This window comes from Silene latifolia, unplaced genomic scaffold (genome assembly GCF_048544455.1).
Source record: "Silene latifolia isolate original U9 population unplaced genomic scaffold, ASM4854445v1 scaffold_20.1, whole genome shotgun sequence".
Lineage (NCBI taxonomy): Eukaryota > Viridiplantae > Streptophyta > Magnoliopsida > Caryophyllales > Caryophyllaceae > Silene > Silene latifolia.
This window is the reverse complement of record NW_027413163.1, coordinates 9,338,749-9,395,314: the sequence shown is the minus strand read 5'-3', so window position 1 is coordinate 9,395,314 and position 56,566 is coordinate 9,338,749. Positions and strand designations below refer to the sequence as shown.

The 56,566-nt window shown below is 36.8% G+C and overlaps 4 protein-coding genes across 10 annotated transcripts; 2 read left to right on the top strand and 2 right to left on the bottom strand.

Annotated features, from left to right (window-relative positions):
• Positions 1 to 6,787: 6,787 nt before the first annotated feature.
• Positions 6,788 to 10,673, bottom strand: LOC141638431 (serine/arginine-rich splicing factor SR45a-like). 5 transcript variants are annotated; one of them, XM_074447839.1, is made up of 7 exons: positions 10,554 to 10,673; positions 10,184 to 10,216; positions 9,679 to 9,780; positions 9,481 to 9,583; positions 8,252 to 8,401; positions 7,410 to 7,476; positions 6,788 to 7,250 (listed from the first exon to the last, which is right to left on the bottom strand). In XM_074447839.1, exons 2-7 carry the CDS (start codon positions 10,204 to 10,206, stop codon positions 7,057 to 7,059), a joined length of 639 nt encoding a protein of 212 aa, XP_074303940.1. In that variant the 5' UTR covers positions 10,207 to 10,216; positions 10,554 to 10,673; the 3' UTR covers positions 6,788 to 7,056. The 5 variants fall into 5 exon arrangements, with proteins under 5 accessions (XP_074303940.1, XP_074303944.1, XP_074303942.1 ...); XM_074447843.1 differs by having other exon boundaries at positions 6,788 to 7,244; XM_074447841.1 differs by having other exon boundaries at positions 10,184 to 10,211; positions 10,554 to 10,669.
• Positions 10,674 to 20,564: 9,891 nt separating this feature from the next.
• Positions 20,565 to 27,397, top strand: LOC141638383 (ferrochelatase-2, chloroplastic-like). 2 transcript variants are annotated; one of them, XM_074447794.1, is made up of 10 exons: positions 20,565 to 20,893; positions 21,779 to 21,851; positions 23,123 to 23,411; positions 23,525 to 23,668; positions 23,809 to 23,910; positions 25,445 to 25,548; positions 25,622 to 25,748; positions 25,934 to 26,086; positions 26,268 to 26,368; positions 26,803 to 27,397. In XM_074447794.1, the coding sequence occupies exons 1-10, from the start codon at positions 20,887 to 20,889 to the stop codon at positions 27,110 to 27,112; spliced, it is 1,410 nt and encodes a 469-aa protein (XP_074303895.1). In that variant the 5' UTR covers positions 20,565 to 20,886; the 3' UTR covers positions 27,113 to 27,397. The 2 variants fall into 2 exon arrangements, with proteins under 2 accessions (XP_074303895.1, XP_074303896.1); XM_074447795.1 differs by lacking the exon at positions 21,779 to 21,851 and having other exon boundaries at positions 20,774 to 20,893.
• Positions 27,398 to 31,866: 4,469 nt separating this feature from the next.
• LOC141638425 (uncharacterized) lies at positions 31,867 to 40,678 on the top strand. 2 transcript variants are annotated; one of them, XM_074447833.1, is made up of 8 exons: positions 31,880 to 32,090; positions 32,195 to 32,216; positions 35,991 to 36,047; positions 36,156 to 36,237; positions 37,759 to 37,854; positions 37,944 to 38,068; positions 38,180 to 38,198; positions 39,831 to 40,678. In XM_074447833.1, the coding sequence occupies exons 1-8, from the start codon at positions 31,991 to 31,993 to the stop codon at positions 40,098 to 40,100; spliced, it is 771 nt and encodes a 256-aa protein (XP_074303934.1). In that variant the 5' UTR covers positions 31,880 to 31,990; the 3' UTR covers positions 40,101 to 40,678. The 2 variants fall into 2 exon arrangements, with proteins under 2 accessions (XP_074303935.1, XP_074303934.1); XM_074447834.1 differs by lacking the exon at positions 38,180 to 38,198 and having other exon boundaries at positions 31,867 to 32,090; positions 37,944 to 38,072; positions 39,814 to 40,678.
• A 509-nt stretch (positions 40,679 to 41,187) lies between these two features.
• On the bottom strand, positions 41,188 to 42,140 carry LOC141638552 (brassinosteroid-responsive RING protein 1-like). The gene has a single exon (XM_074447963.1). The coding sequence runs from the start codon at positions 41,964 to 41,966 to the stop codon at positions 41,439 to 41,441; it is 528 nt and encodes a 175-aa protein (XP_074304064.1). The 5' UTR covers positions 41,967 to 42,140; the 3' UTR covers positions 41,188 to 41,438.
• Positions 42,141 to 56,566: the final 14,426 nt, after the last annotated feature.

Here is a 56,566-nt window from a genome sequence, read left to right as displayed (position 1 = left end):
GTGCCAAGCGTACTCACTCCGACGCTCAAGTCAGTAAACTTAGAGGGATAAGTTGTTACTTGGCTAAATGCGTATTGTAGAGAGATAAGGGCGATATTACCAGATGAATAGTAATTCTTAGGTTAGAATGTGGATCCTTTCCTCAATGAAGGTTGAGGAGTATTTATAGGCTTTCACCTTTTGTCACGTAGTGGCCAAGTGGCCAAGTGGCTAGCAGGTGTAAAGACCGTTCTACCCTCGGCCGATGGACCCATGGCAGGCCGGCCGAGGGTCTTGGATATGAGTACGCGGATATGTGTCTCGGTACCGGTGGTTACTGGCCGAGACCCAGTGTGACAAAGTAGATGGGTTGCATCGGCTAGTCTGTCTAAGTCGTTGACTTTGCTGTGGATATCCTTGACCTTGCTCAATATGTTGACTTGGTCAGCGGTGCAGAATATGCCCCATCAATCATATTATGCATAATAATACAAGCCATGAGAACCTTCCCCATCATAACTGGATCCCAAAGAAGACAATGGCGTTTGATAAACGCAAATCGAGCTTGTAGGACATCGAAAGCACACTCCACATCCCAAAGAAGACAGTGGTTTATGGGTTTTGCCCAAATTATGGTTTAAGACAGGTGCGTTCGTCTTAAATTTAAAATGGTCAAATACGATTAGAAAAGGCAAAAACAGAGTATGGAGAGATTACCTAAAAACTTGTTCTATTTATGAAGCGGTATATTTTGGAAAAAATACCTTAAATTATTAGATACGGATTTATGTAGACTCATTATATTTTTCAATTTCGGTTTAAGCCGTTGGATCGCTCAATGACCTTGTAATTTGTTTTAAAGTCTTAATTTTTTTCTAATATTTTAAAGGTACTTTATCGTTGTCACATATGAAAAGTCCGTTTTATCATAATAGTTACTCCATCTGTCTCTGTCTCAACTCTCAGTGATATATGTTTACACTTCTTTTATTTTGTGAGGGAGAAATAAAGCAAGTGTACGTAAAGTGTAAATATATCACTGGGATCAGGGAAGTCTTAAAAAATAAATGTAGGTCCGTTGCACTACAAAATATGAGGCCCCAAATATTAATGTACAGGTGTACTATACCTCATGATTTGTAATAAATTTCATCAATAAAGCTTGTAAATTCTGTTGTCATAATCAAAGGCTCAGTTCCGCCACACGTGGTTGTCCATGGCCTTAGACACCCTGACTGGGACGGAGGGGTACTTTTTATGTACTCATATACAATACTCATAAAACAACTACTCCCTCTTATTCCCTAAGTTCTTCCACATTTGTTTTTGGGTAGAATTTAGGTGTTGTTTGGCCAAGCTTAAAAAGTTCTTTTGTAATTAAAAAAGTAGTAGCTTGACAAAACATGGTAAATTAGAGAGTTTTAAAAGTGCTTTTGAGAAGTTGAAAACTGATTATTTACCCCCAAAAGGAGAAGTAGATATTTACTACTTCTACTTCTACTTTTTACATAATGAACCAAATAAACAAACAAAAGTTGTATTAAAGTAGTTAGGCCAAACATATAAATTTTGTGAAAAACCACTTTTACAAAAGTATGGTCAAACAATTAAAATTTTTCCGAAAAGTAACTTGTGAATAAACTCCTTTTAAAAAGGAAAACTCATTTTCCATAAGTAAAGTCAAACAGCACCTTAGTGGGATGATGATATATGGATGTAAATGAAAGTAAGAGAGTAAATGTGAAGTTATGAGTTATTATAATCACAAATAATAAACAAATAATAAAAGTGAAAGATTTTAGTAAATTTATCGTTTTAAAAAATATGGAAGATCTCATAGAATAGAAGGGAGTAATAAGGCTCTTTTTGCAAAATCGATCGTGAAAAATCACTGAAACTCGATAAGGTACGACTAAACTCTGAAATGGTACTAAATCGAAAAGGTAACTAAAAAGGTAGCTGAAAATTAAGAACTGATAAGGTAGCTGATTTTTATCAAAACTGTTTGGCAAACTAACTGAAAAGGTAATTGATATGTGTCAAAAGACGTAACGGGACATGGTTTAATATTATTATCATTTATGTTAAGGGGTAAAAATGGCATGTAAAATATAATCAGGTACCTGAAATGTCAAATGCTACATTATGTAGCATTTCATTTCAGGTAGCTTATTTGCTAAAAAATGCTACTTGTCAAACGCTTACAAATAAATAAACTACCTGAAACATTTTGCAAAAAAGCTACTTAAGTGAAAAAAGGTATCTGATTTACGCTGCCAAACAGAGCCTAAAACTGTTTTATCACAAATAGGTGAAATAAAAGTCGAAAATAATTGAGGAGTGGAAATGAAGGGCCCACAAAGACAGTTTGATTGGTGATGATTAGGCTAATGCGATAATATGCAGTGTACTAATACAATCAACGGCTTAGATTGTCTCCCGCCTTTTATATTCCAAGTTACCAAGTAAGTGTACGTCGTTATCAATCCTACGTTTTACTCTTAACTTTTAACACTCTTTATCCGGTTTGGTTCGGCTGAACCGGAAGCCGGTTGGGATCCCAAGAAGGACAAAAAATGAACGGCACGTGGCAGAGGAGCAGCTGTCGGATCATACAGTGGCATAATACCAAACTGTTTCAAATCTCTTTTACAGTTCGTCAAATTTCACTTTTGGGTTTCACGTCCATTTACACAAGTATATACATGCACCTGACACTTGGTCATTCTTAAGACGGTTATATAAATTTTAAATGTAGAACGAGTTAAATATTACGATTAATGGTGAAGCTAGGAGGTGGGGCTAGCATGAGTGCTCACCCCGCTGAAAAAGAAAAAAACAAAAAACAAAACAAAGTTTTTTGTTAAATTTTCAAAATCTGGGACGTGTCTCAGTTCCAGTGTATGCTCCACCCCCAAAGAGGAGTAGTCATCGGCCATTAAGGTTATACGCTTATACAAATGGAATATAAATTTATCATTTGTCATTCCCTAAACATTCTATTTTTGGTTTCATCCATCTATTTTACCCTTTTTATTGTTAAGAATTTAAGATGGATATTTTTTGTCTTAAACAAGAATTTGGGTTGTTAAATACGTTTCATACTTCTACTAGCGGGCATTTAGATCAAATGATAAGTTGTTTTAACCTTTTTAATTAGATATTTTCGATTCAAGTCCTGAAGATAAGTTGTGTTAAAACTCGTTTAAAAGAGCTTTATCACCATTATAATCTGTTCCAATTTGAATCAGAATAAAATCGGACAGTAAAAAAAATGTTTCAGACGCCGTGTTATGAAAGAGTTAAAACAAGTAAGAATGTGTAGTAAAATATAAAATACAATTGCATAAATTATTATACATAAAAGATGTTGAATCATATTATGAGACTCTTGGGAAAAAAAAGTATATGAGTCTTATATTGACACGAAAGAAATATCTTCTTCCGTATTTATGTTAAGAGTAATACTCCGTATTAAATATGGGATTGTATTTAAGCATTTAATACCTTCTAAATGTGGTATTAATGTAGGAATTGAGAATTAAATTACACATTACTCAACGCAATTAATACAAATTTTAAGGATCTGTATTTATCATTTCCCTTATTTTTAAATTAAAAGTATTATTTTCATATTTCCATTATTCTACTACTCTACTCATCTCCATTTCCTAATGTTATAACATATGCAAGAAAGACAAAATAAAGAACAATAAAGAAAGCAACGCACATATTTACGTGGTTCACTAACACTGTGTTAGCTACGTTCACAGGGTAAAAGGGAGAGAGTTTTATTAATCTATGAGGAGTTTTCATATTACAGATTCAGACGATATGATAAGCATGACGGTTAGGAAGAGGCTTATAGAGTTTATATAATACTCAATAAGACCTAATACAGAATGATCTAATAAGGCCCAACACAGATCCTAGCCCAATATAGAGCGAGACCCCCGCATAATCGTTCGAAGTGGCGACTAACAGATTCAAGGCACAAACCTAACACCTTATATTATTCTCACAATCTCAATAGAATAATAAAACTAGTCAAATAACACCACATTTGTATAGATGAGACAAATCTTTTGCTAATCCAATGCATTTTATTTTTGTCTTATGTATAATATTTGACTCATGTTAAATGAGAATTTGATTGACATTCGAATTTTTTTTGAAGAATGGGAAGGATTGGCATTTAGAAGATGTTAATGTATGGTACCCGGTACCCCTATTTCACAAGTTATCACGAGGCTTTGATGCGATGAATTGAATGAAATCAGACGTCTTTCAAATGAATTCACGTATTATATCATTTCCCTTTGAATTTAAGGTGCTCCATCGACTGCTTTCGTTACTATAGTACTGTGTATTTTCGAGTCAAAGGGAGTAGCTTATATTGTACGAACAGGGGCGTCTTAAAATATAGGGAGTCCCAGTTTCCGCGCCCATAGTCGCCTGTGGCCTTAGACGCCCCTATGTAAGAACACGATTTATGATTATGGGTTAGCTTAACCATTGGTCGATGCTGATTGGTCAGCGCTCAATTTCGAGCTTGATGCCAATTTAGTGAAGTTGAACTCTCTTTCGTCTTCAAGTTGTAAAGATGATTTAATGAATTGGAACTAAATTGTTTAAAGGAAATGAATCATGAAATATCAAGCTATTAAACGAGGAGAGTTTCTCTCCATTTCCTAAAAAGAAATGAAGAGGCCATTTCCTATCGGTGGTCCAGATCGTATTCTGGCATTATCGAACGGCTCAAAATTTATGGGTAAAATAAATGGATAATGAGGTTTGGTGGAATAATAATGAGGTTTGGTGGAAAAAATATTATTAAATGAGTTTGATGGAGGAAATTGAGAGGAAGAAATGGAGAGGATCCATTTTCCTATTAAACTGTCGTCTCTTAGGTAATTTAGGTGCTGCTAAATATCAAGTTATTAATATTTCTTTTAACCATCGAACATTGATTACTAATAATAGCAGTAGTTAAAATAGCTAAGATCAATAGAAACGGTTGAAATTACTTACAACTTTTTTTCGCTCCTATATTATCACATATGAAACTTCTTATTTCTCTCAATAATGAAAGTTCTGTTTTGCAACAAATTGATTTCATATAAGGAACTCAATATTTCGTAAGTCAATTGTAAGGAGTGCTTTGTATGACAAAATTACTAATTTTTGCATATTAGTATTTTTTTATTTATTAGTATTTTTTTTTCACTTTTTATAGCATATTAGCATGGCTAAGCTAAAGAACAAGCCAACTTTAGAACGTAAATCTCGGAAATAGATTGGAGACTATTGCATGATACAATGTCACTTAAAGACCACAATATGATTAGAGATATTATAAATTCTTATTTACGACGGTATTATCCGTCTTAAACTTAAGATATATCAAGTATTATATCACTTGTGTATATATATAAGACAAATATATTATTTTTTCCTATATATTTTAATATATACAAGTGGTATGTATTTGACCTATTTTAAACTTAAAATAGATATTTCGGTCTTAAGGGAAACTTTATAGGGAAAGATAGTCAATCCACCTCCCGGCCCCCTCCAGTTACACAACTCTAGCAAGTTAAAATAATCATCCTCCTGCCTCAATTGGTCTCCCTTGTGACGGGTTACTATTTGTGGCGGATATTTTGTGAGATAAAATGGTAACAAAATGGGTTAGTGGAGAAAGGGGACCACATGAATAGTGTTATAGAGAGAGAAAAAGTGGGTACTTTGTGAGGTAAAATGGTATCCGTCTCTTGTTTGTGAGTGCTGTCACAAACAAGAATTTGTGTTTTGGATATTAGTTTAATGGAATTTTATTTCTCAAGCACAAGTTGAGTAAGGCTAAACTTATGCTCCGCTCGCTTCGTTATCACCCCTAAATAAGACCGGGCTGATATAGAAATTAGTGTATGTGAGGGACCGAGAGGGTGCCATTCGTAATTATTAAGAACTATTTTGGTAATGTTAGTAGTTGTTTTGGAACAAAATTTTATCGAATCGAGTAAATTTCCAATTCGGGTATCTCAAGTCGAAATAGAATTTGATTTACCATTAGTAATAGTAAAATTCTAAGTCAGTTAGGAGCAGAATTCTATCAAATCAAGTAAATTTTAATTCGGATTAGTACAAAATTTAAATTACTACATGTATAACGGTGTAAAAAGTGATACCAAAACTCAGTACTATTGATAACGGCATTTCATTTTCCCTTTTAAAAAGTTCAAATATCTTTTGCACTGGCCTTCAGTGCTCTGCAATCTACAAAAATGAGTGTCGGTCATTGGATTTTATCTCCTCTTGTTTGCCCATGAATGTCCTATTTGTCCTACACCCTTGCAGTTATATCACACAAGTTTATGGACATCAGCACATTAAAATCATTGAGCACTACTGTTGCAAATTCTCATGTAAAACATTGTGGTATACATTTATATAAAAGTCAGACCGATTTATACGAACACGACATTGCAAATATGCTAACATCTAAACGATCTAACGCGAGAAATCAAAGTGAAGAACGCAAGGCTTACAACACAATCAAAACATTAGGGCATAGCATAACTCTGAAAGAAATTGTCATCGTACGAGATTCCCGCAATCACGACTAGGTTAAGTCATAGTGAAAATCACCCAAATCCCCATAAGATAGTTCATTGCTGGATAGTTAGCATTACTAGATCATACAAACTACATTCACACTGAGGTGTTCAAGTGTTCAAAACCTAAGGAACAATGTAGAAAGCTACTGTAGCACAAAACATCCGATGGACGGGATAACAAGTGAATGTAGGCAATAAAATTCATGCTCAATATGGCTCGATACTCGATTTGATGTTCTAAAGAATATCAACTAGCCACCATGACCTGCCGACAAGTATGCGCGGATTATTTCTTTGTCGGGAGTGTCCGGTTTTTGTTGACTTTTAATATTCATATACAATCTAGTACATAAATTAACAATTAACCCACCTCAGCTGAAAGGTAGTGGTGAATATTCAAAACATGAGATCAAGGGTATAAACTCCAAACTCCACCAATGCGAACAAGCAACAGTCCCTAACGTCTCCTGTACGAGTCATAATGACCAGTAGTCCTCCCTCCATAATGATCATCTACTCTCCTTCCATACGGAGATCGTGATCTCCTTCGCCTGTCTGGAGCATAAGGAACTCTTTCATAATGACCTCTGTCATAACGCTGCCGAGGGGGGTAATCACGAGATTGTCTACGTTCTTGACTTGGTCCTGGGCCTGTCAAAGGTTTAGACTTTAGATACAGTAAAAAAATGTTAAGCGAGTCAACGGAGAATTACAAGCCTTTTCAGACAGCCTGAACTGTATAACTCTATGACTACTCTATGCGATTAGTTTCAATTTCAAAGATATGAAAAATGAGCACAAGCCTTATACCTCCTCGCTTCTCTTTCAGACCCTGGTAGCGACCAGGAGTTGGAGTCCTTCCACGAGACCTTTTTGCCTGAAAATGGAAAATGAAAATCTATCAGAACAAATATTATAGAGGAAAATGTTGCTATACAGCATAACCATTACTCTCTTACCGGTTTTCTATAGTTTACATTAGGAAAACCTAAAATACACATAAGCTCCTGAAAAAGTTTTTACAAAGATATTATTGTCAATGTCATAGAGACATGACTCCTTCACTCAAGTCTCCGCGTTTTGAGTTTTGACCTTTAGAAACAGAGGAAAAAAATAGAAATTCTTCTTAAGACGGGCATATCCCTCTTAAATTTATAACGGGTCAAATAGGACAAATGGGACAAAAGCAGAATGCCTCAGGAGTCGGGCATAGCAAAAACCTTGTCCCACCTATCCAAGTAGGGTGTTATTTGACTCATTTAAATCTTAAAACGGATATTCGAGTCTAAAGAGAAACCAACTGAAAAACATATCAGCTACTAAAAGTAAGATTGCAAAACGAAGCTACTGGACTTTTTACCATTTTCATGTTTGTTGAAAATTAAAGCAAAAAAATCGATGATGTCGCCTGTAACTGATGGAGAAATAGTGTTGAGGGCATAAACCCCTTGCAATCAGTTGATTTAAGTCGATAAGCAATGTCGATGGAGAGCTATAGTCACGAAAGATCAAATCCACTGTAAGAGCATGAATGAAATTTGATGGGGCTAGACTGACAAGACCTGCTGCCGAAATTTATCAAAAAAAAAAAAACATTCTGAAAGAGGAAAAGCACGCAGTTAAATCAGATTTTATCAACTATGAAGAAAAACCTTCTCCACTGTGATTAGACGGCCTTCAAGAACAGAGCGATTCAGATTCTTCAGACATCTTTCCGCTCCTTCAACAGTCTCCATAGTGATGAAAGCAAAGCCACGAGATTCTTTGGTATGAGGATCCTTAACTAAATTGCATTCAAGGACCTGAAGATACGGCAATGAGTTATCGCAGAGAGCTAATCCACAGAGATAGATAAAACATGTAAAAGTAGGACATAGGTCTCAAGATACATTGGTTACGAATTTTTTAAAGCAGAACTGTTCACAGAAAATGAAGGCATCAATTAGCTGGTGTCACCGTGTATGTAGTGAGACTGATGGGTTTACGCTCCACCAGTCTTCCTTTCCACGATTTTTACATTTTCAGGAAGCATTATAACTCAGTAACTCACATCTAGTAGCTTAGTACTTAAATAGGGAGGAAAACATACTGAAGCCGAGATATCTAAAGCTTTTAAGACCAATAAAGCCTCAATTTAAAAGTCGTGCCCAAGATTGCCACATAGCAGGGGGGATTATACCTCAAACGGATCACATAAACATAGATATGCCTGGGTGAAAATTATACCAAAACGCTGCTCTAAAATCTAAGGCTCAGAAAAAGACGAGCACCAAATGTTTTAAAGAGACACTTATATTAAGGCATTGTTTGGAAATGAAATTATGAGGGAGAGGAAGAGGAAGGAGGGGACATGCACCAGTGATGTTTTGCTTCCAAATCTTTCCTACGTTGGAAAGATTTAAATTTGATTAACAGGGAGGAAAATAGAACCTCTGCCACCAACCACACACACACACACAAACACAACTCGTTAGCCATTGTGCATTTGTACCCCTTCTCAGTTCTCACTCCACTCAAAACGGGATAACTGGGTAAGCAATTGTACGGAAACATAGCTTGGCAAAAATGGCACACGTGTGATGGACTGTTGGTGATTGGTGATTTGCAGTATTGCACTGAAAATGGACTGCACACATCATTAAACAGCTTGAAGCACCCACTAAATAAATCACTATGACAAATGTCGGTGTAGTTGCTCATGCGTTTGACATGGATGACAGCATATTCTACGATACAATTTCAGTTTAACCCAAGCAAGCAAAACAAGACGTAAGATTACAACACCACCATATGCAGGGCACTTTGTCTCATAAACAAGTGAATTCAGAACAATATTCATCTTAAAGAAGACTGTGTTTCAAGAATAAAAGCAAGCCCATACCTTCCCCTCCTTGCTAAAGAACTTCTCAAGATCATCGCTGGTAACCCTCATCGACAAACCAGTCACATACAAGTTATTTCCGGGATTCGAAACATCAACACTCCTAACAGTACAACAAAAACACCACAAAATTAAACCCTCAATTTTCAAATACCCTTGCCCAAAAAAATGAAAATTGATGATGTTGCAAAGCAATACCTAGAACGACTGCGTCTCGGCAATGACTTTGACCTAGACCTAGACCGAGGTCGGTGACAGGTAGTGCCTGGGGAGGCAGACGCATCTGGTGAAGGTGACCTACTAAAATATAACTCATCCAAACAAATCAGTTTTAGAATCAATTCCAATACCAATCAAAAAGGAGAAATTATAGGGTACACCTACTGTACCACTTTATGGTACACCTCTATTATAATCCGTCTTGCTTGAGTAAACCATTTTCCGCAAGAGTAGGTCTTGCTTGAGACCCTTTTACCCCAAGACATTTCGCAACCTCCTTTTATTTCCACCTCTATTATAATCCGTTGTGAGAGTGGTCTTAAGTTAAGACGGTCTTTAACAAGAATTGATGGTTCCGAAAATACCCAAGTATATCGAAAGAGAATAAAAGGGGAGAGCTCTCATTCGATAAGATGTACGATAAAGTGGTACACCGGGTGCGATTTTGTTTCAACATTTAGTATAGTTTAAATCAAATACTAACCTTTCATCCCTTGAATGTGACATCTAGTCTACTCTACAAATCAACAAAACAAAACAAAAACAAATCATTTACTAAAAATATTCATAAGCTCTAAAATTTAACAGTAACAGTAACACATTATATCACTAATATCACATAACGAAATTCACCCAATGGATTATTATTGTCTCTTATTGTATTTAAAGCAGGAGAAACAAAGTGAAGGTGATTACAAAATTCAGGAATTCCCAAAAAAAAATAGAGTTAGGGTTCTGAATGAGCTCCGGATTTAAGCAAGAAATTACAATAAAAAGAGAAAAGGGGAAAATCATGGCAATAAAATCAATAGTAGAAGAGCAGAGTGAAGAAATTCACCAAAATGGAAGCTCACCGTGCACTGTTTGTATCCAGAAATCTGGGGAAGATGAAGGTTCAAAACTATTGTGGTATCTAACCGTTTACTTTCTTTTAACATGTCTACAATTTTTTTTTTTTGGCCGGTCGGCCGGTCGGAGTGAAAGGAGCTCTCATTTCTTAAATACGAGTTAGAAATTCGAAAGGGAGTCGGGTTAAAATACGGGTTAAACCAAATACCCCAAACCATACAACAAGTTTTGGGTTTTTAATATCGTCTCCGATACGATTTTCAAAAGCTGATAGCTCGGAAGTCCGACAATTCTATTCTCTATTATTCAATGCTAACGTTTTAAAACACGATAGTTACCAATACCAACTCCTCTCATTTTAAACAAGATAGTAGCAAAGAAATCATATGAACAAACGAGCACTTTCCCTATTGAACAGTACGTTTCGTAGCTACCAATACCAACTCCTCTCATTTTAATTAACTTCACCGACTTGAAACTATATTGGCGTGATCGTGATGATAATCGTTTCACGCCGGTAGTCTCCAAGGTTAACAATTAGCACCTGTTGGGGCTGGTGTCCTTAACAGTTAGTGCAAGGACTTATAAATCTCTAAAAGGATCAAAGGGCATACTTTTGGTATTATTATCAGTTGATCCACGTTTATCAATAACGGTTGGCTTGCTAGATAAGTTTGACGTTATTGTCATACAGATGGCGGTGATCAACTGGTCCCTAAAAGTCACACCTATAGGATACGTTTGAGAGATGTGACGGTATGAAAATACACTCATGTAGATGCCAAATTTGACTAACCAGTTAGTCCGAATTATTTGACTAATAATAAGTCAAAATGTGATGTTGAGATATTTTATTTAATACGGATTAAATGAAAATGGCTAAGGCGAATTAAGCAGTTAATTCGTAAATTGAATATAAGCGTTTTATATTTAATTAAATGTATATTGAATGTAATTATACAATATTGTCTTTGTCGGACATGTATTAATAATTCAACTAATCCGTATTATTAGTTGATGCTTTAATAACCGATAACCGATGACAGTTTATAATTAGACCGTGTCATATACATTTAGTAAATTGCATGTCGGACTGCGAGTTAAAATAAAGAGGAAATGGAAAAGCCCATTTCCCTCTCTTGATCTCGGTTTGGCCGAATGGCCTAGACAATAAGAGAGGCTCACTCTCTTGTTTAACCTATTCATTCATTTGCAAAAAGAAATTAGGGTTTTGAGAAAGTGCCTCTCGAAATTCGGATCTCTCATCCAACATAAACTCACAAAACAATCCTCTCAATATTGCAAGGCAATTAGAGGATTCACTCTAGCACAAGGGCATTTCTAGGACAATCTTGGGTGCAACATTTAGGAGGAGATCTACTTTGATCTCTCATTGCCATTTTGCACTAGGACCGAAGGTTATTTCTATTGCTTAATCGTTCTTTGTTAATTTCGTTTATGACAATAAATTGCATATAAAATTTGCGTTATAATCCTATAAAGAAAGGGTTTTATACGGATATTACCCCTCAAGTGGTATCAAAGCGAGGCCACGTAAATTTTCTATGTGTTTTTCATCAAACGGAATGGATCGATTATTTTTTTTTGATGCATTTTTCACTCGGCTGAAATTTTTTTTTTTTTTTCCCTCGGCATATTTTTTTTCCTCTCGGCAATTGTTTGATTGCTGCGTTTTTTTGTTGTTGTGCCTTGGGAACCGTGTCATGTTTACACGGTATTGGTTGTTGTTCGTCTTGTTTTCATTTTGATCTTTGCATATTGTTTTGTAATCGATATTCATCCCAATATGTTAAAGATCTATCAAAATGATTGCATAACATTTCGTGCGGCACAAAATTTTTTTTGTCACGGCTTTTTTTTGAAAACCGTGTGGCTTTTCTGTTTTTTACGGCCTGTTTTCAATTTTTTTTTTGCCTTGATTAGCGTGCCTCATGGTTATTGCTAGATCAGACGATCTTTTGTTTTTGTTTTGTTTCCGATTTGTTCTTTGCGAATTGTTGTTTTAATCGATAATTACAACAATATGTGAAGATCATGTCAATTGTATTTTTGTTTTAATCCGGATTAGATTAAATTGCAATTGAGTTTTTACAAATCGTTTTGTTGTTTGATCACTTGTTGATCTCAAAATGACATGAGCCGTTTTTTTTTTTCCTTCCCTTTGTTGCTCACGGTTTTAGCAACATTTTAAAAAAAAAAAAAAAAAAAAAATTCTGGTACTGTTCACGTACAGCAGTACAGAAGAAAAAAAAAAAAAAAAAGTTTTGTTTTTTTTTTCTTTTCGGCCTTTGTTGCATAAAACGGTTTATATGCTCTCGCTTGATAGTGAAACGGTTCACCCACGTAAAATTAAGTTACTTTAAAACGATTTAAAGTAACGGATTATCTCGGATTAAAATTAACTTGACTAAAGCGGTTTTGTCATATAATTTTAATTATCTTTGGTGGTTTGGATAAATTTAAACATAATTACGGAATTATGTCACGAATAAATTTAAATTTTAGTTGATGCATTTTATTTATCGTTCTCGTTTAATTTGAATGTTTTTAATTACGTATTTATTTATTTTGCAAACGGTTGTAACTTAGTGTGGCCTTAGTAGAACGTGTTACCGTAATGATGGAACACGGTCTTGGTTGTATTTTGAGATCTCGTATCTCCATTTTTTCCTTTTAATTACAGTTTTTATTTAGAATGTAAATAGGTTTATATATGTAAATTTTAAATTGTAATTTTTGAGAAGACCAAAGATGGAGACCGGATGCTCACTCCCGCTACATGGATCAAGATGGAACATCAAGACAAGCTTCTCGGGTCCAACGGTGGATTCCAAAGTTGTTTTATGTTCTTTTTATTAGGATAGGCCACACTAGGAAATTTTTATTTACGTATTGCATTCTCTTTATTTATTTTCGTAACGATAATATGCATCATATTCCGCCTAAAAACCAAACCACCTAATTATTGCATGAAAACTGACACATATAGAGGTCACGAGTTAGTTTTCTTTGACATTCTCATGTCACACGATTTTTAAGCCATCACCCAAATTAATTCATTCACGCAAACGCTAGTTATTAGTTCACTTAATATGAATTACAATTTAGTTGATGGGATCTTCCTCGTATAAACCAAAATTGAGAACGGTCTTTATAGGTCAAACTCCAATGAGTCCCTTCTTCGTCGGTAGGCATAATATGACCCCTTCTACGTCGGGTAAGTTGGAACTGATTGACTTATTTTATCTCAACACTATGGTCACTCGTACGATCCTGTGACTATGGTGGACTATAGATAGGATTTACGGAAATCTATCGACCAAGAGTTCTTACGGAAGAATTAGCTAAATAGTTGGCTTATCAATTTACGGAAATTGAGTCTTGGGATCACTTGTATTATTCTTGAGGGAGATCAATTATACAAGTGCAATGAGTCTACACGATTAAAATGAATTTTAATAGACTTAAATCACCTCGATGAGTTGCTTATTTCGTTTTTGTTTTTCTTCCTTTTTCAGTGTAGATCACGTTAATTTAAACTGCTAATAACAAATGGCTAGTTCTACTGATAACCCAATGCCAAGTGCCACATTGGACCGTGAGTCCTGGCTTCGGATATTCATGAATCGGATGAATCGACCACTCGATCAAGAATGATGGATCAAACTTCGCGGATTGGGAGGCGGCATTACGGAATGCTGCCGTTGCTGATGGGAAGCTCAAATATCTATTGGAGCCCCTCCCGCAAACCCAGTCCCACGGCTAGAGCTGCTGAAATCACCAAGTTTAATGATTTCTGTATGGAAGCGGGTGCGATTAAAAACGTACTCATTTTTGCAATGAAATCCAATTTGCAGAAACGCTTCATAGCCCATGGTGCAAACAAGATTTTCACCACGCTCACCAAGGAATTCTCAAAAGCACCGAGAATCGTGACCTATGAGCATACCACTCGCTTCTTTGATGCGAGACTCCTGAAGGGCCAACCAGTTAGCCCACACATTCTCAGCATGATTGAGAATGTCGAGAAGCTGGAGACCTTTAATTGTAACATCAGCGAGAACATTGTTATCAACCGCATGCTTCATTCACTCCACGATGGTTTTTCGCAATTTAGAGCGAATTACTATATGAATGATTTGAAGAAAACTCCCCATGAATCGCACTCCTTCTCGTACGCACCGAGAAGGACATGAAGTTCAGTGGGAGCATGAAACAAGATGTTCTCGTTGTGACAAACAAAGGGAAAGGTAAGGGCAAAGCTCGAGCAAACCTAGCGAGGGTAAGGCGAAGTTCAAGAAGTCGGGTTCGGGTAAGAGTGGTCTGCCGAGTCGAGCAACTCATCAGGCATGACAAAGAGCAAGAATGAAAACATGGAATGTCATCATTGCCACAAGACTGGGCATTGGAGGCGTACATGTCCTGTTTATCATGAGGACTTAAAGGCAGGTCGTGTTAAACCTGTTGGTATGTCTTCTTCTTCTTCTACTTTTATTCATATGATTGAGATTAACCACGCAAGTTACGGAACTTGGGTACTTGATACTGGTTGTGGTTCTCATCTGTGTAATCATGTGCAGGGGCTCCGAAACATCGAACCCCTCGTAAAGGGTGAGGTGGACCTGCGTGTTGGGAATGGAGCACGAGTGGCTGCCGTCTCAAGGAGAACATATGTGATCCAGCTTCCTAGCGGATTTGAGTTATTTTTATATAATCGCTATTATGTACCAGTCTTTCTAAGAACATTATTTCGGTTTACGCACTTGATAAACTTGGTTTTTCATTTGTAATAGAGAATAATACTTGCATTTTCTCATTACACGATATGATTCTACTGAAGGCGATCTCCATGAACGGAATTTATGTTTTAGATCAGACCACTGAAATATTACACGTAATGAATAAAAGGTTAAAGGTTGGTGACAAAGATCAAACGTATCTATAGCACTGCCGTATGGGACACATTAATGAAAAACGCGTAAAACAGCTCATCAAAAATGGAGCTATCTCGGCCTTTGATTTTCAATCATTTGGCACGTGTGAATCATGTCTCATCGGTAAGATGACTCGTATTTCCTTCAAAGGTGTTGGAATGCACGCTGCTGACCTATTAGGACTCATACACACGGATGTATGTGGACCTATGTCAATCACCGCACGAGAAGGCTATAGGTATTTCATCACTTTCACGGACGACTTGAGTAGATATAGCTATGTCTACTTAATGAAGCATAAAAGTGAATCCTTTGAGAAATTCAAAGAATACCAGAATAGGGTGCAGAACCTATTGGGTAGAAAGATTAAAACACTACGTTCAGATCGTGGTGGCGAGTATCTTTCTCACGAGTTTGATCAACACCTCAAAGACTCGTGGGATTGCCTTACGCTTAACTCCACCTGAACACCTCAATTGAATGGAGTGTCCGAACGGAGAAATCGAACCTTACTTGATATGGTTCGATCCATGATGAGTCACACGGTTTTACCCGATTCATTATGGGGTTATGCTCTTTGTCACCGCTCTAATACTTAACAAGTCCGTCTAAAGTCATTGACAAGACTCCATATGAACTATGGAAGAGAACGGTCCCTAACTTGTCCTTTATACGGGTTTGGGGCTACGAGGCTTATGTCAAGTGGAGACACGAGGATAAGCTCGGCCCGCGATCGGTCAAGACATACTTTATAAGTTATCCTAAAGGAACGCTTGGTCATTACTTTTATTCGCCAACCGAACAACGTGTTTTTGTTGCGGCTAGTGCGACATTCTTAGAGAAGGAATTTCTCGAGAATGCAAAGAGTGATAGAACCTTCGAACTTTCGGAGATTCCAGAACCAAGTACCGAGCAACTATTGGAGGAACCTATTCCTTCAATCCCGCTACGGTGAATATTCCCGAGGAACCTAGGAGGTCGGGAAGAGTCTCTATTCCTCCAGACGGATACATTGGTATGGTCGAGGAACATGACATAGATGACATTCTACTCTTAACGAGTAGTGAACCCGCAACCTATAAAGGTGCCATGACTAGTTCTGACTCTAAGCTATGGCTTGAGGCCATGCAATCCGAGATGGACTCCATGTATGAGAACAACGTGTGGGATCTTGTTGACTTACCTGCTAAGGTTCGTCCCCTTCAATGCAAATGGCTTTACAAGATAAAGCATTCTGTGAAAGGTCAACAAGATATCTACAAAGCACGACTAGTTGCTAAAGGTTTCACCCAAGTGCCAGGTTTGCACTACGATGAGATTTTTGCACCCGTAGTCATGCTGCGTTCCATTCGGATTATCTTAGCGATTGCCGCTTTTCATGACTATGAAATTTGGCAAATGGACGTGAAAACCGCCTTCTTAAACGGCTTTTTGGAGGAAGAGTTGTACATGGTACAACCCGAAGGTTTTATTGATCCAGAACATCCTAAGAAAGTGTGCAAGCTTAAGCGTTCCATTTATGGACTTAAGCAAGCATCAAGGAGTTGGAATCATCGCTTCGACCAAGTGATTAAAGAAAATGGATTTACTCGATCGGTCGAGGAACCATGTCTATATATCAAGTCGAGTGGGAGCAAGATTGTCTTCCTAATATTGTATGTTGACGACATACTCTTGATTGGGAATGACATACCTCTCTTAACTTCGGTGAAAGTATGGTTGAAAAACCATTTCCAGATGAAAGATCTGGGTGAGGCACAAAGAATTCTTGGCATCCGTATCTATCGAGATAGATCACGACGGATGTTATCTCTCAGTCAGGAGTCTTACATAGACAAAATCCTAGAGAGATTCAGCATGACTAACTCCAAGAAGGGGTTTCTTCCTATGGCTCCAGGGGTGCATTTGAGCAAGTCTCGGGCACCGTAGACACCGGAAGAGAAAGAGCGCATAACACGGATTCCTTATGCCTCGGCAATAGGATCTATCATGTATGCCATGATATGCACACGTCCGGACGTGGCATATGCATTAGTATGACAAGTCGATTCCAACAAAGATCCAGGTGAATCACATTGGCTTGCTTTGTCAAGAACATTCTTAAGTACCTACGGAGGACTAAAGATTGGGCATTGACTTATGGAGGCGATCAAAAGCTATGCGCAACCTGCCGATTCTGTGAGATGCCGACTTCCAAACGGATCGTGATGACTCGAAATCTCGGTCCGGATTCGTTTTTACTCTTAATGGCGCTGATCACTGGAAGAGTTCGAAACAAATCTGTTACATAAAGCAGATTCTACGACTGAGTCCGAGTACTATGCCGCGTCTGAAGCTACAAAGGAAGCGATATGGATGCGTCAATTCTTACATGGGCTATCTGTAGTGCCTAGTTCGAATGACCCGATCACCATCTATTGCGACAATAGTGGTGCCATCTTCCAAGCTAAGGAGCCAAAGTCTAGCAACAAGTCTCGACATGTACAACGGAAAGCTCATCTAATCCGAGATTACGTGGAGCAAAAGGAAGTAGTGATAGAAAAGATTGCTACAGATGATAACATAGCAGATCCTCTCACTAAACCATTACGACAAGATAAGCATGAAGGGCACGTTAATTCCATGGGAATTAAACGTGTTCCTAAGTTGTAGTACTCTTTTATGGATTAGATTCATTCCCTTTTGTACTCTATACGACATCATCGTTTTGATATTTATATATTTTGTTTTTCATGTGGAATTGTGCGACAATTTTTGAACACCACAAAGTGAACTGAACAAACATTATATTTTTCAGTCCTTAATTGCCCACATGAGCTGATAACTCTGGTAATTATTTTGTGACGTTGGTTGATGGTGGGTTCAACGAGCCATAAGTCAACCGGTGGACTGACCAATCACAGAGGCGATTTATACGGATATTTCGTAGGACACAATTGTGACATCGACGTGGAGTCCTAAATGTTTTATAACATTCGTTGCCCGGTCGTGGATAGGACTTCCATGGTGATCCTAAGAGTCGATTATTTTGACTATCGACTGTCTCTTGAGACTAAGGCAGATTTTGGGTGACTTTGGTTTCTTTCTCACGGTCATCCGTAACAGGGGGCCAAGTAGATTTTTTCTGGGTCATTTCATGCTGTGCTTAGATCGGAAGGAGTTCGAGTTGAAGGAAATATTCACCTTTATCGTACTCGATATTTCTCGGGGCCACTCGAGGAGTCAGAATCGAAATGCATGGCCATGCTCGGATACGGATTCGTTTTATCAGTTAAGTTACTCTCTAGTCGGGGAAACCACTCTAGATACAGATCGATTGTAAAATACGACATTTGCGGATCCGGATCTGCAAATTGTTTTACATTGAGTGGGAGAAATTTTAAATGAATATGAGAATCGGTTATCGCACATACACTTGTACGGACAAGTGGGAGTTTGTTGGAGCTGTGTCCTCCAGTTAGTGCGGATAACGTCATTGCACACATACTTGTACGGACAAGTGGGATCTTGTTGGGGCTGGTGTCCTTAACAGTTAGTGCAAGGACTTATAAATCTCTAAAAGGATCAAAGGGCATACTTTTGGTATTATTATCAGTTGATCCACGTTTATCAATAACGGTTGGCTTGCTAGATAAGTTTGACGTTATTGTCATACAGATGGCGGTGATCAACTGGTCCCTAAAAGTCACACCTATAGGATACGTTTGAGAGATGTGACGGTATGAAAATACAGTCATGTAGATGCCAAATTTGACTAACCAGTTAGTCCGAGTTATTTGACTAATAATAAGTCAAAATGTGATGTTGAGATATTTTATTTAATACGGATTAAATGAAAATGGCTAAGGCGAATTAAGCAGTTAATTCGTAAATTGAATATAAGCGTTTTATATTTAATTAAATGTATATTGAATGTAATTATACAATATTGTCTTTGTCGGACATGTATTAATAATTCAACTAATCCGTATTATTAGTTGATGCTTTAATAACCGATAACCGATGACAGTTTATAATTAGACCGTGTCATATACATTTAGTAAATTGCATGTCGGACCGCGAGTTAAAATAAAGAGGAAATGAAAAAGCCCATTTCCCTCTCTTGATCTCGGTTTGGCCGAATGGCCTAGACAATAAGAGAGGCTCACTATCTTGTTTAACCTATTCATTCATTTGCAAAAAGAAATTAGGGTTTTGAGAAAGTGCCTCTCGAAATTCGGATCTCTCATCCAACATAAACTCACAAAACAATCCTCTCAATATTGCAAGGCAATTAGAGGATTCACTCTAGCACAAGGGCATTTCTCGGACAATCTTGGGTGCAACATTTAGGAGGAGATCTACTTTGATCTCTCATTGCCATTTTGCACTAGGACCGAAGGTTATTTCTATTGCTTAATCGTTCTTTGTTAATTTCGTTTATGACAATAAATTGCATATAAAATTTGCGTTATAATCCTATAAAGAAAGGGTTTTATACGGATATTACCCCTCAGCACCTGGACTCGACCAATCGTGTAAGGAATTTTTGGAACGAATGGAAACAGGACCTAGAGAGGAAAAAAAAGAGATTATTTAAGATGGGCACAAGCTAGATTTGGCAAAAGCAATCCGATCCGAAACTATCGAACCCGAAAATGACCTGACAAAACATAACTCTAATTGAACTGAAAAAGTTTGAAATGACTTTTTCTCTCTTATTCATTGACCCGAAAATGACCTGACCCGAAACAACCCCACCCGTGTGACCCGAAACAGACCCGATCAACAAATCCGAAATATCAAATGACCCGACTCGAATTAACCCAAAATCAACGAGAGATCCAAACTACCCCAACCCGATTGACCCGTTTTCCAAATCTAGACACAACCCATACCGCAGTTTGCAGGTGCTATACCAAAGCCCAAACACTCAAGAGTCCAAGACCCAAACCGTATAGTTTTTTCCTTTTTTTTTCATTTTCCGTACTATTTTCAAAGGATTGTGCTTTTTCACATACGAATTTTAGTCTTTTACCTACATCTTTTATAATTTTATTTTTCTCATTTTTTTTTCCTCCATTCAATTGATTATTTTAATCCCCTTTCTCTTAACCTCTCTTCACCACAACAGCCCCTCCGACAACCCACCCTCCGGCCAATCATGCTACGCCGGCTCAACACTACCCTAACCACCTCAACTGACCAGCCAAATTTCCTAGAAACAAGCACGCAAGTCGATTGAAAACTTGAACCTTTGGTACCTTCTCATCTATAGGTTCAATCAATTATTCAATTATAGAGAACATCAATATGAATCTCACTTCAAAATCTAGAGGCAAAACTCAAATTTAATCCAATACCAGCAAAACATTAATATTGATTGTGGCCCTAATGCGATGCTATGACAGGTAAGTACTCCGTATTAGTTTTCTCTTAACAATGGAAACAAGATCTGGGTTTAGGGACAAGTGGAAAAATTAGCTGATTCGACTTGCAGCAAGGATAAATTAAATAAACACCGTTAAAAAAATATTTTAATCATCAATAAACAACTAAATTACTTTAGTAATTATAGAATTACGATCAATTGTTCAAGTTTTTGGAGCAATTACATTTTTTTTTTCACTAAAACTTGGGAGAGACGGTCTCTCACTAAGTTATTGAGAGACCAATCTTTCGTACCCTTTTATTTGTATTTCGTACCATTTTATTTGTATTTCGTACCCTTTTTATTATTGATCGTGTCATAGTAATTTCGTACCTATTTACATAGTAAATGTACCCATTTTATTATTAATCATGATTTGTACCTATTTTATTACCTTTAGTACCACTTTTTCTTAAAATTGTACAACGGTCTCTCAACAATGCTTATTAAGAGACCGTCTCTCAGGAGACCTACTCTTTTTTTTTTAGGGAAAATGGTACATAATAGAGTTAATTTGAAGGTTTAGGGAGGTCTAGGTAGAGGGGTATGGTATGGAAAATTAATGAAAAAAATATATGTAAAAAAAGTAAAATTCGTATGTGAAAACCTAATTTCGCCTACACCCGAAAGTCAGCCAATTCTATTTGGTAAGATATTCAATGGTAGCGTTTAAAAACACAATAATAGTAGCTAGGTGCAAATAGTAGCAAGGAATCAATATAAACGAAGCACTTTCCCCTATTGATTTGAACGAACACGTACGTTTGGTAGCAGCCTCATTTTACCAAACAAAAGTCGCAATTTCTCGACACAAACACTACAACCCTTAATTCTTCCCTTCCATTTTTTTGATCTCTTTGTGTAGACGCCATGGATGCAACTTCTGTTACCATTTCCCAAATCACCGCCTTCACTAATTCCAGACATAGATTTAATCGGTAACTAACTTTTTTTCATTTTTTATCACTAATTGTATACTTTTTTTTGTTTTTTTTTGGGTTTAATCATGTTCTGAAATCGGTTTTATACTCTAATAATTACGTATGTTGTATTAGTCAAATTGTGAGCCTGTTGAGTATTGTGTACGTTATGAATTATGATGAATCACCAACCTTTGCCGATTAATTGTTCCTTGATGATGGCCCTGCGCCTCTGGCCGTCTTATGTTAGCTAGTTTAGCCGGTAAAGTCAAAAGCGGTTCTACTTATGACCTGGGTTCAGTCCTCTTAGTACCAAAACTGCCCTTATGGTTATGGCTCCCTTTACTAAAAAAAACTATGGATTTTCCGTTGGATCAGTCACGATCAAGCTGTCACAGATTGGTGGGAGGGTGTTGGACTTGACGGAAATATCGAACTTGGGTTGGTTGGACTTGACGGAAATATCGAACTTGGGTTGGTGGTAGTTGTTATTTTTGTTCTAATTAGCCTGATGCTATCTGATCATTTTTGTGTTATTCTAACAATGGGTGTTGTTTGAAGTATAATAAGAGCCATGGCCGTGTTTGATTCCCCGTGCTCCTGTAGGAAAATATGTTCTAGGATTGCAATTGCCATTAAAGGTGTGAAGTAGGAAAATATGTTCGATGACTTAATGACTATGATTTTTGTTTCAATGATAGCAAAATCATAAGGTTATAAATTTCTTAGCCATATTTCTGAAATTTGTTGTCTACATCGTGCTAATTATTCAGTCGGAGACAATTTTGCCATTAAAGGTGTGAGGTAGTTGTCTCCAGAGAGTTATTTGGGTGATTATGTAATTGTGCTTTGTGGGATTTTGTCTCCATGTGGTCCATGTAGGACGATTTAATGACTTATCACTCGGTTGGTTAGTTATCGGTGGTAACTCACCTTTCTTGAACTTTGAGTTGTGGTTTCTAATCTACCTATCACACATTCACACCTTAAACTGAGATTCTTATTTGTTCATATCGGTTGATTACATTTTCAATACTCACATTTCCTTACATGCTACATCCTGTCATTGCTGCTCTTAATTTTTTTTGGTAAATAAATTTCTAAGCATCATTTTCTTTTGTTATAGCTATCAATGTTTCATCTACTGGCATGAATACAGAAATTTACCCAAGAATGAAGGCAAATGTACCATTCTTGATGACTCTGTTTAGCTAATTTTGTGCACGGTGAGACTTATAATTCGCAGTTGTCTGATCATCTTCACTAACCATTTACGTTTTCCCTTTTAGGTATACATGTAGCCATTGTTCAGATGGCGTGTCATTCGGTAGATCTTCTTTCCGTTCCAGCAGTGTCTCTCCTTCTCGATTTGGATTATCTTCTTGCCAGCTAAAAATGAGAAGCGATAGAGTAGGGAATTCTTTTTGCTCTGCAACCACTTACACAGGCACATATGGTGAGGTGGAAGCTACTTCACAAATTGCAGAAGAGAAAATTGGTGTGCTTCTCCTGAATCTTGGTGGACCTGATACGCTTGATGACGTCCAACCGTTCTTGTACAATCTATTTGCTGATCCAGTATGCCTTTTTGACTCTGTTTGTCTGTTGACTCCATTTTTCATATATTGATTTGCTTTCTATCTCCCAAAACATATATACTGACTTTCTTATCAATCATAATTTTGAATTAGGACATCATTCGCCTACCCAGGTTGTTTCAGTTTCTGCAAAGACCTTTGGCTCAACTTATCTCTACACTTAGAGCTCCAAAAAGCAAGGAAGGGTATGCTTCCATTGGAGGGGGTTCACCACTACGAAAAATCACAGATGAGCAAGTTAGTCATTAGTGGTATTTTTTATTTTTTTTGTGTTACTTTAGTATAATGCGTATCCATAGTTGTTTTTATTTCAGTTCATTATAATTAAACTCTACCATGCTGCCAATTCTTATGGTATTAACTGTCGAATTATGAAGGCAAATGCACTGAAGTTGGCGTTGGAAACAAAGCATAAGAATGTGTCAGTCTATGTTGGCATGCGATATTGGTACCCGTTTACTGAAGAGGCAGTTCATCAGGTTCAGATTCAATTCAATTTTTCTCCTTTGTTACATTTAAATGAAATAAAAAGATGCATCTGCTGTTTTATCGGAGGCTCAAATTAAATGTCATGTATTAGACTCAGAAAAAAGAAAAAATTCTTTTTAGCAGTAGCTACCATGTTTGCTTGAACCTGTTAGCATAATACTCCCTCCTTTTTGGGTACCATATTTTTATCCTCCCACTTCTCATGCTTTCCTTATAAGGTAACTATTTCAATTGTTTTTACCAAAAGTACCCCCTGCGGCACCCTTTTTCACCTCATCCAACACTCGGGTCCCCAATCACCAATCCCAACCAGCTCGATCCACCCTCAGACTTGGCCTTCCTTTAATCTCGACCCATCCGCCACTGACTCTCCAAAGCGATGACCCGCAAACCGCCACTCTAACGAAGACAAGTCCTAGCCGTTTCCACTGCTCCTCCTCACCAGATACTCAACCAGTGCAAAGCCCACCCAACTGTAAGCCATAACTCAGCAGCAACCCCAACCTCATCCCCACCCAAAACCAGCCTCAGTATCTAACCCTCTATTACCCAAAAACCCACGTCGTTCCTGTCCCGTTCCCATCAATCATCACTATACCACCAACCTCCATCGGAGGTATCACCCCTGCTCACCCCCTACCCTAGATCTAGGATTTGTTGCCTAGGTCATGGGATGGCGGTGGCAGTTGGGAGTTGATGCTCGGTGAATTGGGTGTTGGGTGGCCGGCGGTGATAGCGTTGATGGTTGGTATTTGTGTAGTGTCGGTGTGGTGGCTGGTCTTGGGGTGGGTATGTTGGGTAGATTGGATGAGGTTAATGTGAGACTGAGAGTAGAGCTAATGAAGGGTAATTAGGCAAACAAAGACCATTTCCTTAAAAAGGTTGACAAGTCAAATGGGAAAATAAAAAATGGAAGGAGTTTAATGTTGCCAACTTCATCTGTGTTAGGAGTAGTGTATTGTTGTTTCATACTTTCATGTAATTGGAGCATGCAATGAAATGGGGACTATTTTACTCTTTCTATGGTTAATTTGAATTGCAGTGCAATAAACAGTGACTTTCTCTAGGAACTTAGCAGATATAATTTCTGTTTACTTATTCTTATTTCAAGAATTCGCATTGTCAAGCTTTCCTGTAAACAAAGAGGCAGTAGATCAGGTTCATTTTCAATTAGACTTTTCCCCGTCTGCTGTGTCTGAACAGGAATTATACATGATATCAACAATAGAAGCTTAATCCTAATCAAAGTCCAAAAGGCGTCGTTATGTATAATGCTTGACTCTTTCCATGGTTAGTTTGAATTTTGAAATGAAATTCAAAAGGCATTTTCGAAACGTTTTAGATAATAAAATTGCTACTACTCGACATTCTTCTTTCAAGCACTCTAATTTGTTGCTTTTATTTTGCATTTTGTATATAGCTGAGTCGGCAAAGTGTCAATATATATTTTCTTTACCCTTGGAAGTTTTATATTTTGATTTTGCCTGGACAACGTGGTTGAACTTGTATCATTTGTTCATATAGATTAAGAGTGACAAGATTACAAAGCTGGTTATTCTCCCTCTCTACCCCCAGTATTCTATATCTACAACTGGCTCCAGTCTTCGAATTCTGCAGAATATGTTCAGGTATCCTTGTTTCTAAATCAAGTCATGTCGTTAGTTTTTTTTTTTTGCTTACTCTAATTCAAGTCTGTTTCAGGGAGGATGCGTATCTTTCTAGTCTCCCGGTAGCTATCATTAGATCCTGGTACCAACGGGAAGGTTATGTAAGGTCTATGGCTGACCTGATTGAGAAAGAGCTACAATCTTTTTCCGCACCAGAAGAGGTAGGCACTTTCATTGACTGGGAAAATGTGGTCTTTTTCTTCCTGCTGTTAACTATTGTGTTGAGATTTTTGTTTGGATTGGAACTCTGCAATACTTTAGCATTGTGGTGGTTTTACATAAACTGTTGTCAGCTAAACTAAAATTCATGTTGACACTAATTGTCATTGTTGAAATAAATGTTTAGGTTATGATATTCTTCAGTGCTCATGGAGTGCCAGTTAGCTATGTAGAGAATGCTGGCGATCCCTACAAAGACCAGATGGAGGATTGCATCCTTTTAATTATGAGAGAGTTAAAATCTAGAGGAACCAACAACGATCACACTCTTGCTTACCAGGTTTGAAACGAGAAAATCTTGTATACACGTTGGCTTTCTGAATATATGGACCTTTATTGTAGTTTTGTAGTTACTTTATCCTAGTCCTCTTGTCTGCATCGTTCTCTTGCCAGTAATACCGACTATTTCTTTCTTTGATTCTTCTCTGTCGTAATTCTTTTCTTGATGCCCTAATGTTCAGAGTCGAGTTGGTCCCGTGCAATGGCTGAAACCGTATACTGATGAAGTTCTTGTCGAGCTTGGCAAGAAAGGAGTCAAGAATCTGCTAGCGGTGCCTGTGAGGTGAGATTTAGATTAATTGAGGTCATTTTCATCTTTTGTTGTTCTAATGAATGATGACAGAGTAGTTCAGTTAATTTTATTTGTCATTATTAATACTGTCTGAAATTTCAAGCATTTTACATTGGTTTATATTATTGTTTCTGAAGCTCATGAGGGATAAGTCGCGTCTTAACGGACAACATACTAGTATGAACCCTGCTAAAGAAGTATATCCAATTTTAAAACTTTAATTGGGGTATGGACTAAATCCCAAGCCTTTTACTTTGGCGTATTATCTCTTTTAAGAAGAGAGGGCATCGTGTACTTCGTTTGTCTTAGCCAATAGTTTACATATTCCGTTTTGGTCCATCCCGCCAAACAGTACTATTATGCTTTTTTTGCATGTTACGAATCTGAAAGTTTTAACCTCTTATTTCTCTTTCAACTTAATGTAGCTTTGTGAGCGAGCACATAGAGACACTTGAGGAAATAGACATGGAATACAGAGAATTAGCCCTTGAGTCAGGCGTCGAGAACTGGGGTCGTGTACCAGCCCTCAACTGCAACCCGTCTTTCATCAATGATCTAGCAGATGCTGTTACCGAAGCCCTACCTTTGGCCACTGCAATGTCTACAGGTGCATCTGAGGAAGGTGATAACGACCCCATCAAGTATTTTGTCAAGATTTTCTTTGGGTCCATACTCGCCTTTGTCTTGCTTTTGTCCCCTAAATTGGTCTCGGCGTTCAGGAGTAACCTTTTATAGAGAGTAGCACGATATACCTACTAGAAACTTGCAAGCTTACACTTAACAGTGCCTAAATATGTCAGGAGAACCACAGTAGTGAGTAATTATTCCAAGTCCTATACTTCTTTGTGACTAGTTTCGACACGGATAAAGAGTGGAGTTATATTTTGTAGCCTATCTTTTATGGCAATAGCACGTCTGATATAATACATAGAACATAGCATAGTTGCATTTTTTTTGCAACATCTGAAGTTTTATTAATTTTTACTCATGATATTTGCAATCTCCCATTGATCTTTCCTCATAGATTTTGTTGGGTGTAAGAGAAGGCACAAGGCGAAGTATCTGGCTCATAAATTGTAGCGGTCTTTGATCATAAGTTACAAATGTCTTCTTTGAAGTTCACAAATGTAGACTTGGAGCATTGCAACAGACACGGCAATGCCGACCTGACCCATGCAAAGCTAACCCGACCCAAATGAGTGATTCGAGACCCGAAAATGGCCCGACATACCCGAAGCGACCTCACCTGAAAGTGACCCGACACGAGGAGGCCTGACTTGAAGTGACCCGATAGACCCAAAAGGATCCGAAATAACTTAGTTATGGCAAGATCATGACCTTAAGTGATCTAGAATGACCCGATTTGAAGAGACCCGACCCAAAAATGACCGGACCCGATTCGAAAATTACCGACCCGAATAACTCATTTAACAGGTCTAATTGCAAGTGCAGACTAAAAGGGGATTATTGTTATCTAGAACGAAGATAGGTGAAATCTCAACAATGTGAATGCTCTACAAGAATACTCCCTCCGTTCAACTCCACTTCGCATGTTTGTTTTTTGCACGGGTATTAAAGAGCGGATTAAAAAAAACTATAAAAAGTACCTAGGGAAAGAGAATGGTGGGGTTAAAAATGTTAAAAAAATATAAAGGGTGGGGTTTTATGGTGGGTTAGTGTGGGGTATGGATGACATTTTTTGTAAATATGGAATGAATAAGGATAGAATGGTCATTTTCTTGGCCTAAAAAGGAAACATGTAAAGTGGAGTTGAATGGAAGAAAAAAGAATACATGTAAAGTGAAGTTGAATGGAGGGAGTATCTAAATGGGTCATTCCTTGTGTCATTAGAGTTTGGACAAGTATTAATAATAGGTTAATTGACTTGTATTCTTGCGATGAGTTAACAACTCGAGTTATTACGTGCAAGCAAATAAGATGATAAATGTAGATGTCCTCCTTGGTCTGAGTTAGCAACTAACAACAATAATGAAAGTCACCACCATAGTGGTAGTATTAAGAGATTAAGAAATGGCAATAAGGTGTATTTTAAGCAATATAATCAACTAATCAACCCATGTGCCCATGTGTATATAGTCCTACACAAATTATTACTCATCCACTAATACACATTCATAAATGGTCAATCCATCATTTATTTGCTTTTGGTTTTGGCTCAAAGCCTAAGAAAAAAGAAAGGGTTAATTATTAGATGATTAGACCAATTCGAGAGTGGAGGATTCAAATTTCTCATCAAAGACCAAAGACATTCCTAAAATAGAAAGGGTTATTTCATATGAATAATCTATCATAAGAATGACCTGCTTAAATTACTTCATTCTATAAGTAATCTGAATTTAATCCCTCCAATCCCCCCTTATTCCCATAACAAACTCACTTAATTTTTTTACCCTTGAAGGTCACCTTTTCTTCCCTTTCATTTAACTCCCAAATTTGACCTACTCCACGACAAACATTGCTTTGTGGTGAACGAAGAAGATAAGGGGTGAAAGTTGGTGAAGTTTAATGGTGAACTAGTGCGTGCGGAGGTGAGCAGCCGCGCTAGTGGTCGGAGGGAGTCAGCGCCGAGGAGTGGCTGCAAGAGGAGTGGTGGTCGGAGGGAGGACTACCGACAGACAACAGAGGAGTAATGAATGGAGGGAGAAGAGATGAATTTGGATTTTTTTTGGAATTAGGGTAAGAATTAAAGTGTCTTAACTCTAAAAAACATAAGGGTAACCTGTTGTTTAGGTTACCGGTCACTCTAGTGCGTTCTGGGTGGAAGGAGGGATAAGAGGGATTAAATTCAAATTACTTAAAGGATAAATTAATTTAAGCAGACCACCCATAGGGTGAATTATTCCTATGAAATAACTCAAAATAGAATGGCAAAACAATTGATTGAGACACCCTGAAATGAAGAGTTGAGATCCTATATATCCCACGTTTGTATCTCATCTCGTGTTCCATTATCCTTATCTTACGACACATCACCCCTCACATAATAATTGGGACGGAGGGAGTAAACCAACGCAATAAGGAAGAAAGTGTAAGAATCATGAGTCAAGTTGTTTCTCTTATTATTATCATCAAGTACTAATATTTGAATTCGTTTTACCTTTAAAAGGGACATTGTCGTTTTTTTTGAAAGAATCCCGAAGGCACTACTATATTACTGTAACAATGAAAGGTCAAATACTACAACACTGTTTGCAGAAGGTGGTATATCATCCACCCATACAACTCTACCAATAACCCTTGGAACAATATGAGTTAACGCTTGTGCAACGCAATTGTTAACACGACTCGTATGCGACCAAATAATAAATTGAAAATTATTACAGAATATTGTTGTTTTAAGCAAGACTAGTTTTGTTCACCCTACATTAATCCATATATCCATATCATACCCTAAATTCATATGAAAAGTATCATCCATATCTCACCCATTTAATTTAAGTATGCATGGATATCAGGTGAAATTGTCTACCCTATGCCCTGCCATTGTCTTAAAAATATCATTTCATACAAATCCGTGTGGAAGTAAACCTTACATAAATTTATTGTAAAACAAATAAATTTACTACTTTTACCCACTAATAATATAGTAATTCTTTCGTCTCATATTTTGTCATTCTTTCTATTATGGAAGTAATTAAGGAAAATGAATGAACTACCTACTCTACCCATAAAATTTTATAAAGTGGAAATGGAAATACTAATATAGTTGTGCAAAGGGGATGATTAATCATCTAGAGGCAATATTAGAGTTTAAAGTATTTCTGAAGTAAATTTGCGTGTTTAACCTAACCTTTTAGAGTGTTTTTTTTAACCCATAAACATTAATTGGCCCAACACATAATTATTTAAAAGTTGAAAATGGTTTTTTAAAAGCTAAAAAATATCAGTTTCTTACCCTTAAAAATAGAAGCATCAATTTAGTGCTTTTAGTTTTAAAACCTTTTTAAAAAATTAAGCTTGATAAACAAAAACTCAATTTTAACAAAGCAGGCTAAACATGCTCTTAGAGAATGAACAATATTTTGAGATAAATCTTGAGTAAAAATGGGGAAATAAAAACCGGGGATAGAAGCCTAGAGGGAGTGATATTAAGGCCTTGTTTGGTAAACATCGGATTAATTCCAGCATAAGTAAATTGTAAAAGCAGATTATGGGGGTGTTTGGTAAATGGCGGATTGAAAATTTTTCAGCATATTCAAGGCTTTTAGCATGTTTGACTCACCAATCTACTATTTTGAGTGTTTGGTAAATGGCATATTGAAAGAGTAGATTGGAGCTCAATCTACTGTTTTTCAATATGCTGCTCCACCCCGCATATTCACATTAACAGATTTTATTAGAAGGTTTGACTATCATATTATAATTAGTAGAATTAATTTGAGTGTTTAATAATTCACAGATTACGATTAGTAGGTTGTTAGTTTTCTTTATAAAATGAAGCAAAATTTCCTATTTTATAATATGCTAACCAATATGCTGGGGTAAGTAGCGTATTGTAAAACAACAAACTGACCTCAAATATGCGGTTTCAATATGTTGTTCAATGTTGTTAGGATCGGGATCCTACTTTGGATCGATGGGCTTATTAGGATCAAATCGGTAGAATCGAATCGTAGAATCGTAAGATCCTACAATTTAACTAAAATACATAATTTTATTATCAAAATATGTTAAAATTTCGTGTTTAAATATTAAAACACTATTATCTTAGCATGTCCCCACAAATTATTTTTGTTTATAGTAATATTCTATCGTAAGCGTCATATATAAAGTGTTAGTACCTGAAAAATTGAACTATTAATAATATAGGATCGGGTCGTATAATCGTAGGATCGGGTTAATATTCTACGTGATTTTTTTTGAGAAAAGTTGAATCGTAAGATCCTACAAAATTAAGATTCTACCTAGGATCGGGATCGGTCGCCACTTTTTGGATCGTAGAATCATAAGATCCTACGATCCAGATCGGGGGTTTAACAACAATGATGTTGTTTATCAAACTCTAAAATTAACATATTAATGAGTCAAACATGCTTAAACCCTTTAATATGCTAAAAATAAGTCAATATGTTATTTATCAAACACCCTCTAAAACCATTTTACTCTATTTTAATTAAAGCCGTTTTATACACAACTAGTTATCTCTCGGTTTCGCCCACTTGCTTATTATGAGAGGTTACTCTGATGAGAATTTGAGTAAATTCAGTCCGTGTCAAAATTCATCAAAATAAAGACAGCTCACTTTTGTCACTTTTTCTCCAACTAATCAAATACGAGCCCAATTTCTCCCCATTTCCTAAAAGAAATGGAGAGGTAAATTCTTATTAATGGTCCAGATGCATGTTGATAATATCTAACGATTCTAAATTTACGCATAAAAATAAAGGAAGATGAGAATGAAAGGAGAAATTATTATTTAAAGAGATTGCGAGAGGCTCCATTTCCATCAAATACGGTCTCGTCATCCTCGTCAAAGACCCCACCACCACTTTCAATTTTCAACTTTCTTAACTTTGTGTTGTTTCAGACTCAAAAGACCCAAACGTTTGGTATTATTCCTCAACATCTTTTCTGCAAATCAAGCAACCAAAAATGGTGTCAAAGGATTTCATTCAAAAAATGGAGACGAGACAGAACTATCGTAATCTTTGGCACACTGATCTCCTTAACGCTGTTCAAGCCGATACTCCCTGTACTTTTCTTTTTCCTTTTTTTTTTTTTTTTTACAATTTTTCTCCATTTTTTTTTTTAGAATTTGTAGTGATTTAATTTTTTTTGTTTGTTTGATTATTTCAGATTGCTGCTTCGCGACCTTCTGGTAATTTTGATTCATTGAAGTTTAATTTTATTATGTTTTGCTTTGATTTTTCTTTATTTTTTTGTGTTTGGATGAATTCTTTGCTGTTTGACTTGGTTTACCTTGAGTTGACTTGCTGAGATTTATGATTCCGCTTGTTATTTTCCGGATTATTGGTGAAGAACATTGTACTAACAATTAAATTTAGGATTTTATAGTGTTAATTTAGAATTTCCCGATTTTGCTTGTTATATTTTCTTCACAATTAAATTGTAATGTTAAAATTGTACTGACAATTAAATTTAGGATTTCCCGATTTTGCATGTTTTTTTTTTTTCTGGTGTAATTAGGATTTTCTAATGTAAATGCATATAATGTTACGCAAAATCCTCTGGGAGACGGTATTTTACAATGTTACTAGAGGTTTAAGATCACCTTTTCTGTATCTCTGTGCAAAAACACAATCGTTATTGTAAAACCAGCTTAATTTACTTAATTACCCCAACAAAAATAACCTTCCATTATTTACCATGTTTGGTTGAGAAAGGCATAAAAGTATTTTGTAACTTGTTTTACAATGTCTTATCGTAATGTGGTTTTACAAGAGACTTACTCTCGTTATTACTCCTACATATTCTCTCATAAATTGCGTCTATTTTTATTAATAAACCATTTTATATTATACGTCCTCATTTGATTACTTTTAGTTTGAGTTAAGGTGATGACAAGGACCTAAACTTTACCATTTTTTACCATCAAGGACCTATACTTTCAAATGTTCCGGTTAAGGTCTTCACACTTAACTGAGTTAACTCCGTTATGCATCTCATTAATAAAAAACATATTAACATTTTTAAACCTTAGTTAGTTAATAACAAAAGAAAAATTACCCAGCAAAAGAGCGATAAATTAACACTTTTAACATTAATTAGGCTCCAATCAGCGGATGAATATAACCCAGGAAATTATATTATTGTTCTTTTGAATTTTAATGCTAGGTGAATAATGTTTATGGAAAATTGTTGCTGAAGTTAATCTGTCATGTTTAATCAGATGGGTAGTGACTGAGCAGCGGCGGATTTGGGGGGGGGGGGGGAAAGTGAGGGCACGTGCCCTCACGTGACGGGAAAAAAAAAAGAAAAACAAAACTGAAAATCTATGTTTACATATTTAGAGCGCCTATTTTTAGCATGATGATGCTCTTGGTCTGGTGGTAAGAGGCTTATAAACTTCCCTGATGGTCTCGTGTTCGAATCTCACTATGGTTAGGTTTGGCTTATTTTTTTTGTATGTTCAAAGTTAGATTTAATTAATTGAATTTCAAAATGATGCTACAAGGGTTCGAACCTGTGACGTTAGGCTAGTATATTCAATGATTGTCCAACACACCAATTGCATACTAATATTGTTTGTTAAGCATATATATTTTTATATCTATAGAATTATACACTTTTAGAAGTAGTTCCATGTGAAATTTCCCACTGTCTTATAAATAAAGATTATGGTACTCTTTGGTTAATTTTTTTACTATTTTCATGACGATAATATATGAAATTGAAGGGGTCTCTCGAATTTTTTTTACACAGGACCCCCAATTCTACCGCCGAAAATGGATATTCCCTCTAAAATAATGCACTTGGGCTTGTTGGTATTTGGTTTAGCCGTTTAGGGTTTGTTGATATATTTTTTTCTTTACGATTATATTATTATGTATTGACGATGAAAAAATTTTAATGTATAAAAGTTGTCCGCCACTGTGACTGAGGATTGTAACCACTACGTCTGATTTCGAAAAATGGTGATAGATGAATTCATTCATCAATTAGTATAGTTCATCATGAATAAAGAGTTTACAGAAGATACTGGATTTGGATGGTGTAGATTTCTATCATGAAGCAGATAAATATTGACCTTGCTTAGAGAATAAACAGTGAAAGTAAGAGAAAGACATGAAATACGGGATTACGGGTCACACTTGATTGGGTTGAGGAGATGAAGATGACTATAAAATAATTTAGGAGGGGTAATTATTCACTCTAACATACGACACGAACCTGACAAAAAGTTAGCGGGTTATAGCTTAGGTGGTATTTATTGACTCGTATGATTGTATGTAGTTAGGCCGGGTTCAGTTTGAGATGATAACAAATCATATAAAGTTAATATTTGCATGTAACCGACACGACACTACTTATTAAACAACTCTACGACATATAACGTACCGTCAGTATTTTAAATGACAACATTTCAATCAACAAATATAATCAAGTAATCAAGGAGAGTTGAAGGGAGATCCTCGAAATTAGGTAAAAGAAAATTTGCTCTAACTGCTTGCATACTAGATACTCCACTTTTAGATTGCCAATGTTTGTTTTACCGTTAAAGTTAACGGAATTCACATAGGAGTCCCTTAACTGTAAACTTAAATGTTTAGGTCCCTACCTGTAAAAAACTGCATAGTATAGGTCCTTATATTACCCTCTACCCCTTTTGGTTTCATATTTTAATTGTAAAATGGTCCTACAATAAGTTTATTGTGAGACTGACTCAGAAATCTACCCATAATGTTAAGGTGTAGTTTTAAATTGCTCGAAGATTTTTAGAGAAATAGAAACATGTCTGTAAAAGCTAATCCAATGGTCAATTTTTTCGTGTATATGTAGAAACATTTTAAGGTACATCCGCTGTACCACATTTCCACACATCCCAGCGAATGAAAACTCTTTTATTTCACTTAAAAGTTAAAATCACGTTGTTAATTGTGAGAATTGTTGCAAGTCCCAATTTTTTTTTTATTGGCTAAAGGTGTACAATGAAATGGTACTCGAGGTGTAGCTAGAATTTATCATATATGTAATATCTTTCTTAGTCTTTGATGATATGACAATGCTCCTTCCCGCATTTTGGAACATCACTATTGGTTTCTCTTAGTTCTGAGCATTCAATTGCTCTTATATATATGGAGTAAATGTTGTACTATTTCACAGAATGATTTTCCCCAACTTCGATTTGCTAAAGTGTTTTCATTATCTAGTTGTGGATAAAGGGAGTGAGTGAGATTTTCAAAGGGTTTCATTAATGTGTATGGGAGGAGATAAGGAAGGTGATTGCTGTCTACCAACAGTTGCATTGGACTGTTTTCTAATGTTGAGTATAAAGGCGAGGCTTTGTGGGAGGAAAGTGGAACACCTACCAAATATCTATAAGCTTCACCACAAGAGCAACATTTGCATGTATGCTGGTGTTGAAGAGATAAATTGAGTGTTATGTAATTGTCAACATAGGGTATCCTATCCATTGAACTCTTAACAGTTTTTGCTTTTATAAGCTTTGTGTTAGATAATTACTAATTACTAGTAACTTGTTTATCATTCGTTTAAAAAATGATAATGTAGATGTCTTTCCATAAAAACCAGTCATGTGTTTAAACAAAATGGAGGCGTACATCTGGTCTCATTTCCATGATGAGGGAATGAGGGTGGACACTTTATTTGTCATCTTGAATAATTATGTCCGTACATTTGTTATATGCTCTCTGGTATCAAGAATTTTAGTCCGTTTCTTCACTTGTTTTCATTTATGTTCTCTTTATAGCATTTCACTTAAGAGTGGAAACACTATACGAGTATTAATTTTTGTCGTTTGTCTTGATATAAATGTTGCTATTATTATTCTATAGGCTCCTACAGCTGTTTGTTTCCGGAACACCATTATAATTGTTCATGTTTTTTTTTTTTTTTTTTTTTTTTTTTTTTTTGTGATACCACCGCTAAAGTTCTCTTTCTTCATTTTCAGTTCACCATGTGCATCATATCTGCTTCGGAAACGCGCTCTTTATAATGATATGACAAGGTGAATGTCCATAGCGAATCTTGATGTATGCTTGGGAACATCAAGTAGAAATTATGGGAAATTTTGTGACATGAAGTGACATTCACTATACTTCTCTTCAATGTGTAGATATGTGTGCTGTGGAGGTTATATGCCTTGCAGTGGGCGGTGTGGAGAGAGTCGCTGCCCTGAATTTTGTCTTGCTACTGAGGTATAATTACTTTTTTTTTTTTTTTTTTTTTTTTTTTTTTTTTTTTTTTACGAAGACTCATATTGAATGAACAACCATGGTCCTTTCCTTTGTTGATATACTAGCTGAGATGCCATGACATATGCATATCTTTGCCCGATTTAATTCAGTCTATTTGGTATTTTGTTTCTTAGAACCAACGGATCCTTGTAGGAACGTGTCAAAATTCAAACTACCTGTTGTTATTAGGGAATTTAAACAAAAAATCCTTTTTCCCTAAATATACAGTATTGTCATAAGCGAGGTACTAGGGAGTAGACCCGACAAACGGGTCATTTATGGTATGTGTCACTTCTTGTTGGGTCATTTTTAATTCCGTAGTTAAAAAGGGGTTAATTAGAAAAATATTGACTAAAATTGCAAGGTAATATTTAGGCCGTGTTAGGTACTCAGCAGATTAATATTAGCAGAAGCAGATTATAAATGACAGATTTGATTGACAGGTTTGACTAGTATATTTCAATTAGCAGATTCAATAGAAGTGTTTGGTAATTAGCGGGTTTAGGTTAATAGATTGTTGTATTTATGTATAAATGGTTGACGGATTCATTTTTCACAATCTACTAATGTGAATATGCTAGGGGAGCAGCATGTTGGAAAACAACTCCAATCTACTGTTTCAATATGCCGTTTACCAAACACTCAAATTAGTAGATTGATAAGTCAAATATGCTAAAAGCCTTGAATATGCTGAAAATTTACCAATCCGCCGTTTACCAAACACCCCCTTAGTGTGATATAAAATTAGCTATTTTGGGTCATTTTAGATTGGGCGAGGTGATTTTAGGTCATTTTAGGCTGTGTCAATTTCGAGTCCAACAAAGTATGGGTCAGTTTTTAATATATCTTGTTATTTGCCAAAAGACACTACTTTCGACGTTGCTGTGATTTGGTTTTTATATCTTGTTCTTATAGTAGATACATATGTTATGTGTAAGCATGGTGGGAGGCTGTTCATCTGTTATATCGACGGTCCGAAATTATTGTATTTCTGATTTCTTTTGTTTATTGCTCCATCCTGCTCAACAAAATTGATCACTTTCATTTACAAATCACAACTCCACGTTAAGAAATTAGTGGAAATAACCTAAAAATTGGCCTTCAACAAGTGAAGTTTCACTTCCATTTGACCTGCCACACTTTGCTTATATGTCTAGAGGGTACTATAGGAAGATTATAATATAGTTATATGGCGTGGTGAGTGATTAGTTGTTTGACATGCATCAAATGGAGGATGATCATTCAATAACTTTTCCTTTAATGCCTCTTCTAGGGTAATGTTGTGGTTGAGGCTGAGGTCACATATTCTCAATTATGTGAAATCGTACTTTAACATTAGAGAACTGACATTGTTTTTGTCATTGTTGTCTTTTCATGTGATTATCCGAGTCATTGATTGTTTCCTTGTGTCTGTTGCTCTTTTCTAATAATGCTAAACATTTCGTCTTGGTTCCTGATTATTATATATTTTGTGATCAACAGGTTTTCTGCTGCTTTGCAAATTCTGTGGCCTCTACCCGTTTTATGTTGCAGGATGAGTTCAACATTCAGACAACACAGTGTGACAACTGCATCATTGTACTTCGTCTCTCCTTGTGACTTATCCGTGAGATTACCATGCAGTTTGTTGTTTTTGTTTTTCTCAAATCGTTTTCCTTTGATGACAGGGTTTCATGTTCTGCCTGAACCAAGTTGCATGTATATTTTCTATTGTTGCTATGATTGTTGGGAGTGAAGAAATTTCACAAGCATCTCACATATTGAACCTTCTTTCTGATGTAGTTTACTGCTCGTATGTAACATTTCTTTGTCATTTATTCCATCTTTCTTTAGGAGGGAGGGGGCCTTGACTTCTTCATTTGCTTTGAATGTCCATCTGATAAGTGGTTTTCTGGTTTTGCAGGGTCTGCGCGTGCATGCAGGTTTGGCTTCCTCCCACGCTTTTAGTTTGTGAAACGAATTATGTGTGGTTAATGTAGTGAAGAGTCAAGATGCAAGCGCAAGATCTCAATCAATTACAATGAGTTATACTAGGCAAAAGAATTTTTTGTGTATATCAACAGTTCACACAGTTGGCTGTTTCAATATTCATACTCCCTCTACTCAACTTTCTTCTTCCCATTTTTTATTATTATTATTCTCCTCGCGTATTTTGGAAAAATGGGATGAACAAAGCCGAGTGGAGGGAGTATGACAAATCTGTCTCTCAATATTCACGCCAACAAAAAAATTACCAATATACACGGTTAACCTGTTTTTACTTTTCAATCATTTCTTAGGCGCTATGAAATTTCACCATTCTATGTACCTCTGTTTTCAGCCACTGTTTCCTTTGTCATATATCCCTGAAACATTTGATCTCAATTTGACACAAAAGCCATTCTCCATTGAATTGCAACTACAACAGAAAAACTCTGATGCACTTCTTGTCTTATGTCTCCGTTTTCACCTTTCTTATTTTCTTGTTATTTCATTGCTCTTCTTCTTTTTGCATTTTAGATTTTCCTTCGCTTACTCTTAATCTTTCCAAATTCCATTTCTCTCTTCATTCCCCTTGTCTCTCGTGCTATGTTCCTGACACCAAGTATTATCTAATTTGTTCTTGTACCCTGTAAATTTGGGCCTTGTTTGGATCGGATGATTTGGAGGGAAAGGGAGGAGGCATACATCCTTTGATTGGTTAGCTACTAGGATAGGAGGGAAATGAAGGGGAGGCGTCCGAGGCAAATTAAAATCCTTGCAACAAAGGAGAGATTTGGAGGGAGATTGTATCCCACACCTGTCCCGTTACCTCTCCCCTTCCTTTCCCTTCCTGCGCTTTCCTTTTACCCCCTCCCTCCCTTGCCTTCCTTAACTTGTGTCCACACAAGGCCTTAAGAGTAGTGGAGGTAACAAGTTTACCGTATCAGTTAAGTGTGTGAGTGAGTGAGTGAGTAGTACCTTTTCATTTTTTTGGAATTCCGTTTTCTTTAGTTTAGTTGTGCTACACTGCTAATGCTTACTTGGTTGAGTTGCTCTGTTTACTAAACTGAAAATAGTCCTTAATATGAGTTGTGATAGTTAAATAGCATTTGCTGCTTAATATAGACCAGCTGATGTTATAAATGGACTAGTACTCTGGCGGAGAGCCAGCTCAACAAAGTAATCAATTAAGTAATTCAGCTCTAAATTTGAGACAACATTTCCGTACATACTCATATTTTGAGTACCTATACAACCGTTGTCGAAACATATGGGACTCTTGTGACTTTTCCATGTTGCCATAGTTGAGTCCAGTTGCTTATGCAGACGTGGCGTGATGTTTGGTTCGTAGTTGAGACTTCATGGACGTCCTCATTTTAGCAATGAGAGTGGTTTTTTTTTTTTTTGTTTTGTTATTATAACATTTTGCATCTTCAGCCAAGTGCCATTGCTTAGTTGATTATTTGTACAAATTGGTTTGCCAATGTGATTGTTTGTTTAGCATTTAATCACTGACAGATAATTTCTGATGAAAACCAGAAGTTAAGTCCGGTTAATTTAGATTAGTAATGGTAGATTGCCAAATGTTGCAGACACAACACAAGGTTGAAATGGACAAACGTGATGGCATGTTTGGTTCACAGCCAATGGCAGTGCCTCCAGTTCAAGGGATGTCTCGGATTGATCAGCCCTATCCTCCCACTGTAGGGTATCCTCCCGCTCAACCTCAACCAGCGTACGGGTATCCTCCCGCTCAACCCCAACCAGCCTATGGGTATCCTCCTCCTGGGGCGGCTCCACCTCAAGGATATCCACCAGCTTATCCTCCTCAAGGCTACCCCCCATCTGGGTACCCCAAGTGATGTTACTTCCGGAGTGAACCTCTTTCCAAGGCATGATTCATACGGAGTAATTTTTTGGAAAAATTTGCGGAGAATAATCTGAAGTTTGAGTATCTGACATAATTAATCCCAAGTTTGCTTCACTATCCTGGTTTTGCTCTATCTTTTTTATTGGAAAATGAATACCCTAAGTAAGCTTTCATATTTCATTGGAGATCCTTTTTCCGGCAAAGAAAGTAAGCGCAAAATCAGAGTAATGAAATGAACTTGAGTTTATTTGTGGAAGACTTAAACTCATGTGACATTTGAGACAAACTTCAGATTATTCCTTGTCAAATTTTCCAAATTTTCTGAGCTTGTTTATTCTTTGTGAACAGTATATGGTTTTACCCTGGTATATATATATTCTTGGTGCAACTCGGCTTGTTGTGAGTCTTGTGACAACTCGGTGACCTATTTTCTTCTTGTAGTTTCCTAATATACGCTCTGTCGATGTCTGTAAAACATTGCTGTAAGTGTGTTTGTGGATCGAAGAATGATGGGTTGATTTAGCGCTCATTGATGATACATACTCTAATTGTTTGCTAGTTTATCGTAAATCCTGATTTATTGCAGCGCTATAATTGAGTAATTTACATGAAAAGATAGTCTTTAATCAGGACCCAAGATCCAAACTCGCTTAGTTATATTGACAAGGATGGATTCGTTTAGGGGTTTTGACATTGCTATGTTCCGGGTGAATTGACTTGAACCTGTGGTTAGACTAGATCAACTCCGTATCATTTGTTTACTTTTCCATCTTCGATCCAAAGATTGAACTTAACCGAACTGTAAAAAGAATTATGAATTACAAACAAACTAATTTTATCACAGTTTTGAATCAATCAAGTTTCGAGTACAAAAAGAAGCAAGCATTTCAATGCTTGAAGTTCATCCGTCTCATTCCCTTATTGTATTTTGCAGACATACATGTATTGTTGTAGCAAGTCTGTCTCAAGACGGTTGCAAAATTAGATCTGTTGCACGTTTTCAACCGTCTCAAATAAGATTTGTATGAAACATATACAGCATTTAACAATCATTATATGAAAATGAATGAAAGATGATAGACATAAAATAGAAAAATGTGTAAATAAACACAAAATTTCTTTGAAATTTTTATTTCCACTTGTGTTGTTTTTCCTTCTCCAACATACTTCTGTCTGTATTTTCACTAATATCTACATCTCTCATAATACAAATGAGCCAAACTAACCAAACAAAAAAAAAGGGATGCATTACAATTTTCTGTTCCATCTCCCCAAAGCTAAAGCTAAAGTGAATAAACATTACGAGTAATTATTATTATGTAAGACGGTGCTATAAAAAAGGAGTAATATGAGAATAATCAGAATATAAATCAGGAATAGTAGTAACTTGAGAAGCAACCCAAAGTTTGTGATTCAAGTAATCTTCCAACTCTTTTGGCACTAATCCCTTCCTACACAATGGGCACGTCTTTCTATCACAGTCAATCCAACGGTCCACACAGCTCCTGTGGAACACGTGTCGACAGTTCCGCATCCGTCGGATCTCCTCCCCTTCCTCGTACTCGCACAGGCACACCGCGCAGCAGCTGTCCTTCTCCTGGGCCCGACCCGGCCCGGTGCAGACCGTCTCCGCGGGCAGCATTGTCCGGATCAGGGCGGCCGAGGCGGATGCTGTGGCGGGCCGGGTCGACACGGGTTCAGGATGGGCCGAGAGCCCGGGTTCGGGCTCAACGAGGCCCGACAGCCCAAGACAGGAGAGGAGGGTGAGGGTGAAGGTGCGGATGAAGCCTAAGAGGGAGAGGAAGTTGATGAGGAGGTTTGGGAGGAGTACATCTGTGTAGCCAGCTGGGAAACCCATGGCGGCAATGTATCGATGATTCTTATATGAGACGGTCTTACGGGAAATTATGAGATTTGAACAAATGAGAGTTGGTGATTGATGATGAATGGTAGTAATTGGAGTGACGGTTGGAGAGGAATGTTAAGTGTATATATAGAGAGAAAGAGGGGGAAAATGGTGGGCTACTAAAAGTAGAGTAGAAGTTGTGTAAGAGTGACATAACATTAAAGGTAAGTAAGTAAAGTAGGGTCCTAACTCCCAAATATTAAGGTCATGTCCATCATTCTTTTCTCATACTTCTAATCATTCTTTTTAAGTAAAAAAAGGAGTATACTTATTAATATTTCTCACTTTAACTACCACTTAATTCAGATTGGTTAAGTGACTAACTATATGGAATTTTTTTAAGATACTAGATTGTTAAAATCTATAGTAGATCTTATCAAAGGTTCATTTTTAATGTCTTTTTCAACCTATATTTTGGGTATTAAGGCCTCGTTTGGTTGCCTATCTAATTCATGGGAAAATTAAAATCCCATGAATTGTAAAAAAATGGGGAGTGTTTGGTTGCCATTTTTTTGGCAAAATGTAGGCATTCAATTTTCCTAGGAGTTTTGAATGCCTACATGATGGAGGAGTTGGATTACCTACTCCCCCCTAGGTAGTTGACAACTCCTAGGAATTCAACTCCTACCTCCGCAACCAAACAAGTTTTTCGGATTCACGTGAATTTGTATATAGGAAAATAATTCACGTGAATTGCATTTTCCGGTGTTAATCAAACTCCAAGATGAACCAAACGAGGCCTAAATTTTTTGTATGTCATAATTGTTTGTATGTTACTCAAGCAAATTGCTTTGTTGGGTTTTCTTCGGAGGTTAACTAATTTAATTGGTAAAACTTATAAAAAGATATATTTATGATTTGGGTTCAAATTCTGTTATCATCAAAAAATTTCTTATGACTCCCTTTAAATCTAAAAAAAAAGTATGAACTCGTGTTAAGATGACAAATGACAATGCAAAACGAAGGATATACATATTCTTAAGTCTATGCTTTATAATTGTATGAGATTAGAAGCACAAAATGAAGCTCAACTATGACAATAATTCATTCATATGGGTTAGTTCAAATTATGAAATAATAAAGTGAGTATTATTAGATTCTTTATTGTATTACTATTAGCTAATCCCTCCAAATAGACGTCAACGACCAAAGTTAACAATTATTGTTAGCTTGGCGGTTAGTTGTGCGACTAATACTTCCTCCATTCAACTCCACTCTACCACTTTCTTTTTTCACGTTTCCCAACGCGTGTTTTACGCGTTAAATATCGTTAGCTACGTATTTGCAAAAAATATAAAAGTTAGATATTTTTAATATACTCGTAAAGACGAATCAAACAAGATCTCACATGAATATATTTCCACTTACGTATCGAGAGAAAATCGAAATTGAACACACAATTGTGAATAATGTACAAAAGTGAAATAGGTAGAGTGGAGTTGAATGGAGGAAATACATACATACATGATACATTAGGTGATGGTCCTTTTTTCATACTTTGTTTTTTTCTTGGTGGTTTCCTTATAAAGTAAGTTATTGCCTAATGGACTAGACACGCCTTCTCTCCTTCCAAGAAAATATGTTCAACCCGCCAACTCGCTCGTCGACCATTATTCAACACAAGTCCTAGCTAGACCGCCATTCCGATTATCTCGTCCCATTTATATTGTCTCTATTTCACTGTGTTTCTAGTTAAGTATAACATTATATGAAAAATTCTTACGTCCTTCGACCATTCTAGATATTATAGAAATTTTGAACAATAATAATCTGAAAATGGTTTATATTATATGTATGGCAAAGAAGTGTTGGAGAAACAAGATGAAATTATTAAAGCAAAGGGATGGAGCCATGGAGGTGAGGAAGACATGAAGGTGTGGTAATTGGTAAATAGTAACCCCACTTATATAATATAGGCAACGTCCCTCTGAAGGCATTGCCTTACAACGACAAGACACACTGCCACCCACCACGCACATACCTGACTACACTACTACACCCATATGCATTATATGTTTACATCTAAAATGTTGACATCTTGTGCTGCACTTCACCCTTCGGATCGGATCACGATAGCTATGAGCACTTAGATCAACTGATAATAATTGTTCGAATTTTAGCAATGACCCTAAATTCGACTCTTAAAAATAGAGTAGTATTAAAACTTATGAGGAATAACATTATTGTCTTAATGGTTGTATCCGCCTCAAATCCGGACTGAAGCAAATGGTATACACGGATACATCAAACACTTAACACCACAATCAATTAATATTAATATTATATATTAAATCCAGAAACCAAGGGACTTTAATGTAATTAAAGAAAGTTATACAAATTGATTATACTATATAGTTTAAATCACTAGCACCGTATGATAGACCCGATTAAGGGATCTCAATGCAAATATTATATAGTTTGGGTTAAAATTAAATTATATAGAAGCTTGATAATTTTCCTAAACATTTATAAAAGACTAAAACATGGTCAATTTGCTTAAAATAAAAAAGTTAATTAAGATGGCCAATTTCTTTAAAATAAAATAATTAATTAAGATGGTCAATTTCAAGGAGACTAAAAGAAAGAAGATGCTTGGTAATTTTCCTAAATATTTATAGAAGACCAGAAGATGGTCAATTTCCTTCAAATAAAATAATTAATTAGTATAAACATGCACACTTATGATATTAATTATTATCATCATAAAATTATATATTAAATTTAAAATCTTTGCAATTTTATTAAACTTTATAATTTATTACATGCATAGATAGATTATAAATAATTCAAGTTAGATTCCAAAATATATAATATTGCATAATTCTTTCAATTTGATTTAATGCATATATATAATATATATACGGATTTTCTAACATGTTGTAGTAACATTGATGAAGAGTCACGGACGAGGGCACCTAAGAGGGAGAGGGGGTGAATTAGGTGTCTATTTATAAATTTAAGCTTAATGAAAGCTTATTTTTAAAACTCTTAAACACTTTAAACAATGCTTAGATGAAAGGAGAAGTCGATACTTAAAACTATAGAGTTAGAAGTATTCAACAACGATTCAAAGAGCGAAGTTACTGATGTACTCAACGATTGATTACGTAGATAAAAACGTGAGTAGAGTGTGCAGCGGAAATAAAACGAAATAGACACGACTAACGATGTTTTTAAAAACTGGTTCAGTCACTACTCCGCGACCTACGTCCATCGCTATTTTATTAAACGTCTCAGAAGTAAACTCATACAAACTAAGACCACCCCGAATAATAAAACAACTCCCCAACCTACTCCGGTTGCTAATGCTTAAAAGTTACTCCGCTTCCAAAACTTTTGCTTTGGGCTACTCCGCCGAAAGACTCCTTGCTTAAAGCTACTCCGCAATAAGACTTTTGCTTTGGGCTACTCCGCCGAAAGACTTCATGCTCAAAAGCTACTCCGCTTCGAAGACTTCATACTTAAGGATAACTCTATCCTAAGACTTTGGTTCTACCCGTTTGTTACAAGACCACTTATCTCAATGTTGTTCACACAATTGAACGGATGAGATAAAGTTGAAGTACAAAACACGGGATCCTTGAACACGACTAAAACGACTAGGTGCAACAACAAACTCAAGTAAAAGACTCAAAAGATAAATAAACAAACTTGCAAAAGATTCAAAGATTTTGAAATGATAAACGGTTTTGCAAAGTTAATTTACTCGATTGAAAGTTTAAGTCTTTTTCAGTTTAAAACTCGTTATTTGCACACTTGTAAAAATGAATTAAGCAAGCTATTTATAATGTTCAAGTAGTATACTTTACATTAAAATATCTTACACTCATAAGCACAAGTGATTAAAATAATGTAAGTAGTTTGCTTGGGCAACATGCACAAGCCATCCGAATTCCTCTACAAGCAACCGAGTATTCTTCCTCAAGAAATCGGTGCCTAAGATTGCAAGAAATCAGATTGTGCACACACACAAAAATAGGCTGGGTTTTTCAACAAGAAACAAGCATAAATGGTTGTGTTTATGGGAACCATAAACATTTTCATAAATGTAAAAGCAAACAACCCATTTATAGTAAGTGTTTTATTGTGCAAGCAAACTCCTTAGCAAGTCATTGAAAGCTCAATTTTCTTTAAAAGACTTCAAAATATTTCCAGAAAACATTTGTGAACATTGAAAGCACTTTAACAAAGATTCAAATATTTTCGAAATATTTCTTTCAAAGACGAGCCTTAATTAACTGTTGACTCAACTGTTGTTTTTGCACCTAAACGTAAATTCGTGTTAAACGATCACCTTACAACACATGACATTAGCACTAATGACAATCTTCATCTTTGATCTTCATGATGACATTCTTGATAACCTTGAATTGACAATTGGAGTTTCATGCTACATGGTTAAACTTAAGAGGCACACGATTAAATAACAAATGAGATTAATTTGTCTTAAGGCATCATCAACACTAGCTTAATCAAATTGGGTTTCTTCAATTTCCCCCTTTAAAGACAAATAAAATTCAGTGTGCAATTCCCCCTTAATCCATGGTCAAGGTTAACAAGTCAAAACATGATCAAAATAAGATGCATAAATACATGGTCATTGAAAATTAGTCAAATTTTTCGTTAGCCTAGGTAGAACATATTATCGCCAAGTATACATAGTTACGGTGTACGCAAGTCTAAGAGTCATTGAATCACCACCTGCAATTTTAAACAACTTCCCCCTCTTGACATCATCAAGTAGGAAGAACACAAGTCTAAATAAGGATTAGAGTTATACAAAACAAATTGTTCAACAACTAACAACATAACCAATGATAAGCAAAATATATCACAAACATAAAGTCAAGGTAAAAAGGGATAGAAAGGCTTTTGTTTTGATTAGGCATTAGGCATGGTTATGGCAAAAGGCTTGGTACGACATACGACATAGGCTAGGTACGGCATAGAGCAAGAGATCAATCATCGGCTTCTTCGGTTTCATTTTCTCCAACCAACCCGTGAACCATCTCCATAAGCTCTTCATTTTGACCCTTAACCCCCTTGAGTTCCTTACGCAAACTCGACACTTCCAAACGAAGACCCGCAATCTCACTCATTTGAGCATGTTGGAGATCCTGTAATACTACGGTTTTATGGGTCTCTGGGTACTCTATCGAGTGGGCCTTACTCTGTCGAGTAAGAGTGGTTTACGTTTTAAAATAGTTTCTGACCTGTTGGGTACTCGATCGAGTAGCCTTGATACTCAATAAAGTAGGCGACACTCGATCGAGTACCTCAGTTACTCGATCGAGTAGTCGGTTTACGAGGGGATGATTTGTCGGGTTTTGTTAATAATGCGATTGAATATATAAACAACTCCGTCACTTCCTTAATACACTTTTATCAAACCTAACTACGTTCAAAGAGAAAACAAACTACGTTCTTCGCATCAATCACATTATTGGCAAATCTCGGAGCTTGGAAGGTCGGAATTCACCTTTCTTTACATCTTTGTGATCCTTGCGTCGAGGGTAAGATCTACGTGCCGTTTTGATAGTATTTTATTAAAGTTAGTTAAACCCTAATTTGGAGATTTGGGGGTTTTGTTATGTTTCTTGATTGGTAGTAATTGCATGATTATATGTTAGGAGGAGGATTCGTAAAAGAAGCCTTTTGAGATCAGCTGTTGAGATCGTCTGATTGTATTGTTTTCCAGGTAGGGTTTCCCTACTCAGTATTAGTCCCATAATGTGTTGGTGATAATTTGTGATTGTTGATTGTTGTCATACGAGTATTGTGACGGTTGTTGGTTTTGATTGATGTTTAATGGTTGTGATTGTTTGTCTCTGGTTCTCGAGATGCGTTCTCGGCTGAGTGGAGTCACTTGCGGGAGTGGTTTCACGCCCTAGTTTCGCCCTCCGTGGAACCCGCCACGGGAGGGGATGTGCACATTAATGGGACAGGGTTATCGCTCGGTATGATGAGCGGGGATTTGGTGGGTACGGCCGCGGTCCCCCAGCTGGGGTAGGTCCGATGGACGGTCGGTGACGGAGATTGATTAGAGTGGGTGTGATTGTGTGTGTGACCGTTTGAGCTGTGTTGTTTGTTGTGTTGTTGGATTATATAAATTGTGTGATTAGTATCTGACCGTTTAAATGTTTTAAAAACTGTGGTGATCCATTCGGGGGTGGTGAGCAGTTATTGAGCAGGTATGAGACGATGCGTATGAGATAGCTGGGATGAGTCACCACGTTGCAGTTTAGAAGTCTTCCTCTGTGTCTGACGCTTGATAGTATTTTGATAGTAGATAGTTTTGGAGATCTTGTATTTCCTTTTATCAGTTTTGGTTTTGAACATGTAATCACTTAAACTATAATTACTTAAGTACGTTTCTTTATTGTCTTATGATATTCATTGCCTCGGGTAACCGAGATGGTAACATCTTTATACCTGAGTGGTCCTGGTAAGGCACTTGGAGTATGGGGGTGTTATAGATCCAACAAGGCTTTAACATCCTTAGTGAGACGTGTCATAGAAGACGATTGCATAGAGGAGGAGGAGACATTCGTAGCCTTCATACCCGACCAAATACGAGCAAGTTTATCACCATCAATTTTCAAGTACATTTGTGATAAAACTCCCGAGGTCATAGTGTCACACATGTGATCCACACCGAAACTAGTCGAGTCCACAATATCCATTTTCTTGAAAATAACCGATAACCAAATCCCATATGCTAACACGGTGGAACTATCAACCTTACGCTTCTCTACTATCTTAGTATGATGATAAATGTGAAAGAACATCAAAGCGGGTAGGTTAATTTGAAGGTGTTTATCAAGATAATAAATCAACCACATGTCTAGCACACCACACACACCACGACTCTCATTACATGGAATCAAGGTTCGATAAATGAAATTGAAAAAGAACCGGTGGTTTATTTTGATTTCTCTCGGTTTGAGTGTGATAGGGGACGTAGCTTTGAGACTTAGAAACTTTGTTACGGTCAAGGAACTTATACCATCAATAGTCGGCCAACCATCCTTAGGAAATGAGGACAACCCGGTTGTAGGAATACCGAGTAAATTTCCAACAATTTCAACATTGAGACACAAGGGTTTGTTATTGATAACGGCGGTAAGACTACCCGATTGGACATCGACTTTGACCGTAGTATAAAATTGAACAATCTCCGCTAAATAAACTCGGTTATAGAGATTAAGAAGACTCTCCCACTTTTGTGCATGAATTGCATCTTTAAAGAATTTAAAAGCGGGGGACGAATCATACCATTCGAGTTCATAGCGACGGCCCGATTTAAAGTTTCCTTGAATGACATGTTTGCAACAATCAAAGATTTCCTTTGGAAAGCGATACCCATGAAGAATCTCTAGTGCCTTGGACTTGTTCTCATCAAGAGGTTGCTCAATAGCAATCATAGCACTATTCGATTCATCAACTTCCTTTGCCATTTCCTCCACTTTCCTTTTTTTTTTTAGATCAACCGAGTGGACACTCTCTTAGCTTTGCCTTTCGGTTTGGGAACGGTTTCCTCCTTGAATAACTCATCATCATTGAAGACGACAATCAATTTATCCGTGTCAATTTCCGTTTCCACAACCGTTGCCTCACTCACGGTTTTGCCTCTCCCTTTTCTCTTTTTATTACCAACCATATCCTTCAACATTTCATCACTACCAACACTTCCCTTCGATTTTGATTTTGATTTTGATTTCGATTTCCCATTGCTCTTCTCAACCGATTCCTCCACACTTTTCTCACCACTATTTTATTTTTCCTCACTTTTTTCAATTGATTTTTCCACACTCTTTTCTTTTTCATTCTCATTGTTTTCTTCATTCTCCTCTTCACTTTCATTTTTCTTTTCCTCACTGTTTTTCTCTCCTTCCTTCTCGGCATCCTCATCAACAATCTCCTCATCTTTTTCACTTTCCTTACCAACACCAACATCAACTTCCTCAACTTCTTGAATGATTGGATTTCCATCATCATCAACATCACCAACAACCCGTGTGCTTCCTTCTTCACCCTCGGTTTCGGTTGCATGCGGCATATTCAAATCGAATTTTTGATTGAACACCCGACTTGAGAATCTCCTAGCCTCGGCAGCTGTTTTAGGACGATTAGCAACTGATTTCTTTCTTGTCATTGGGGCGTTTGGCACAAAGACTCTAGGTTTCTTTGGTGGTTTTTGATTTTGGGCAGTTTTTGATCCAAGACTTTCGATTTGTGGTTTAACCGAGGTAGTTTTCGGCTTGTAGGAGTCTCGGATTTCCTTCAAAGTTTTCGGTTTAGTTGATTTTGGAGGCATGATTTTTATAGTGAAAGTAAAAGTGATAGTTGGTAGAGGGATGCTTTTGACGGTTTTGGAGAATATTTGGGGAAGATGTAATTTTTTGAAATATTTGAATGTGAGTAAGGAGGTCATCATTTAAGAGTTGAAAATTCATATAGGTAGTAAATGGGGTGGGTGAATAGTGTTTTAGGCTTTTTTATTTGATTGGTTGAGAGGAAGGGTGTGTAGCCGGCTAGGTGTGGGTTTAGGCGGCTAAGGACATGGGTAATGGGGAAAGGAAGATTTGATAGTTAGATGATGGTTTGCGTCTCCATGTGAATAATTACTTTACCCATTGGATTTACTTGCAAATTAATCATTTAATTCATTGAGTAACACTAACACATAATCACTGCATCGAGGGCAAAAACAATCACCACCCGGAACAAAAACAAATGTAACATCTACTCTAGTCAATCATCGAGGACAAGTCGTCATAAAATTTTACGCGGAATCCAACAAACCAATTTCCAACCGAAGTTTTACGAATTGTTCTCTTTCAAGAGGTTTTGTAAAAATGTCGCCTATTTGATCTTCCGTTCTACAAAATTTAAGACGAATTTGACTTTTTTCCACATGATCACGTAAAAAAGGATGTCTTATGTCAATATGCTTAGTCCTTGAGTGTTGTATAGGGTTATTTGAAATGTTAATGGCACTAGTATTATCACAAAAAATTGGAGTTGAATCAAAGATAATACCATAGTCCCTTAGTTGTTGTCGAACCCAAAGAACTTGTGCGCAACACAATGCGGCACTTACGTACTCGCTTTCAGCGGTGGAAAGAGTAACGGTGTTTTGTTTCTTATAAGCCCATGAGATCAAACACGGACCTAAGAAAGTAGCCATCCCGGATGTACTCTTTCGATCAACAACGCTTCCGGCATAATCTGCATCCGAGTATCCTAAAAGCTCAAAAGGACAATGTGAGGGATACCAAAGATACAAATTAGACGTTCCAACTAAATACCTAAGAATACGTTTAACGGCAATGAAATGCGATTCTCTAGGACTAGCTTGGAAACGAGCACATAGACATACACTATATAAAATATCCGGTCGACTAACGGTCAAATAAAGTAATGAACCGATCATAAATCGATACATCGTTTCATCAACTTTCTTACCATTCTCATCTTTGTCAAGCTTTGTGGACGAAACCATAGGTGCAGAGAAAGGTTTAGAATTAGTCATACCGAACTTACATAGCATCTCCTTTATGTACTTTTGTTGATGAATCATCACACCATCTTGAGTTTGCTTGATTTGAAGCCAAGGAAGAAACCTAGTTCTCCCATCATACTCATCTCAAACTCAGATTTCATTAGTTCCGAAAAGTACAAATAAAGGAGTTCATTCGTTGCACCAAATATTATGTCATCGACATAAATCTGTACAATCAACAGTTCACCACACTGTGACTTTATGAACAATGTCTTATCAACCGATCCACGCACAAAACCATTTTCCAAAAGAAATTTTGATAAGCGATCATACAAAGCTCTTGGAGCCTGTTTTAAACCATAAAGCGCCTTGTCCAATTTAAAAACATGGTTTGGAAATTCATTGTTCATAAAACCCGGTGGTTGCTCCACAAAGACCTCTTCTTCTAAATAACCATTTAGAAAAGCCGTTTTGACATCCATTTGAAACAGTTTGATGCCTTTGTGAGCTGCAAAAGCTATGAGCATACGTATGGCTTCAAGCCTAGCTACTGGTGCAAAGGTTTCATTATAATCAATGCCTTCTTAATGTTTAAATCCTTGTACCACTAGTCTAGCTTTATTCCGTACAATATTGCCCGAATCATCTAGCTTATTGCGAAAGACCCATTTGATACCAATCACGGTACAACCAGTAGGTCTAGGGACAAGATGCCATACCTCGTTCCTTTTGAATTGATTAAGTTCCTCTTGCATTTCCATCACCCAACTCGGATCTTCAAGTGCCATGGTGATGTTCGTCGGTTCAATTCGTGAGAGGAACGCATGAGATGCAAAGAAATCATTGAGGGATGATCTTGTTTGCCTTCCTGAATTCAAGTCACTGGTCAAGTTAGAAAGGGGGTGAGATTTTTGGTGTTTCCACTTCTTTGGTACAATTAAGGATGGTGAGGCTTCTTGGGGTTCTGACTCAACAGTTCGCTCAACTGTTGGATCTGGTTTATTTTGTGTTTGAGAGTTTGTTTCTGTTTGTTCATTTTGTTCAAGTGTACCCTCATTCCCCCTGGATGTCGTAGCCTCATTTTGTGGTTCAAGTGGTTCTGTTCCCCCTGTCTCTTGGCCAGTTCCTTTAATCAACAGTTGATCGGACTGTTGATTCTGCTCCTCTTGTTCGTTCTCCTCATGTACATCATCCATGTCATGTCGGATCATTCCAAGCTCATAGTCCTTATCATCTTCATCATCCTCTTCCTGTGTATTAGAATGAAAAAGACTAGACTCATCAAATATGACATGCAAACTTTCTTCCATTTTCATGGTTCGTTTATTATACACTTTATAAGCCTTGTTACGATCCGAATAACCGACAAATATGGCCTCATCACTACGAGCATCGAATTTACCCAAATTATCCTTTCCATTGTTGTGAACAAAACATTTGCTTCCAAAGCATTTCAAATAGGATAAATTAGGCTTTCTTCTTTTAAGCAACTCGTAGGGTGTTTTGTTAAGCATTTTTCGGATCATAACACGGTTATAAATGTGACATGATGTGTTGACGGCTTCGGCCCAAAAATTCTTTGGCAACTTACTACTAATGAGCATAGTCCTAGCCATGTTTTCTAGTGTACGATTCATACGCTCTACAATCCCGTTTTGTTGAGGTGTAGCACGCGCGAAACATTTATGGCTAATACCGTGCTCCTCACAATAAGTAATAAATGAGGAATTTTCAAATTCGGTTCCATGGTCGGATCTCCAAGATATGAGCTTTTTATCAAACTTGTTTTGGACCTTTTTCAACCAAATTAAAAATTCATCAAATACTTCATCTTTAGAACTCAAGTAGAGAAGCCAAACAAATCGTGAAAAATCGTCAACAATCACACATAAGAAACGACTACCTCCTTTACTTCTAACACGCATTGGACCACACAAATCAATATGAAGTAACTCAAGAGGTTTAGATGTACTAACGAACTTTTTGGATTTAAAGGAGCTTCTTACTTGCTTCCCCTTAGCACAATCATCACAACAAGCTATTAAAGTCAAATTTCATATTAGGAATGCCGTCGACTAAGTCAAGTCGCTTAAGGGTGTTCAATGTTCTAGCATTTACGTGACCTAATCTCTTATGCCAAAGCCATGGGTCATTTTTTTTTCAAAGCACTCATACAAGACATGATACAACTAGACAATGCAAAAAGATTAGTCAAGTAAACATCTTTAACACGTTTTCCTTCAAGAACAATTTCCCTTGTATTACCATCTAAGACACGACATTCACTAGCACAAAATTCAACGATATTACCATTATCACACAATTGAGATATGCTAAAGAGATTATGTTTCAAACCTTTGACAAGCAATACTTGTCGACACATTGTGACGATGACTTACCAACCTTTCTGATTGCAATAATTTTACCTTTCTTATTATCACCAAATGTCACGGTGCCACCATTGTAGGCTTCTAGTGAGAGAAATTGGTTTGTGCATCCTGTCATATGACGTGAACATCCACTGTCCAAGTACCAATTGCTGCTGCCTCTCACTAATGCCTATAAGAAATCAAGAGGTTAGTTTAGGAATCCAAACGAATTTAGATCCCTTTTTGTGAGTTGCTTTGTTAATCAAATCTTTGCGAACCCACTCCTTTTTATCAACCTTGATGTTCTTATTTAAGTCGTTTAGTCGGTTAGGACAACCATTAAAATCATGACCAGTCTTACCACAAAAGTTGCAAACAATATACTCAGGAAGGCCTGCATATTTTCTCCTTCGAAAATCAGTCTTGCTTGGTTCCTGGTTTACGGTTACGTTCATCAATCACTTTGGAAACCAAGTCCAGCTTTCTCATCAGATTTTTGGGACTGATTTATGAGGGAGTCTAAAATGTTTTGACTACCTTCCTATTTCCTGTAAAACTCTTTAGCATCATGCAACTCTTTGGTCAATGTTTTAATTTTAGCAAGATGGTCAATATTTAGTTTGCCTACTTTGTCGAAAGCGGATTTAGCATGACTACATTCATCACTAAGCAACATAGCAATTTCTTCAAGTTGCTTATTATCATGTCGACTCGAGGCAAGGTCAGCTAGCAGTGAATCTCGTTCTTTAATCAAAATATCAACTTGAATAATTAAAGACTCGTTTTCTTTTTCAACATCAGAAGCAACAGTTGAGGTAACTGTTGATTTTGACGAGCTAGCAATATTCGTGAGAACAAGGTTTTCTTTCCTCAATTTTTTAATTTCTTTTCTGAGTGATGGAATGATGTTACTTTCTTTTATCTCGTCTAGACACTCTCTAAGACCAACATTTTCTTCAGCAATTCCTCAATTTGAGTTTGCAAGTCATAGAGTTTATCATTTTTAGCAAGACTCTTGTCAAGTACATAATCAAACATTAAACAAAGCTTATCCTTAGAAAGAGTTCTCACCTTGTTCTTGAGATTCATTACCTCGGTGTCAGAGTCATCGCTGGAGTCGTCGGAGTGCGCCATAAGACAGAGTGCGGATTCTTTCTTTGAAGACTTGGGTCCGTCAAGATCAAGACGAGTTGTCATACAAACTTTGGCATCTAATTCTTCCTCAAGGATTTCATCCTCATCGGAATCAGATACACCCCATATTGCAGACATGACTTTATGCTTAAAATCTTTCTTTGCAAAATCTCGTTTTTCTCTAGATTTGAACTCATTCCACTTGGGGCAATCTTTGATAAGGTGACCTTTCTCACCACATTTGAAACAAGCCACCGTGGAATAAGATCTTTTCTTTTGAAAACGTTTTTTGTTAGTATTGTTGAACTTCTTAGGATTGTGACTATTGATCATATCCGCCATGTTACGTGAGTACATGGCTTGCTCGTCATCTCCATCATCTTCCTCATCACATGAGGTTGATTTGAGAGCAAAACCTCTAGCTTTGGAACTTTCACCCGAGCGCTTTGCGAGACTTAACTCGTGTGCCATGAGTGAGCCCATTAGCTCATTGAGGGACAATTTGGACAGATCTTTAGCCTCCTCAATAGCCGTCACCTTCGGTTGCCATTTATCACTTAGGCTACGAAGGATCTTTCAGACTATATCCTCGGATTCAAACTCTCTACCTAGACCTTTAAGTTCATTGACAATACTAGAAAAGCGAGAAGAAAGACAATTGATTGACTCATCTTTCATCATATTGAACATCTCATATTGTTGCATGAGAAGGTCAATACGATGCTTCTTGACTTGGGACGTTCCTTCATAAGCAAGATTTAACGTGTCCCAAATCTCTTTAGCCGAGGTACATCCGGAGATGCGATTGATATCTTGTTCACCGATGCCATATTGAAGAATGGACATGGCTTTAGAATTTTTCTCGACTTTACGATAGTCAGCCTCGACATAACTTTCCTCACTTTTCACGGCACTGTTCCCATCAGAGTCAGTAACCGTTATAGCAAGGGGACCCTTTTTAATAATGACCCAACACTCATAATCCGTACTTTTTGTTGGGGCTGGTGTCCTTAACAGTTAGTGCAAGGACTTATAAATCTCTAAAAGGATCAAAGGGCATACTTTTGGTATTATTATCAGTTGATCCACGTTTATCAATAACGGTTGGCTTGCTAGATAAGTTTGACGTTATTGTCATACAGATGGCGGTGATCAACTGGTCCCTAAAAGTCACACCTATAGGATACGTTTGAGAGATGTGACGGTATGAAAATACAGTCATGTAGATGCCAAATTTGACTAACCAGTTAGTCTGAGTTATTTGACTAATAATTAGTCAAAATGTGATGTTGAGATATTTTATTTAATACGGATTAAATAAAAATGGCTAAGACGAATTAAGCGGTTAATTCGTAAAATTGAATATAAGCGTTTTATATTTAATTAAATGTATATTGAATATAATTATACAATATTGTCTTTGTCGGACATGTATTAATAATTCAACTAATCCGTGTTATTAGTTGATGATTTAATATCCGATAACCTATGACAGTATATAATAAACACCGCGTTGTATACATTTTAGCCTCGGACCACGAGTT

Excerpts from the sequence above, each read along its gene's own strand:
- LOC141638431 (XM_074447839.1), bottom strand. The coding sequence starts at position 10,206 with ATGTCACATTCAAGGGATGAAAG. Across the intron at positions 9,781-10,183 it reads TCACATTCAAGGGATGAAAG|TAGGTCACCTTCACCAGATG; the intron begins GTTAGTATTTGA and ends GTTATATTTTAG. Across the intron at positions 7,477-8,251 it reads GTCTAATCACAGTGGAGAAG|GCAAAAAGGTCTCGTGGAAG; the intron begins GTTTTTCTTCAT and ends TTCCATTTTCAG.
- LOC141638383 (XM_074447794.1), top strand. Across the intron at positions 23,669-23,808 it reads GAAAAATCACAGATGAGCAA|GCAAATGCACTGAAGTTGGC; the intron begins GTTAGTCATTAG and ends CGAATTATGAAG. Across the intron at positions 26,087-26,267 it reads ATCACACTCTTGCTTACCAG|AGTCGAGTTGGTCCCGTGCA; the intron begins GTTTGAAACGAG and ends CCTAATGTTCAG.
- LOC141638425 (XM_074447833.1), top strand. The coding sequence starts at position 31,991 with ATGGTGTCAAAGGATTTCATTCAAAAAATGGAGACGAGACAGAACTAT. Across the intron at positions 32,091-32,194 it reads TGTTCAAGCCGATACTCCCT|ATTGCTGCTTCGCGACCTTC; the intron begins GTACTTTTCTTT and ends TGATTATTTCAG. Across the intron at positions 37,855-37,943 it reads AGTGTGACAACTGCATCATT|GGTTTCATGTTCTGCCTGAA; the intron begins GTACTTCGTCTC and ends CTTTGATGACAG.
- LOC141638552 (XM_074447963.1), bottom strand. The coding sequence starts at position 41,966 with ATGGGTTTCCCAGCTGGCTACACAGATGTACTCCTCCCAAACCTCCTC.